The sequence below is a fragment of the Lotus japonicus genome, chromosome 6 (genome assembly GCF_012489685.1).
Source record: "Lotus japonicus ecotype B-129 chromosome 6, LjGifu_v1.2".
In the NCBI taxonomy this organism is placed as follows: domain Eukaryota; kingdom Viridiplantae; phylum Streptophyta; class Magnoliopsida; order Fabales; family Fabaceae; genus Lotus; species Lotus japonicus.
The window spans coordinates 144433-200890 of NC_080046.1; the positions used below are offsets into that span (position 1 = coordinate 144433).

General features: G+C 41.1%; 1 non-coding gene across 1 annotated transcript; it reads right to left on the minus strand.

The window, feature by feature from the left end:
• Positions 1-28067: 28067 nt before the first annotated feature.
• LOC130727043 (small nucleolar RNA R71) lies at positions 28068-28174 on the minus strand. Its single transcript, XR_009015085.1, has one exon. It is a non-coding gene; the product is annotated as a small nucleolar RNA R71 (small nucleolar RNA).
• Between the last annotated feature and the right edge of the window lie 28284 nt (positions 28175-56458).

The window sequence follows — 56458 nt, forward strand, 5'->3', positions numbered from 1 at the left end:
TGCTTTCAAGAGAGGCACCACCATGGGTGGCCGCATGACAGAGGAGGAGATGCAAGCCCACATTGAGGCAAGGATGCAAGAGGGTATCACCCTCCGTTTGCGAGAACAAGAAGTTGAGAATGCCAACCGAACTCTTCGGGAACTAACTTCGGGGTCCATGAGCTTTGACTATCCCGGAAGTATTGTCATCCCCGAAGGAGTTGGGAACTTTGAGTTGAGACCGGCATTCATCAACATAGTGAGCCAAAGCCAATATGGTGGAGGTTCCTCGGAAGATCCTCATGCTTATATGGAAAGGTTCATCCGTAATTGCAACACATATCGGGTGATGAACGTTCCTTCGGAAGCAATCCGGTTGAGCCTATTTCCCTTCTCTTTGAAGGACGCAGCAGAGGATTGGCTGAACTCACAACCTCAAGGGAGTCTCGCTACTTGGGAAGACCTTGTAGAAAAATTCACAACGAGGTTCTTCCCAAGGCCCCTCTTGAGGAAATTGAAGAATGACATCATGCAATCCACAGATGAAAATCTTTATGAGGCTTGGGAGCACTTTAAGAAGCTTTTGAGGAAATGTCCTCAACACAATCTCACCCAAGCGGAATGTGTGGCGAAGTTCTATGACGGGTTACTATATTCATCACGGTTTGGCTTGGATGCGGCTTCAAGTGGGGAGTTCGATGCTCTTTCCCCACAAGCGGGGTATAATTTGATAGAGAAAATGGCGATGAGAGCCATGAACTCCGAGAATGAACGCCAAATCCGAAGAAGTTCTTTTGAAAGTGGAAACTTATGACAAGCTCATAGGCTCCAACAAGCAACTCTCCGAGGAAGTAGCGGAAATCCGAAAGCATATAAAGGAGACCAAGTCAATTGGAGCAAGAGTAACTTGTTTGGAGTGCAAATTTTGTGGTGAATCTCATGATAGTAGTCAGTGTACTGTCAATGATGATGTTAGCAAGGTCAGAACATTGACTCAAGGAGGAAAAACTCCAACCTCAGAACAAGGTCCTCTTGACCAGCCGCAAATTGTTGTGAAGACGGTTGGCAAGAAGAGTCTAGAGGAGCTGTTTGAGAGATTCATTGATCATACATCGAGCAATTACAAGAGCCATGATATGGCTATAAAAATCTTGGAGAGTCAATTGGGACAGCTAGCGAAACAAATGTCCGAAAATCACCAAGGTAAGTTCTCTTCTGAAACTTTAACTTTAACCGAGCAAGAAAATACTGCTGTTGTTTCTACTAGGAGTGGAAGGGTGTTACAAGAGCCAGAGAAAAAAGTTGAGGGAGATAAAAATGAGGAAGCTGAGGTAGAAAGAGATGAGGGTGTTGTGGAGGAAAGAGCTAGAGAGCCCACTAGGACTAGGGTAGTAAACACTCACATCCCTAAGCTCCGCAAGATTCCATTTCCCAAGGCTTTGGTGAAGAAAAATTTGGATAAACAATTTTCTAAGTTCTTGGAGGTTTTTAAGAAACTCCATATTAATATCCCTATTTCTGAAGCCTTGGAGCAAATGCCAATCTATGCTAAGTTCATGAAGTTGAGTGAGGTCGATGAACCTATCTTGATGACCGAAGAGTGTAGTGCCATTTTGCAAAGAAAGATGCCCAAAAAGAGGAGAGATCCCGGGAGCTTTACTATTCCGGTAGAGATAGAGGGGTTAACTGTGGTAGAAGCCTTGTGTGATTTAGGAGCGAGTATCAACTTGATGCCGCTTATTATGTTTAAAAGGTTGAACTTAGGAGAGGTTACCCCAACTATGATTTCTTTGCAAATGGCGGATAGGTCCTTAAAAACCCCTTACGGGATCATTGAAGATGTTGTGGTTAAGGTGGATAAGTTTGTCTTCCCAGTGGATTTTGTCATTTTAGACATGGAAGAGGACTCTAAAGTCCCTCTCATATTGGGGAGACCATTCTTAGCCACTGGTGATGCTGAGATTAAAGTGGCTAAGGGAACTCTAACATTGAAAGTGGGTGAAGAGGAGGTCCTCTTCAATATCTTTGACTCTTTGAAACACCGAGCAGATGAGGAAGTTTTCCGGTGTGAAGTAGTGGATGAGCTCGTGTGTGAAGAGTTTGTTAGAATATCTATTAAGGACCCCTTGGAAACAACAATCATGGAGGGGCTAGAAATGGAGGACCAAAATCTTGAGAGTGAACTTGACTCCTTGTACCATGAGGTGAATGCTACTCTATCTCAATTAGAATCTGTCTCATCTCTTGCCACCAAAAGCATTTGGAAAGAAGAATTAATTAGGGATGAGGAGATTCCAATTGAGGAGAAGAGTGAGCTCAAGCCACTCCCTTCCTCTCTCAAATATGCTTATCTTGAGGAAGGTGAGAATAAACCTGTTATTTTGAGTAGTGCTCTCACCCCCTTGGAAGAGGAGAAACTCCTCAGAGTTTTGAGGGAGCATAAGTCGGCTTTGGGTTGGACTATTGATGATATCAAAGGCATTAGCCCTGCAATATGCATGCATAAAATTTTGTTAGAAGAAAATTACAAACCTATAGTCCAACCTCAAAGAAGACTTAACCCTTCCATGAAGGATGTGGTGAGGAAAGAGATAATTAAATTGCTTGATGCAGGTGTGATTTATCCAATTTTGGATAGTGAATGGGTAAGTCCCGTTCAAGTGGTTCTCAAGAAAGGAGGCATCACTGTGGTTGCCAATGATGAAATTCTAGATCCCTTAGAACAAATGTCCTGCACGATGCTGGGACAATCGATTAGAACATCATATGACTGAAAGGCATGAACACAAAACAACAAACAACTAAAAGAAACAAGACACAGGAAGTTGTTAACCCAGTTCGGTGAAACTACACCTACGTCTGGTTAGCTTTCGCCCAATGAAAAGGAATTCCACTATCTCAAGAACTAGGTATTACAGACACACATGAACACATCAAGTTCATTGTTCTTAACCTAATCTACCCAGTGGTATTCTACTTAGAACCACAGCCTAAGTATGAGAGCCCCTCTCACTTTTCCTCAATCACTGCCACAGTGATTGGTAACAACAATAACACAAGGTTTGTTTGACACTCAAACACAAAACAGAACTCAGTCTCACTTTATAGAATCAGTGAGCAAGACGAGTTCACAACTAACAAAGACAAAGAACAACTTACACTCTTAAGAACACTTGATCTTCAAGGTAATTCTCTCGATCAGCCTCAAGCTTCAGGTCTTTGTCTATATTTATACTTCAGCAGAGACGGCTAGGGTTTCTTTGGGCTGAAGAGTACTTTGATCCAACTCATATCAGTAGACAATCTTCCAAGATCTGATATGAGTGATCAACAAGTAAAATAGAAACAAATCTTTTAATCACAGATTTGCTCCAACGATAAACAGCCCGCAATTGGCTCCCAACAATCAGTTACTTGTCCTTCAAGTAAGCACAAAACATACCATAAAACCTAACCATAAGGGACCCACTTGCATGCCAGCAGGGGTGGATGTCCTGGCCTTCACCAAGGCAGATGTCACAACATCGGCTAGGACATCAGGTTGTTTTTAACAAAATTGATGACAACAAAGGAACAACAATCTCCCCCTTTGTCAAATTTTGTCTAAAAACAACTTCACTACCAGAGAGGGCAAAAAAATTTCAAAATCATCAGAGTCAGCAGCAGAAATACTCCCCCTCAAACCAATGCATCCACAACAGCCAAAACACGGAGGAACTCCCCCTCAAAAGATGCATCCAAATAAACACTGCCTGAAGCATATAGAACCCATATGCATAGCAGTACAAACTAAAACAACCACACTTAGTAACACTTGAACAGAAGCTAGCTTGAAGCACTTGAACATAAAAGATCTCCTGACCTTGTCTTGACAAAGCTGCATACTTATTACATAACATAACCAGAATACCAAGTCTTCAAAAAAAACAAACTACAACACACTACTACTCCCCCTTTTTAGCACAAATTTGGCAAATGTGGAAAGAATTTAACCAAGGCCAACTAAAAATCAACTAGGAGATGCACTAAACACCAAAAGAAAAGGAGTGTTCCTCATCATTTTCTGCAGATCCTTCCTTCTCAGCATCAGCTGCATGCTCACCCTCTTGACCAGCTTCCCCCTGGAGAGTTTGAATGAGAGCATCCACCTTAATCTTCCTAGCAGCAGCAATCCTGATCGTCTCTTGAAGTTCCTTGGAAATGGCCTCAAGTTCAGCAATGACACTGTGAGTGCCTGAGGCAGACATAGAGGCAGGAACAGATGTCCTACTGGATGGCAGATCAATGTCGAGGACATGAGGGTCCAGGAACAACCGTTGGTCCAAGGTGATGGGAGGGCCTTTGGGCACAGGAACATCATCAACAGTGAGGATATTAGGATGTTGTTTCAGAATGATAGCAGTCAGTAAAGAAGGAAAAGAGATGGGGAGTTTCACAGCACATGTCTCTGCATGCTTCAAGGTTTGGGAAAACACAAAGTTGCCAAAGTCATAAGCAATTTCAGTCCCAATGCGATAGAGAAGCTTGGCAAGCATAGCAGAAACAGCAGAAGTATGGTTAGAGGGAACCCAATTCACCACTCTAATCCTATTCAAAATAGCATACTTCACACTCAGAACCCCAGTTGACAGAAGCTTCTTAGCAGGCCACTTCTTTACTCTTCCAGCAGTCAATTCCTCAGCAACCGTATCCAGAGAAAGTTCTTCTTCAACAAATTCAACCACACTTCTACCAAGGGTTTGGTTGATGATAGCAGGAGAGAAATTCACACACTTACCCCTGACAAACACTTTCCTGAATTCAGGACTGGCAGAATTATTAACATCATCAGAGAGATTGACAATAAATTCCTTCACAAGCTTGTCATAGCATTTTCCTATGTTCATTACAGTCTGCCTCAACCCTGCTTTTGCAATCAAGGCAATGATCTCTTTGCAGGCTAACACATTAGAATCAATCTCCCTCTCTTTGGCAACACGTCTTTGATAGACATATTTCCATTTGAAGGCATTTTCTGGAGCATGAATAGACACATTATCTAGAGGAACATTAGGAATATCTGAGGGAATACGCTTACCAGAGAACATTTTCTTCTCAGAGGCAGTGATGTCCAGGACATCGCCTTCAACATCTGATTCAGTCTCCAAATCAATTCTGGAAACTTTATGCTTTTTCCCAGTAGTCTTCTTGGCTTTCTTCCCTGATGATTCCACAGCATTCTGCTTGCCTTTCCGTGACGCATCGGTTGCCCTTGATTTTGAAGATCCAGTAGTGATCTTGGTTTTCTTCTTCTTGACAACAGGGGTTTCTTCAACAGATGCTTTTCTTCGCTTAAGCATTATGGCAGCAACACTCGCCAGAGGCACATCCTCTGAATCTTCATCATCAGAGACATCATGAACAATATGAGGGGTCTTCATCGATTCCTCTGACAAAACATCCATTGAGTTTGCAGCCTTGGAATCAGAACTCTTGGATGAAGAGGAAGAATCCTTTGAGAGTGAAACTTCCTTGGCAGGCTTATCAGACAATGTCGCGACATCGTCTTCATCATTTGCAGAGACAGAAGTGTTGGAGACTTCCTCAGGCACAGGGGCTTCTGGGTTTTGCATTGGGGTTGCACGAGACTTGTAGCGCTTCTTAGAAGGAGTTCTTGAGTTCTTCTTAGATTGAGTGGAAGAACTTGTGTGCAAACCCATAACCCTAGCACCACCAGCAGTTCTTTCTATCTTTCCTTTCACAGACTCTTTCTTGCTTGAAGACATGATGAACTGGTAAAGAAAACGGACAAATACAAGAAATTGAGAAAAATGTAAGTGATGAGAACCAGAAATTGTGAGAGCAAGATTGGCAACTTGTGGTGAGATTGTGTGAAGCCATTGGTGATGATTATATAGCAGTTGAGTGAGAAGGAAGCAATGATGTCACAACGGCAGTTAATGGTAGTTACGAGGAAACTAGCCGTTAGACAGAAAAGGGGCTTTAATTGCTATGCTTCTTCGAAGAGGCAAATCCCAAGATTTCCTCTTAATTTGTCAAATGTAGCAGCATCTAAGGGTTTGGTAAAGATGTCAGCCAATTGTCTCTCTGTGGGGACATGTTCCAAAGTAACAATTTTATCCTCCACTAATTCCCTGATGAAGTGATGTCTGATATCTATGTGTTTGGTTCTGCTATGTTGTATAGGGTTCTTGGCAATATTGATAGCACTCAAATTGTCACAGTACAATGTCATGACATCTTGCTTAACTTCATATTCCTTGAGCATCTGCTTCATCCAAATAAGCTGAGTACAACTGCTTCCAGCAGCTATATATTCAGCTTCAGCTGTGGATAAAGACACGCAGTTTTGCTTCTTGCTAAACCAAGAGATTAAGTTGTTTCCAAAGAAGAAACACCCTCCAGATGTACTCTTTCTATCATCAGCACTCCCTGCCCAATCTGCATCACAATACCCTACAAGAGAAGAATTAGTATCATTTGTATAAAGAATCCCATAGTCACAAGTACCATTTATGTACTTAATGATTCTTTTCACTTGTAAGAGATGACTGGTCTTTGGAGCAGCTTGATATCTTGCACAAGCACCAACAGCAAAGGTAATGTTAGGTCTGCTAGCAGTGAGGTACAACAAACTTCCAATCATGCTTCTATATAAGCTTTGATCAACATCCTCTCCCTGATTGTCTTTAGACAGCTTGATATGTGTAGCAGCAGGAGTCCTTTTATGTCCAGATTTTTCAAGTCCAAATTTCTTGACGATGCCCCTAGCATACTTACTCTAGGAAATAAACATTGAGTCTTCCATTTGTTTGATCTGAAGTCCCAGAAAGTAGTTCAATTCACCAACTAAGCTTATCTCAAACTCTGACTTCATTTGTTGGACAAAATGTTCCACCATCGTGTTCGACATCCCACCAAACACAATATCATCAACATATATCTGTGCAATCATGAGTTTTCCTCTTTCATTTTTCACAAATAATGTCTTGTCTATTCCTCCCTTGCAATAACCATTGCTCACCAGAAACTCTGTAAGGCGTTCATACCAAGCTCTAGGAGCCTGTTTTAATCCATACAAGGCTTTCTTGAGTTTGTAGACATGTTCAGGATGATGTGGATCTGTGAATCCCTTTGGCTGTTCAACATAAACTTCCTCATTCAGATAACCATTTAGAAAGGCACTTTTAACATCCATTTGGAATAATCTGAACTTCAAAAGACAGGCAACACCAAGCAAAAGTCTTATGGATTCCAACCTAGCCACTGGAGCAAAGGTTTCATCAAAGTCTACTCCTTCAATCTGAGTATATCCTTGAGCCACCAGTTTTGCTTTGTTTCTAGTTACTACACCATTCTCATATGACTTGTTCTTGAAAATCCACTTGGTTCCTATGATGTTTACTCCCTCAGGCCTAGGAATGAGATCCCATACTTCATTTCTTCTGAATTGATCAAGTTCTTCTTGCATAGCATTTATCCAGTATTCATCTGTCAGAGCCTCCTTGACATTCTTGGGTTCTACCTTGGATATAAAACATTCATGAGCAATGTAGCTTCTAGCCCTGGTAGTAACTCCTTCTTTGAGGTCACCAATAATATTCTCTTGAGGATGATTCTTTTGAATTCTGATCGATGGAGCTTTATTTGCAGGGGTCATCTGGTGATCTTGCTCATCAGAACTGGTTTCTGATTCAATGTCGAGGTCAATAGTTGGGACATCGGCTGTGACATGTGAACCATCATCATCTTCAGTTGCACCAGTGTCTTCTCTTTCATTTGGTTGATCATCAATAGAGACATTTACAGATTCCATCATTACCTTTGTTCGGGAATTGTACACTCTGTAAGCTTTGCTGTTTGTAGAGTATCCCATGAAAATTCCTTCATCACTCTTAGGATCTAGCTTTCTTCTTTGTTCACGATCAGCCAGAATATAACATTTACTCCCAAAGATATGAAAGTGTTTCACAGTTGGCTTCCTTCCTTTCCAGAGTTCATATAGAGTGACTGTGGTTCCAGCTCTAATGGTTACTCTATTGTGAATGTAACAGGCTGTGTTCATGGCTTCTGCCCAGAACTTGTTGGAAATCTTCCTTGCATGAAGCATAACCCTGGTGGATTCTTGAAGAGTCATGTTTTTCCTTTCAACAATTCCATTCTGCTGAGGTGTAATTGGAGCTGAGAATTCATGGCTTATTCCTTCTGAATCACAGAAGTCAGAGAATTTGGAGTTCTCAAACTCTCTTCCATGATCACTTCTGATTCTTACTATAGAGCAATTCTTCTCAGTTTGAAGTTTCAGACATAGCCTTCTGAATATGTCAAAGGTTTCTGATTTTTCCTTCATGAAGTCAATCCAAGTGAACCTGGAATAATCATCAACACAGACATAAACATATTTCTTACCTCCTAGACTTTCTACCTGCATGGGTCCCATCAAGTCCATGTGAAGAAGTTCAAGGACTTTTGTTGTAGTTGGATGCTGAAGCTTTGCATGAGATGTTTTGGTCAGCTTTCCAATCTTGCATTCTCCACATATCTTTTCTTCATCTATTTTCAGTTTTGGTAGCCCTCGTACAGCATCTTTAGAGATAACTTTCTGCATACTCTTGAGATTGATGTGACCTAAACGTTGGTGCCATAGATTCAACTCATCCACTTTTGATATCAAACATCTAGACACTTGGGCTTTCTTTTGTGGAATCCACATGTAGCAATTGTCTTTGGACCTGACACCTCTCATCACAATCTCTTGATCACTAGTGGTAACCATGCATTCAGTCTTGCTAAACTTCACATCCAGATCTTGATCACACAACTGACTTATACTGATTAGATTTGCTGTCAACCCCTTGACAAGAAGAACGTTGTTCAGACTAGGAGATCCAGAGTTTACCAACTTCCCAATGCCTTTGATTTTTCCTTTAGCACCATCTCCAAAGGTGACTGATTTACTGGAGTATTCCTTGAGATTTTCCAGATACTCCTTATTCCCAGTCATGTGTTTTGAGCAGCCACTATCAAAATACCAGTCTTCACTTGATGAGACTCTAAAAGATGTGTGTGCTATAAGACATGAAACTTCTCCTTTGGGTACCCAAGCTTTCTTAGATGTCTTGAGAACCTTCTGAATCTGAGGATATCCGTATAGCTTGAAGCAGTAGGGCTTAATGTGACCAAACCTACCACAATAATGACATCTCCATGGAATTTGAGCAGTAGCCTTCTGAGTAGTAGGATGTGGAGGCATATGTTGTGACATCGGGCTTGACCTCTGATAGTACTCTGGGTTTTTAAACTCAGAGTTTTCCTTAGCTCTTACAAACTTCCTTGATGCTTTCTGATTTCCTCTACTCTCAGACTGGTAACTGAAACCAATGCCTTTAACACTCTTTCCTTGCTTGCTTGTTTCTTCCAGAATCTCTTCAAGCATATTAGATCCACTGTTCAGCATACGCACTGACTTGTAGGTATTTTCCAGTTTGGCTGTCAATGTAGCTACTTTCTCTTGAAGATCAGCTATAGTTAACAGAAGCTTGGCTTTTTCAACAGTTTCAAGATCCTTTAATTTTGAGTTCCATTTATCCAAATCATCTTGCAGTTTATCAATGGTCTCCCTTAGGTTTTCATTTTCAGTCTTAACTTGTTTCATCTCATCTTCTTGCTCCTTCAGATGTTTGCAAGTTTCCTTCCATTTAACATGTAGGAGTTTGTAAGTCTCTTCCAAATCCTCAAATGTCATTTCATCGCCACTGGAATCTGAGTCATTGACAGCTCCTGAGAAGGCATTAACCTTGTTGGCAGATAACTCATCCTCATCCTCAGTATCTTCATCTGACCATGTCACTACCATGCCTTTCTTTTGTTTCTTCAAGTAGGTTGCACACTTAGATCTAATGTGACCATAACCCTCACATTCATGACACTGAACACCCTTGTTTAGGCCTGATTTGTCCTCTTCTTTGACCTTTCGCTGGGAATTGTAGGATTTAGAGTTGTCAGACTTAATGTCCTGGACATTTGGCCTAGTCCTTCTGTCTATCTTCCTTAGAGCTCTGTTGAATTTTCTAGCAAGAAGTGCCAGAGCTTCAGATAGATTCTCACTTTCACTATCAGCATCATCTCCTTCAGTGGTGTTGGATACAAAAGCAATGCTTTTGGTCTTCTTTTCAGGTTTTTCACCCAACTTTAACTCATAAGTCTGCAGAGAACCAATCAGCTCATCCACTTTCAAACTGCTGATATCTTGAGCTTCTTCAATCGCAGTGACCTTCATTGCAAACTTGCTGGTTACAGATCTCAAGATTTTCCTCACAAGCTTTTCATCTGACATAGGTTCTCCCAGAGCAAATGAAGCATTTGACAGATCACGCACACGCATGTGATATTCAGAAATAGTCTCATCTTCTGTCATTGTCAAGTTCTCAAAACGAGTAGTAAGCATCTGGAGTCTAGACATCCTCACCCTGGTTGTACCTTCATGTGCTGTTTTCAAAATCTCCCAAGCATCTTTGGCAACAGTGCAAGTATTAATCAATCTAAACATGTTTTTGTCCACAGCATTGAAGATAGCATTCATTGCTTTTGAGTTTGCCAGAGAAGCTTCTTCTTCAGCACTTGTCCATTCATCCTCAGGTTTTTCTTCAGGAGTAGATGTACTTCCTTCTGCTTGAGCTTTGACAGGATGCTTCCAGCCTTTGACAACAGCCTTCCAAGTTTTGATATCAATAGACTTGAGAAAGGCTATCATTCGAACCTTCCAGTAATCATAATTGCAGCCATCCAGGATTGGTGGCCTGTTGATCGATCCTCCCTCCTTATTGTCCATGAGATCAAGAAAATATCTCCCTGGAGCTCACCCACACAGAACAGGGGTGCCTGCTCTGATACCAATTGAAATTCTAGATCCCTTAGAACAAATGTCCTGCACGATGCTGGGACAATCGATTAGAACATCATATGACTGAAAGGCATGAACACAAAACAACAAACAACTAAAAGAAACAAGACACAGGAAGTTGTTAACCCAGTTCGGTGAAACTACACCTACGTCTGGTTAGCTTTCGCCCAATGAAAAGGAATTCCACTATCTCAAGAACTAGGTATTACAGACACACATGAACACATCAAGTTCATTGTTCTTAACCTAATCTACCCAGTGGTATTCTACTTAGAACCACAACCTAAGTATGAGAGCCCCTCTCACTTTTCCTCAATCACTGCCACAGTGATTGGTTACAACAATAACACAAGGTTTGTTTGACACTCAAACACAAAACAGAACTCAGTCTCACTTTATAGAATCAGTGAGCAAGACGAGTTCACAACTAACAAAGACAAAGAACAACTTACACTCTTAAGAACACTTGATCTTCAAGGTAATTCTCTCGATCAGCCTCAAGCTTCAGGTCTTTGTCTATATTTATACTTCAGCAGAGACGGCTAGGGTTTCTTTGGGCTGAAGAGTACTTTGATCCAACTCATATCAGTAGACAATCTTCCAAGATCTGATATGAGTGATCAACAAGTAAAATAGAAACAAATCTTTTAATCACAGATTTGCTCCAACGATAAACAGCCCGCAATTGGCTCCCAACAATTAGTTACTTGTCCTTCAAGTAAGCACAAAACATACCATAAAACCTAACCATAAGGGACCCACTTGCATGCCAGCAGGGGCGGATGTCCTGGCCTTCACCAAGGTAGATGTCACAACATCGGCTAGGACATCAGGTTGTTTTTAACAAAATTGATGACAACAAAGGAACAACAAATGAGAACAATGAGTTGATTCCCACTCGTCAAGTGACGAAGTGGAGGGTTTGTATTGACTATCGAAGGCTGAATTCGGTAACTAGAAAGGATCACTTTCCTTTGCCCTTCATTGATCAAATGCTGGATAAGTTGGCTGGGCATCAATACTACTGTTTTCTTGATGGCTATTCCGGGTACAACCAAATTTGTGTTGCACCGGAAGACCAAGAGAATACGGCATTCACTTGCCCTTACGGCGTGTTTGCTTATAAGAGAATGCCATTTGGGCTTTGCAACGCCCCAGCTACTTTCCAAAGGTGTATGTTTGCTATTTTCTCTGACTTGATAGAGACTTGCATCGAGATTTTTATGGACGACTTCTCTGTTTTTGGTCTAAATTTTGATGCTTGTCTAGGGAATTTAGCCTTGGTTCTGAAAAGATGTCAAGAGACCAACTTGGTCTTGAATTGGGAGAAATGCCATTTCATGGTTAGGGATGACATAGTTCTTGGACACAAGGTGTCCGAAAAGGGGATTGAGGTTGATAGAGCTAAGATTGAAGTCATTGAAAAGCTCCCTCCCCCAACTAACATCAAGGGTATTAGGAGTTTCCTCAGGCATGCTAGATTTTATAGGCGGTTTATTAAGGACTTTTCCAAATTAGCTAAGCCTATGACCAACTTGCTTGAGAAGGAAGCACCTTTTACTTTTGATGAGAATTGTTTGAAAGCGTTTGAGTCTATTAAAAAGAGTTTGGTGACAGCCCCGGTAATTGTTGCTTCGGATTGGTCTCTACCATTTGAAATCATGTGTGATGCTAGTGATCTAGCTTTAGGGGCTGTCTTGTGTCAAAAGAAAGAAAGAGTGTTGTATGTGATATACTATGCAAGTAGAGTGTTGAATGAGGCCCAAAGGAACTACACTACAACTGAAAAAGAGTTGTTGGGTGTAGTCTTTGCCTGTGAAAAGTTTAGGCCTTACATCTTGGGTTTTAAAGTAATTGTTCATACTGACCATGCTGCTTTGAGGCATTTGTTTGCTAAACAGGACTCTAAGCCAAGGTTGATCCGATGGGTCTTATGTAAGACCCGTGATTAAGAAGAGAGAGAAACTCGGTTAATTTCTCAGTTTAAGTGCTTTGATGCTTGTCTAATGTGATCTTTAAGTTTGACTTGTGTGATGGATTTAATCCAATTGGAATGATATTATGATTATCAATATTAAGGTTATTCCTTAAGTATCTCATTCTTCGTTCGCCGGAGAAATCGGCTGTACTTTTGGAAAACGGTCTAACCGACGTGTTTTCGCTTAGAGCGCCTTTTCATCATCGAATTATTATTCGAGTGTGAAATAAATATTTTCCTTATCATTATGATGATCTATGCGTAATTACGAGAATTTTGACTGTAATATCGATATAAGGTCAAAAATCTCGCCCGGTAGTGTTTTCGGCTCGAAAACGAGTCGAGTTCGACTCGTAAACGAGCCAATCACGAAATTGGCCAGAATATATCTGATCTTGGGGTTGAGTGTTCAGATGTTGAGTGTGGAGAGCAAGACCATTAGGGTAGGCTCATGAACCAAGGAAAAAGTTAGTATCATGGTTGCTTTGCCATAAGTGGTGTGCATGGGAAAATGAGTCAAAGCCAAAAGTGCAAGCCATCATTTCACCTTGGGAGCTGACCATCACCTTATCATAAGGACTACCTATCAGATTTCTGGACCAAAGTGAAGGGAATGAGTGGGATTTAGAGAGATAAGTGAGAGAGTTTAGAGAGAAGGTTCATCATCTCCTTCTCCTTTTCTTCTTCTTCCTCTTCAAACAGAAAAAAAAAAAAAAACCCTAACACAAATCTTCCTCAAAGACCCTCAAGAAGTCACCTTTACCACTTCTACTCTTCACAAAGGAGTTAGCATTCAAGGTGAGGATCATGGTGATGGTTTCCAAATTCAAAAAGGAGCTATCTTTCTCTTCATCTTTTCTAAAAACCGAGTTGATGTTGTTGTTGTGCTTGTGGTGAGCTTGTGGTCTCCTTGGCTTCATGCATGTGAAAAGTGTTTTGAAAAAGGTTGAAGCTTGATGTTAGGGCTTCATGCTCTTGTGTTCTGAACCTTAGATTTCGAAAATGGAGAGCCAAGGAAGAAAACTACTCATCATAAAACCTTTTCTTGTTCAAAAGGTTGAATCTTGATGTTTCAATGTTCTCATGAAGTAAAGACTTCAAGAGATGACTTGTGAGCCTTATTTCTCAGGCCTTGAGGGCTGAAAGTTTTAAGTCTTTAACCCCTAAAACTATTTCAAGTGTTGTTTCAAAACTCAAAATCCATGAACTCTTAAAGCTAAGCCAATCCATGAAAAGTTCTAGGCATGGTTAAGTATATATGTGATTACTAAGTGATTTGAGTGATTAATGGTCGTATGTATTGTGTGATTATGTGAAGGTGAGGAGCACCTTGGGAGAACTCAGATCAAAGAAACTAAGGAGAAAGACAACGATCGAGGTAAGGGCACTTCGGGTCTTGGACTTTAGCGTGCACGAATTGTGTGATAGGATTGCAAGAACTTGTATGATGATAATGAGCATGTTGAGACCTTGGAAGACTTATGTAAATGAGCTTAGTATGTTGTATGATCATTGTAAACATGAATGGGAACTTAAATGTTAAGTCTTGGGCTAAAAACTAAGTTAAAAGTGAGAAAATGTATGAAACTCGGAAGAGGTACAGAACCGCGACGCATGTGCGTGGGTATCTGGCGCACATGCGTGGGACTTCTGTCCCTCCAGCGCCAAGGGACGTTTTTTTTGCTACTTTGAACTATTTTGGGCATAACTCCTTGGATATGGGTCCAAATCGGGTGAAACCAATTTTATTTGAGAGCTAACTTAAAGGGCTTCCATCTGTAAAAGTTTCATAATTTTTGGATTGCTATTTCAATACAGTTTTGAATTTTATTTCACCCCTTTTTCTGCTGCCGAGTAAGCTGGACAGTTCGTATTATTTTGGGCATAACTCCTTGGATATGAGTCCAAATTGTGTGAAACCACTTTTATTTGAAAGCTAACTTAAAGTTCTTAAATCTATGAAAGTTTCATAATTTTTAGGTTTCTATTTTAATACAGTTTTCAATTTTAATTCTACCATTTTCTGCGGTTTTGTTGCCCTGAATTATATGCATGATATACATGAAGTTTATGAGTTAAGAATGCTTGATTACCATGAGAAAGTGTTTATGAACATGATGAATGATAACATGCTTAGGTGCCTTGATGTTTGAGAACATGATTACTTGTTGAGAACATGCTTACTTGTTGAGTACATGACTACTTGCTGAATATGATATGATGAACTCTTAGGATGTTTATGATGAATGTAAGTCTTGAATTATGTTCCCACGATGCATGTCATAGTATGCCCTAATAATTATCGAATGAAATGAGTTGTGTCCTCGATGTTGATTATTGAAAATCGAATGTGGAACCTAAGATGGTTGGGCTACCGTGGCGACGGATAGCTGGTGACACCTATGAGTTGGTGATCCCGACCACTCATGTTGAGGTGTGGTGAAGTCGTCATTGAACGACAAAAGACTATAACTACGTTGTATGACTAATCATGAAGCATAGCATTGCATAGTCTAAGGGTACCGCTGGAATGGGTACCGTGAGTTGGTTACTAATGATTGCTGGATGGATCATTAGAATAAGTGACAATTGACTGCTGGATGGGTCTTTGTCCCGCCTGCCTGGTATGGAGTTGGCGTTTTATCCGGATCATGGTGAAAAGCATAACATGTAGGCATGAGAACTAACCCTAGGAATGGTGATTGTGGTATGTCGTGTTGGTGTGCCGGTGTGGAATGATAATCTTGTTAAGACACTTATAGTACTGAAAATGCATGATTAATTGTTGTATGTGTGCACGTCCTATTTATGGCCTTGTGGTTTAAGAAGTTGACCCTTGCTTTCTTCCTTCTACCTATGTACTCTTGATGACGTCAACTTAGAAGATGAGCAAGAGGCCGAGGGATGCGTGGGAGGGGAGGTCCCATTCGGGGAGTGCGACCTTTACCCTTATTGATGAGGACCCGAGGTCGTGGGAGATTGACCACCTCCAACGACGGGTGACGTACACTGGTCGTGTAGCTGAGGACAGAGCCGATGAGTTTGGTGTGCATTTCGACCGACAGATTTATCGCTGCAGGCTGAGCTTCAACGTGCCACCTGGAGTCCTTGGGAGCACCCTTGGAGAGCCTTCTTCTTCAGCACCACCTCCGATCGCGGAGCAGTCACCACCTCCACCCGTGCCGGTGAAGGAGGAGCAGACGACATTACCCCCTCATCCTGCCACCTCTACCCCGGTGCGCTTTCGTATCATTCCCCGCGAGATCCGGAAAACCGTCAAGGTGGTTACTACGACGGTGGACTTGGATACCGACGTGATTGATATACTGGACACTGATGATGAGGCTGAGGCGGGAGCGAGTGCGGGGACTGGAGCAGGTTTCTTGGACGAGCCCGAGGAGGCGTTAGAGGAGGAGACTGACCCAGAGGAGGAGTCCGACCCAGAGGAGGACGTGTGGCCCGGTTTCTAGCTTGGGTTGGGGTAGTTTAGATGTGTCGGTCGGTGTTGAGTCACACATTGTACATTTTGGGGACAGGGTAGATCTCACTTATTTTGTACTTTCCTATTTCTGATGTAATGACTTGTATTCGACTCCTTATCCCTCTTTGTTGAGGTGACTTGCTGTAAACTCTTATGTTTATTTACTTATGTTGGGTATTATCTATGCATGTTTAGAAGCATCATCCTAAAAAGAAAAAAAAAATATATGTATACCTCTGCATTTAAAACAGGTTGTATTTTAAGGTGGCTCAAGGTTACTAAGTAACCCCCGAAAATCGGGGCGTTACATCTTACTCCTTCAAGAGTTTGACCTTGAGATTATTGACCGGAGAGGCAAGGACAATGGCGTGGCGGACCATTTGTCAAGATTGGAAGGTGGGGCGAGCAGCCCAATACCTATTCAAGAGGAGTTCCCGGATGAGAAACTCCTAGCTGTTTCCACCGAGGAACCCCTACCCTGGTATGTACATTTTGCTAATTTCCGTGTTGCTGGACTCATTCCCCATGACTTGACATGGCAGCAAAAGAAAAAATTTCTGCATGATGCGAAATCTTACCTCTGGGATGACCCTTTCCTTTTCAAAGTTTGTTCTGATGGAGTCATTAGAAGGTGTATCCCAGAAGTTGATTTTGAGAAAATTCTTTGGCATTGCCATGGATCAAGTTATGGTGGACAATTTAGTGGGGAGAGGACCGCTGCTAAGGTTCTCCAAAGTGGTTTCTATTGGCCTACGCTGCATAGGGATAATAGAGCTTTTGTTGAGATTTGTGATAGATGTCAACGAACTGGTAACATTTCAAGGAGAAATGAGATGCCCCTAAAAAATATTTTGGAAATTGAGTTGTTTGATGTTTGGGGCATCGATTTCATGGGACCTTTCCCACCTTCTTTTGGTTGCCAGTATATTTTAGTGGCTGTTGATTATGTTTCCAAGTGGGTTGAAGCCGCTGCACTCTCAACAAATGACTCTAAGGTGGTGGTTGCTTTTCTAAAAAAGAACATTTTTACTAGGTTTGGTGTTCCTAGGGCGATTATAACTGATGGGGGTACCCACTTTTGCAACAGAGCTTTCGAGTCTCTCTTGGAAAAATATGGTGTTAAGCACAAAGTGTCTACCCCTATCACCCCCAAACTAGTGGGCAAGTTGAGATTTCTAATCGGGAGTTAAAACGTATTCTTGAAAAGGTGGTAGATTCTTCTAGAAAGGATTGGTCAAGGAAACTTGACGATGCTTTATGGGCCTACCGAACTGCTTTTAAAACTCCGATTGGTACTTCTCCTTTCCACTTAGCTTTTGGGAAAGCGTGTCACTTACCTGTGGAGTTAGAACACAAGGCCTATTGGGCCATAAGAAAATTGAATTTTGATTGGAAAGTTGCTAGCGAGAAGAGACTCTTGCAATTGAATGAGCTTGATGAGTTTCGACTCCGAGCTTATGAGATTGCTAGCATCTACAAGGAAAAAACAAAGAAGTGGCATGATAGAAAAATTATGAATAGGGAATTTGTCTCAGGGCAATTGGTGCTACTCTTCAATTCTAGATTGAGGCTCTTCCCTGGGAAACTCAAGTCTAGATGGTCTGGACCCTTTGTGGTCAAGAGGGTGTTTCCTCATGGTGCTGTTGAGGTCGAAAACCCAGAGACCAAGAACACTTTCACCGTGAATGGACAGAGGTTGAAAGTGTACCAAGGTGGTGAGGTGCTGAAGTTGGAAACCATGTTTTTCAAACCTCCTTGACAAGGGGGATAGTCTACCTAAGACAATAACAATGGGCTGCTTGGGAGACAACCCAAGTTTTGTTATTTTGCTTGTTTGTTTGTTTGTTGCATTTTGCAGGGATTGAGAGCCTAAATTCTAGAGTAGGAGGTGACTCTAAGGCCTCCATGGTAATTGGTAAAGAAGGTCAACTCTTTCCCTTAGTTTAGCTCATGCATCTTTGCATATCTTCCTTTTGTAGCTTTTATTTTTCTTTTAATCAGGCATTGTTATTTAAGTTTTTGTTTTTGGGTCTTTTACTTCCTTATACTCACATGCTTTTAGCTATAGTTTTGTTTCCTTACATGTGCTGTTTTTTAAAATGCTTTTGTGGATACTTGCTGCTGTTTTTGGGGTTGAGTGATTGCATGTTTAGGGAAGAGAGGAGGAGACTTCAGTCTTCCGAGTGTTTCTTGAGAAAGGAGTCGAGGTGAGTCCATTAAGGGTCTATCTTTGACCCTTCATCATAAAAATTCTCTGGAGGATCCTGACTCACTTGCAACTCTTGGTTCTGCGTTAATTTCACTCATAGCATGCTTTGTGATTCTTGCCATATTCTTGAGACTTGTAGGATTTCTTGAGATTCTGAATTTTTTTGGTTGAACACTATCCTTAGTTGTCCCATTTGAGCCTTTTTGGAGATTTTGTTGTAGCCAAGTAATTGGGATAGATGTTGGTTGGAAATATAGGGGAGTGATGGTCCTTGATGTATTTGTAAGGAGTTGAGAAAGTTGTGAAATAGTCTCTTGCCCCAAAGGAAAAAAATCATTGAAAAAAAAAAAGAAAAAGAACTCCTGAACAAAAGCTGGAGTTGTAAAAGGAAAAAAAGAAAAAGTTGAAAAAAGGGGGGTACAAGAGACCTGTGCTAAAAAGTTTATTGTGAAAAGCTCCGGGGGGTTTTAGAATTGGACCACACTCATTGTGCTTGAAGCCTAGAATTTCCTTAGGGACCAACCACCATCATGTACTACCTAGCCAATGTTTCAACCCTTTTTAAAGTCTCTTTGAATATTTGCATGTTTGATCTTTGTTGCTATTGAGTGAATGACATTCAGGACCTATGAACTTGCTTATGTGCTTAGTGCACTAAATCAACATCTCATCCTAGGATTGTTAGTTCTATATGCTTCTCATGAATGGACTCTACACTCTTCTCTTTTCAAAAGATGCATGAAGTAGGTTGTCGGGTCTTTCCCTTGGAACTAGCTGTGATTCCTTTGTCCCCCTGTTTTTTGTGAAGTATTCCTTGTTGAGAGCACTTGTTTGGGAGCATTTCTTGCGCTTGAGGGCAAGCGAGTGTTATTTACGCTCGAGGGCGGGCTGTCGTTGAGTATAGTGGTGTGATGACCCTTGTTTAGTGGTGTTTTTAGGATCATTTCTTTCTTTGTTTTGAGTCTTTTTGTTGAGTCTCATGTAGTGTTTCATGCATTCTCATGCATTTTTATCTTTCTTTGAGTCTTTACTTCGTTTTGGTAATTTTGTAGTTTTATAGGGATTTTTCTTGCATTTTAAGTAAGTTTAGGACTTGCATGGTTTTATTGTGTTAATTGAAGGATCTCTTGTGCTAATAAGCTCTTTGAGCTTCTGGAATTTTCCTTGGCTTGTTGGTTAAGTTTGCAGATCAGGAACTGAAGGTGAAAGAAGGCCAAGAAGCTTGGAATTGAAGGAGGACTTAAAGAGGCTTGGAAGAGGAGTTACAAGAAGCTAAAAAGTCTTTTCCAACGAGCTTAAGCGCCTAGGCGCTGGGAATTGGCGCCTAGGCGCCAATTACCTTCCAGAGAGCATGTTTTTGGCTGGAATTGGCGCTTAGGCGCTCTGAATTGGCGCCTGAGCGCCCAGACTCGACTGTTTTGCCTATAAATTGGTTTTTAGACATTTCTCTTGGGACCTTTTGTCATTTTATCATTTTTTCATAAGTTAGAAGAGAGAGCTTGAGTTATGGAGCTTTGGGAGCTTTCCCTAGGCCTTATGTTCCAGGTTTTATCTTTATTTTCTAGCATGGATTTCATAGCCATGTTTGGCTAAAAACCCCTTTTGCTTTGGGTTCTTTGTAAGACTTTGAATGTTTTAGCTTTTCACCATTTTCTATTCATGATGTTCTGAGTAAACCCTTGAATCTCACTCCTATGCTTTATCTCTCAAGCTTGAATGCATGCTAGCTTTTTACTTTTCTATAATCATAACGATAGTTTGTTATAGAATTGGGACTTGTTGTGAGATTACCTCTTCTATACTTGCTGCTAGGAATAGAGGAAGGGTTGGGGTTTGTTGGCCTGAATTGCATGCTTAGTGCTTCTAACAAATGTTTAGGTTATCAAGGAATTGAATCTATCTTTTGATTAGAAAGGGTTTTCTTTACGAGGCATCGATAGATGACTATCTAGGCTAGAACATCAAGGAGAGACTCAGGATTAATTGAATAGGAAGGTTTGCTAAAACTGAATTTGTTGAGCAAGAACCCAAGGCAATTTCATCTCTGTTTTTCAATCGCTTTATTACTTGAGCACTTGTCTTTTTACAAACTTAAGAAACAAACAACCTTTAAAACTGAATTTTACTTGCTTTTCAACCTTGAACTTGACTCTTAAACTGGATTTGCAATCTAATTCCTTGAGGTTCGATAATTTAAAACCGGGTAGATTCTGTGCACTTGCAGAAGAACCAACAAATATGAATAAGGAGCCAACTAGGACGCCAACGTGTCCACGTCGGCGGACCACATGTATTGTTTTGATCCTCAACAATTTCTTTAATCAAATGTAGTTTTCTCCCCTAATTTTAAGTGTTCTTCATAATTTTTGGTAATCTCTATCTTCATCGCCCCCATCAAAGTGAACATACCTTGAGTGTTGTCTTAGAGGGTGCTTATCTGTCTGAGGTTGCTAGTGCCTTTGAGCTCCCTATAGTACATGGTCAACCGGTTGATAAATAATCCAACTCGCACGTGGCTTGTACAACCTCTGCTCAAGCATTTCCCCAGCTCCATGCAAGTCTAGAGGAACATCAATCTAGCATCGCATCAGTGTCCGTGCACCATGCACCACAAGACAAAAAGGTCATGTGCACAAACCACTCTTGTTCCCTTCTAATGACCTGTGTATGGTGCCAACAACCTGTTTGTGCAAGGCTCTAATGATTGGATTTCTTATCTTGTTGGCTTTCGATGAACCGGGGTTGTAGTAAAATACCCCTATAAGTGAGGTTCATAAGTGACCCTAAAAGTGTATGTAGATGGGGGACCTCGGAGAATTTTCAGATACTATAGAGTAAGCACATAATCTTCCATCTCAAATCCCATCAACACGTTGAGTTGTATCAGAGCCATCCTCCTCTCCCACCCCCCACCCCTCATAAGGATGAACAATACCATGTGTCGTGGAGGGAGAAGGATAGTAGATTCAATGGCTCGAGGGTACTGTTGTGCGTCCTCATGAATTTGTAGATCATCGAGGACATCTATATCAAAAATCCTGGTGGAGTGCCACATAAAAGGAAGGAGTAGCTCATAGAACGACCGATATTTCCCTAACATCTCCTTTATGTAGTGTGTGGTGTAGGAATCGTAGCCTGCGTCAATGATGGCATGACCTCTTGTTAGCCCCAACACCATCCTGTATGTGATCCATCTGCAAAGAAAATAATTAAAATCATCCATCGAAAGTTCTGGAACCGCACAAGTTCATGACCTTCCTCAAGCATCCACGACCATGCTCAAGTATATCCACGGTTGTGTTGACCAAGTCCATGATCGTGCTTTTGATTGGAAGTATTCCATTTAATATGCACGATGGTGCTCAAATTCAGCACAAGTGTGAATAAGGTTAAAACACAAAAAGTTTCCATGCAAGTCCGCGCTAACAATACCATGTGTCGTGGAGAGAGAGGGATAGTAGATTCATCTCCTCTCTGGGCATCCACTATCCATTCACTGTAGAAAGAGCTGGAGGGTAGATTACATGCAAGCAAGCAAGCACCACAATCACCCACCCAATGGCACAGATGGATTGTGTGTGTCCTCATGAATTTGTAGATCATCGAGGACCTCTATATCAAAATTCCAAGTGGAGTGCCAACATAAAAGGAAGGCTAAAAAGCATTTTTGGCCCCTGATGTTTCAAGTTTGCGCAAATTCTGCCCCTACTCTATTTTTGTCGACGTTTCTACCTCTCATGTTTTCAAACAGTGCACCGTCTACCCCTGTAGAGTAACTCGCAGCCAGAAAAAAAAAAGCAAACCCAAAGGCTAATTGCACAGGATACGTTGGCCCCAACATCATCAATAATCATCCTTCCATGTTCATCAAGCTATTAACATTATGAGACAGTGAAAACACCACTCTTCAATCCATAAAAAGCAAGAAACTTGAATGTCTTCATTACACAACAAATCAACAATGAACACCCATAAACTCATAAAGCCAATAAACCCGAATTTATGTCTTCTTCTTTCATTTCCAGAAAACCTAACTAGTACCGAACCTAGTTTTGGGAGAAAAATTCAAGAGACCCATTTTCAGAAAAAGCCTTTTTCTCCTTGTTTACCCATTAACCCACCTCCACCTTTTGACAACCACGTCCCCTGCAACTACCCTGTTTTGGAAGAAACAAGAGGTTTGTTGAGCTACCTTTAACCTCAACCCCACCGCCACCCTTAACCTCAACCTCACCCCAATCGAAGCCCTAACCTGCTACCTCACTCCCATCCACCTGCAACCTCAACCCCAACACCCACCCACCTGCAAAAGAAGGAGAGAGAGAGATGAAGAGATCGACCCACATCAATTCTCACCCACCGCAACCCTAACCTCCAAACCCAGGTGCGAATCGGAGTGAAGAAGTTGTAGATGTGTTTGTAGAGGTGGATCTGAGCTGACGGTTAAAAATGCAACCTTCTGGGATTTGGGCATTGCAGCAAGAACGACTTGAAGCCCAGACACGTGCAATGGAGGCGCAATAACAAGATGAATGAAGCTGAGGTCGGAGGCAAAGGAAAAGGGGGAGTCACGTCGCTACAATGAGAGGTTGGTGAGCTTCATTTTCTGCCAACGCATTAGGGGTGTTCTGGAAGAATTTGGGTTTGGAGGCTTGGAGGAAGGAGGCTTGAAGATGGAAGAAAGATTAGGGTTTGAAATTGGGGGTGTTCTGATTTAGAATTTGGGTTAATTTGGGGGATTTTGAGTTAATTTGGGGAGAAACTTATTTTGTTAATTAGATTAGGGTTAGATAATTAATTTAGTTTAATTTTAGTTATTTGATTGATAAAGCTGACATGTAATTTATTTTTAATTTATTATTATTTTTTAAATCCACATAAGCATTTTTGATCCCTGTCAGTGATCCAAATCATCACTCGCCGGAGCTCCGGGCTCCGGCGAGGATCCGCTCCAAATAATTTTCAAACATGAGGACCATTTACAATAATTTTTCCGGCGATGGACTTAGATCAGACGACGACACAAAAACAGGGACTAATATGATGCTTAACCCTATATTTTTTGAACATCTTTTTTTCTCTTCCAAACATGTTGTAACAAATCCATAATAATTACTAAAAAATAAATGACCTTACAACCATAAACATAAGTACAATGAGAGCTTCATAAGATCATGTAATGACTCTGTAAATTCGATATACTCACTACGAGTCCCACACAGAAGACCACAGTAAAGCAATGGACTGGAACCTACCTTGACTCTCTATTACAAACTCGTTAATGTCGACCTACTTGCTTCAACCAACAACGGTGAGCTTCCTACCCCAAGGCTCTAGCCTTATATAAGACTCTACTTTTCCTCCTAAGATTTCCCTTTGTTGATCAAAACGTTTCTCATCGATGGTGCTCGCAACTTCTATCTAAACAACGACACGTAGTCAATCCATTTTCCGACAATGTCTCCTCATATTCCAATCATCTTCCATCGTCTGGCGGCTATCAGCCACCCAAAAACAGACATACAAACAATGGCGTGCAAATGTCAACTTCCTATAATAAGGATACTTAGGTAACATATACATATACATATATATATATATATATATTGCACACTCATAAGTATTTTTATGTGTATCACGCGATATAGCAAACAATAAAACATGTAAGGCACGAGGCTCCCGAACCACACGACATATATCACATGCTATCCATCCATCTAACACAAGTCGCACCACATATAGCTCAATCATAACAATCAAGAACTCAGATATCAAAGACGTTCGGGGAACCTATGTAGTCTCTAAATGTTAGCGTATGCAATATGCTCAATGCAGTTTCATCATGATCCGGATAAACGTCAACTCCATACAAGAAGTCGGAACAAAGACCCATTCCAACAGTCAATCGTCACTTATCTAATGACCCATTCCAACAATCATTAGTGATCGATTTATTGGGACCTATTCCAGTAGTACCCTCGATCTGCCAGCTTTAAACCTTTACTTCAGCTCCTCCTGACCCAACTATGCATTGCTATGCTTCATGGTTAGCCAAACAATGAAGTTATATTTACCACATCGTTTAATAACGACTCTACCACACCTTGATATGAGTGGTTAGGATCACCAACTCATAGATGCCACCAGCTACCCGTTGCTATTGCAACCCAACCATATTTGGTTCCACGTTCGATCACGATCGATTAACATCACCCGTCAAGCATAAAGTTCACATAATCATCGTGTTCATTCGATAAACGACATATCATAATCCACCAACCAACACATGAACTTAATTCAGAGGCATATAATAATTAAGGATCGCACAAGATTCAAGCATACTAGAGTTCAAGAAGTAATCATGTTATTCAAACATCAAGGCACATAAGCAATCTAGAACTCATTATGTTCATAATCAATCCTCATGTCAATTAGGACTATTCATGGTTCGGTTCTTTGCTTGAACCTAACCAAACCGAACCTGAACCAAAATTTTGGTTCGAGAGAACCGAATCAAACCGATTTCAAATTTTGGTTAACCAGTTCGGTAAAACATGCATATTTATAGATGGTTCGAACCGAACCGAACCGATATACTATTGTTCGAACCGAACCGAACCTGGACTGGTAGTTGATATTTTGGTTCGGTTACCGAACCAGTTTTTCAATTTAGGTTCGAGCTCGGTTCGGTTCTTAAAGGTTCAGTTTTTATACAGTTCGGTTCTTGGTTAGCTTCGGTTCTCAGAGAACCATGAACAGTCCTAATGTTTGTAACACCCCGATTTCGGTGGCGTCACTTTAGTAACCAAAAAGAAAACAAAGCGGAAAAACGTGAATATTTTTTTTTCGAGATATTTGTTTTAAGTAAATAAAAGACTTGACAAGATAAAAATTATCGATGAAAGATAAAAACGACTAATGTACAGATATATTTACAGCCCCCGCTGTAAGTAGCATGCCACGTCACGAGTAACCTCTAGTGACGGAAAAGTAGTGCCCGTGGGCAAATATGTACAAACCAAAATAAAAGGTCAAGTATTCTTAATACAGTCCTCCAACGAAAGTAGGTCAGCCCAAAGACAGCCCGAAAACCTCCTAGTCCGACCAACTCTCTGTGATTCCCGTAAAGAGAACCACACAAAAAGCTAAAGGTCGGGGACCTACCCTGCCCCAAAATGAGAAACTGAAGACCAGAGTCACAACGCTACTCCTACCCTAATCCTGACTTGAGGAGCACACCACAGCACTCCCAACTATGCATCACCATGGTCGCCGTCTGAATCTGAATCCAAGACGACTAGTTCGATGTCTCCGATCATCTCTCCTCTCGCTACTAGAATCTGCTCCTGGGCTGATCTCACGGGTCCAGGTCTCGAACCAAGGTCGGTAGCAACGACAACAGTAGGTGAGCCAGAGTCCGATGAAGTCCCTCCCACAGGCACCTCCTCCGAGGGGTCCTCGTCGTCCGAAGGCGACGGTGGTGGTGGTACTACGACTCCAGGTCCACAGTGCACACCTGGTAGTAGGTTGAAGCTGACGGTGTAGCGTCTCAAAACTCCGTGCGTTTCGAGTCTTTTTATTGAGTCTCATGTAGTGTTTCATGCATTATCATGCATTTTTATCTTTTTTTAAGTTTTTACTTTGTTTTGGTAATTTTATAGTTTTATAGGGACCTTTCTTGCATTTTAAGTAAGTTTAGGACATGCATATCTTTTCTACTTGAATTGAGGGTCTTTTGTGCTAATAAACTCTTGGAAATCCTAGATATTTTCCTTACTTTGTTCCCAAGCAGCTAGGTCTGAAAACTGATGAAGAAAGAAGATCAAAAGGCTTGGAAAATTGAAGGGAGGCTTAAAGGGGAATTAAGAAGAAGGTCAAGAGGCTTTCTAGCATGTAGAGAGCGCTCAGGCGCTCGTGTTGAGCGCTGGAGCGCCAATTGATTCGCTGTTTACATGATGCTAGAAAGGAATTGGCGCCTGAGCGCCAATTACCTCCAGAGAGCTTGTTTTGGCTTGGAATTGGCGCTCAGGCGTGCTTAATTGGCGCCTGAGCGCCCAGACTCGACCTGTTTGCCTATAAATAGGCTTTTTGTCATTTCTTTTGTAACTTTTGTCATTTCTATACATTCCTAAATAAGTTAGAAGTAGGGTTGGGCTCTGGAGCTTGAGGAGAAGCATTCTCCAAGTCCATGTTCCAGGTTTTATCCTTCTTTTCTTGTATGGATTCTATAGCCATGCTTGGCTAAAACCCCTTTTGCTTTGGGTTCTTTGTAAGACTTTGAATGTTTTAGCTATCAATCCTTTTCTATTCATGATGTTCTGAGTAAACCCTTGAATCTCACTCCTATGCTTTATCTCTCAAGCTTGAATGCATGCTAGCTTTTTACTTTTCTATAATCATAACGATAGTTTGTTATAGAATTGGGACTTGTTGTGAGATTACCTCTTCTATACTTGCTGCTAGGAATAGAGGAAGGGTTGAGGTTTGTTGGCCTGAATTACATGCTTAGTGCTTCTAACAAATGTTTAGGTTATCAAGGAATTGAATCTATCTTTTGATTAGAAAGGGTTTTCTTTACGAGGCATCGATAGATGACTATCTAGGCTAGAACATCAAGGAGTGACTCAGGATTAATTGAATAGGAAGGTTTGCTAAAACTGAATTTGTTGAGCAAGAACCCAAGGCAATCTCATCTCTGTTTTCAATTCCTTTATTACTTGATTACTTGTCTTTTTACAAACTCAAGAAACAACCAATTATTAAAACTGAATTTTACTTGCTTTCTTACCGTGAACTCGAGGCTTAAACTGAATTGCCACACCAATTCCCTGTGGTTCGATAAATTAAAACCGGGTAGATTCTGTACACTTGCAGATTGACCAACAAGTTTTTGGCGCCGTTGCCGGGGAATTGTTTGTGGTTTTTTGTTTAAGTTTTTAGTTTGTGGTTTTATTTTTTGTTTTGTTTTTATCTTTGTCTAGAATTGGTGCTACTAATCTTTCTCTGTTTAGTATCAAACTTTCAGGCTACTCTCACAAGAGACACCACCATGGGTGGCCAAATGACGGAGGAGGAGATGCAAGCCCATATCGAGGCAAGAATCCAAGAGGGGATCACCCTCCGATTATGTGAACAAGAAGTTGAGAATGCCAACCGGTCTCTTCGGGAACTCACTTCGGCTACCATGAGTTATGACTATCCCGGGAGCATTGTCTTTCCCGAGGGAGTGGGAAACTTTAAGTTGAGACCGACATTCATCAACTTGGTTAGCCAAAACCAATATGGTGGAGGTACTTTGGAAAATCCACATGCTCACATGGAGAGGTTCATCCGGAATTGCAACACTTACCGGGTGAACAATGTTCCGGTGGATGCAATTCGGTTGAGCTTGTTTCCATTTTCTTTGAAGGACACCGCTGAGGAATGGCTGAATTCTCAACCTCAAGGGAGCTTCACTACTTGGGAAGACTTAGCGGAAAAGTTCACAACAAGGTTCTTCCCAAGAGCCCTTTTGAGGAAATTGAAAAAAGACATCATGAATTTTGTGCAACCCACTGAAGAAAATCTCTATGAAGCTTGGGAGCGCTTCAAGAAGCTCTTGAGGAAATGTCCTCAACACAATCTCACCCAAGCTGAATTGGTTGCAACATTTTATGATGGTCTACAATACTCTTGGAGGTTTGGCCTAGATGCGGCTTCAAATGGCGAGTTCGATGCTCTTCCCCCACAAGCGGGGTATGACTTAATAGAAAAGATGGCAGCGAGAGCCATGAACTCTGAAAATGATCGCCAAACCCGAAGGAGTAAGTTTGAAGTGGAAGCTTATGACAAGCTCTTGGCCTCCAACAAGCAACTCACCGAACAAGTGGCGGAGATTCGAATGCATATTAAGGAGACCAAGGCTATTGGTGCAAGAATGACTTGTGTGGAGTGCAAGTCTTGTGGTGGACCTCATGTTAGTAACTTGTGTACTGTCAATGCTGAGAGAAATGACTCCAAAGCTATAGCTCAAGGAAGCATAGTTCCATCCTCAAATCATGAACCTCTTGTCCAAACACAAGTTGTTGGAAAGGCGAATTGCAAGAGGAGTTTAGAGGAGCTATTGGAGAGTTGCATCAACCGCATGAACAACAACCATAAGAACCAAGAGGCGGCTATCAAGAACTTGGAGAACCAACTTGGCCAGCTAGCCAAGCAAATGGCCGAGATACCTCAAGGTAAGTTTTCTCCCGATTCTTTAATTTTGTCTAAACAAGAGAATTTTGCTGTTGTTACCACTAGGAGTGGGAGAGTGTTACACGAGTCAAAAAAACAAGATGAGGGAGAGAAAAATGAGAAAGTACAGGAAGAATATGAGGGTGCTACGGAGAAGAGAGTGAGTGAACCTGTGAAAGCTAGAGTTGTGAGCACTCCTTCTCCTGAACTTAGTAAGATTCCATTCCCCAAGGCTTTGGTCAAGAAAAATCTGGATAAACAGTTTTCTAAGTTTTTGGAAGTTTTTAAGAAACTCCACATCAATATTCCTTTTTCTGAAGCCTTGGAGCAAATGCCTATCTATGCTAAGTTCATGAAGGACATTTTAAATAAGAGAAGGAAGTTGAGTGAGGTTGATGAAACTATCATGATGACCGAGGAGTGTAGTGCCATTTTGCAAAGGAAAATGCCTAAGAAGAGAAGGGATCCTGGGAGTTTTACTATCCCAGTGGAGATTGAGGGGTTGACTGTTGTTGAAGCCTTGTGTGATTTGGGAGCGAGCATCAACTTGATGCCGCTTAGCATGTTTAGAAGGCTGAACTTAGGAGAGGTCACCCCGACCATGCTCTCCTTACAAATGGCGGACCGATCCCTAAAAACACCTTATGGGATCATTGAAGATGTTATGGTGAAGGTGGATAAGTATGTGTTCCCTGTGGACTTTGTGGTGCTGGACATGGAAGAGGATGCAAAGATTCCTCTCATTCTAGGCCGACCCTTCTTAGCCACTGGTAGGGCTAAAATTGATGTTGATAAGGGTCAGCTCATTCTCAGAGTTGGTGAGGACAAGGTAAGATTTTCGGTTTTCAATTCTAATTTGCAAACTAACATTAATGATGGTTTTGTTTGTGATATGATCAAAAGCTTGTCCAGGTCTTCAAGGGAGACCCCCAAGGTAAGTGAAAAAGATGTTGGGCTTAATCAAGCTCTCATCAAGCTTGTTAGTGAAAACAAGTATGGGGGGTCTAAAGATGAGAATTTCCAAGACCACATGGCTCGATTCACTCAAGCTAGTCACCTTGTAAAGATGGATGGTGTGACTAGTGATGAGCTCAAGATTAAGCTCTTCCCTCACTCCTTGAAGGGGGGAGCAAGGATTTGGTACGATGGTTTAGATGAAACCCTCTCTTGGGAGGAGATGTTCCAAAGGTTTTGTGCAAGGTTCATACCTTGCACATGTGGAAGAGATATTGATGGTAAGGAATTTCCTTCCTAACACCAAAGAAAGGAGAGTCCACCTAGGACTATAACTTAGGGCTGCTTGGGAGACAACCCAAGTCTTGTTTTATTTCGCTTGTTTGTTTGTTGCATTTTGCAGGGAATGAGAGCCCGAATTTTGGAGTAGGAGGTGTGTCTAAGGCCTCCATGGTAACTTGTAAAGGAGGTCGACTCTTTCCCTTAGTTTAGCTCATGCATTTTTGCATATTTTTCTTTTGTAGCTTTTATTTTTCTTGTATTCATGCATTGTTTTGTTACAGTCGTTTTTTGGTCTTTACTTCCCTATACTCACATGTTTTTGCCCGTAGTTATGCTCTCTAACTTGTGCTGGTTTTAGAAAATGTTTTTGTGAATACTTGAGTTTTCTTTTGGGGATGAGTGATTGCATGCTTTGGGGAAGAGAGGAGGAGACTTTGGTCTTCCGAGTGTTTCTTAAGGATAAAGTTGGTGTGAGTCCATAAGGGTCTATCTTTGACCCTTCACCATAAAATTTCCCTGGAGGATCCTGACTCACTTGTACTTCTTGGTTCTGTATTGATTTCACTCTTTGTATGCTTTGGGATACTTGCACAATTCTTGAGACTTGTAGGTTTTTGAGCCTCAGAGTTTGTTGGCTTGAACATTTGTCCCTTTTGAGCCAATTGAAGATTTCTTTGTTAGCTAAATGATAGGGATGGATGATAGGTTGGATTTTGGGGAGTGTTGGTCCTTGCATTGTGTTGGAGCTAGTAATTAAAGTTGGAAATGTCTCTTGCCCCAAGTGTAAAAAAAAGATGAAGAAGAAAAAAAAAGACTCCTATTCAAGTTGGAGTTGCAAAAAGAAAAAAATAGAAGAAAAGAAAGTTGAAAAAGGGGTCAAGAGACTTGTGCTTAAAAAGTTTGTTGTTGAAAGCTCCGGGGTTACTAATAGGACCACACTCAAGATGCTTGAAGCTTTAGACTTCCTTAGGGACCAACCACCTTGTACTTCACCAAGCCAACATTTCAACCCTTTGAAAGTCTCTTTGAATTTGTGCATGTTTGATCTTGGTTGCTCTTGAGTGAATGATATCCAGAACCTATGAACTACTTGTGTGCTCAGTGCACTAAATATATATCTCATCCTAGGAATTTTAGATCTATATGCTTCTCATGATGGACTCTACACTCTCCTTTGTCTAAAAGTTGCATGAAGTGGATTGTTGTGTCTTTCTTTTGGAACCAGCTGTATTTGCTAAATCCCCCGGTTTTCTTATAAGTATTCGTTGTTGGGCACTTGTTTTGGGAGCATTTCTTGCGCTTGAGGGCAAGCGAGTGTTGTTTACGCTCGAGGGCGAGCTGTCGTTGAGTATAGTGGTGTGATGACCCTATTTTAGTAGTGTTTTTAGGGTCATTTCCTAGTTTGTTTCGAGTCTTTTTATTGAGTCTCATGTAGTGTTTCATGCATTATCATGCATTTTTATCTTTCTTTAAGTTTTTACTTTGTTTTGGTAATTTTATAGTTTTATAGGGACCTTTCTTGCATTTTAAGTAAGTTTAGGACTTGCATATTTTTTCTACTTGAATTGAGGGTCTTTTGTGCTAATAAACTCTTGGAAATCCTAGATATTTTCCTTACTTTGTTCCCAAGCAGCTAGGTCTGAAAACTGATGAAGAAAGAAGATCAAAAGGCTTGGAAAATTGAAGGGAGGCTTAAAGGGGAGTTAAGAAGAAGGTCCAGAGGCTTTCTAGCATGTAGAGAGCGCTCAGGCGCTCGTGTTGAGCGCTTGACCGCCAATTGATTCGCTGTTAGTTAGAAGTAGGGTTAGGCTCTGGAGCTTGAGGAGAAGCATTCTCCAAGTCCATGTTCCAGGTTTTATCCTTCTTTTCTTGTATGGATTCTATAGCCATGCTTGGCTAAAACCCCTTTTGCTTTGGGTTCTTTGTAAGACTTTGAATGTTTTAGCTATCAATCATTTTCTATTCATGATGTTCTGAGTAAACCCTTGAATCTCACTCCTATGCTTTATCTCTCAAGCTTGAATGCATGCTAGCTTTTTACTTTTCTATAATCATAACGATAGTTTGTTATAGAATTGGGACTTGTTGTGAGATTACCTCTTCTATACTTGCTGCTAGGAATAGAGGAAGGGTTGAGGTTTGTTGGCCTAAATTACATGCTTAGTGCTTCTAACAAATGTTTAGGTTATCAAGGAATTGAATCTATCTTTTGATTAGAAAGGGTTTTCTTTACGAGGCATCGATAGATGACTATCTAGGCTAGAACATCAAGGAGAGACTCAGGATTAATTGAATAGGAAGGTTTTCTAAAACTGAATTTGTTGAGCAAGAACCCAAGGCAATCTCATCTCTGTTTTCAATTCCTTTATTACTTGATTACTTGTCTTTTTACAAACTCAAGAAACAACCAATTATTAAAACTGAATTTTACTTGCTTTCTTACCGTGAACTCGAGGCTTAAACTGAATTGCCACACCAATTCCCTGTGGTTCGATAAATTAAAACCGGGTAGATTCTGTACACTTGCAGATTGACCAACACTCATCTAATTCCGATGGTCAAAAACTGCTCAGCGAGCGAAGAGTAACAATGTACTTGGAAACTTATAGTTCCCTGACTTATCCTTTAGATAGTCAAATAAATAAACTGTTCATCGAGCAAAGGGTATAAAATACTCAGAAACTTATTAGTTTTCCTGAATCTTGGATTCGGCGACACTTCTCATTTTCCAAAGCTAATATCCAAACCCTAAGCTTTCATCTGAGATTGTTATCATTCTTTAAAGGGTTCAGAGGTTGTTTAATGTATTATGAATTTTCCTTGTGAAATGGTTTCCATTTAGTTTTGTCTCTAATCTTATGAGTTTAAAAGATCCCATAATCCCAATTAATTCCCAGAGAAGGTCTCGATCCACTAAAATATTACTAAGGGTCCGAACCTCGGTCCGTCCCGTCAATCTTTCCCAAAGTCTCATGATGAGTGTGGCATAACTGCCCGTTATCCTCACTCTGACGTACAACAGATATATGTGTATTTGCATAATCAAAGTAACACAATCCAACAGTCATGGCACATATATCAACACATCCTAGATTAACCATTTAGCACATAGCATGTGAATCAATATCAACACATCCTAGATTAACCATTTAGCACATAGCATGTGAATCAATCTCAAAAACAATTCAAGCGATAAATGATTATCAATTGTCAGCCGTAGCCTCAGAAAACATTTTTTCCAGTCAAACACAATCAAGTTCATAAACAATAAATCAAGTCGAATTCGTCGACACCTAAAGCATTATCTAGTATTCAGTGAGTAGCCCTCACCTGTAGTTCCTCCAGGGTGTTCCTCAAGTTCTCCTTCACAACCTTCCTCTCCGACTCCACAGAGTTCCTCAAACGAACCTTAGAGCAAATTCACAGAAATCAATCACAATGAGTCAGAAACTCAGCAAACAATAAGTACTAGGGTTACACGAAGCATTATAAACTCCGAAGTACGATAATCTAACGCATTAAGACAAGTTTTCGAAAAGTAAAATTTTCCTCCCCCTATGGAGGAGCTCTCGGCCACACATCATAATTGTGTGCGCCGATTTTTCTTCGATCAAACTTGGTTCCTAGGTTATCATTAGTCGTAACTAAGACGAATCAAAGCTCGGAAAAATTTTCGGATCGAAAACTGTCGCAGGGGTATTTTGGTCAGTGTTTTTAGCTCGGAATTTCAAAATTGGAATTTCGAAAAACAAATTTGATTAGGACGTCACCAACGACGTTTATGACAACTAATCCTACTGACACTAAGCTAGGTCGAGAGTTTTAAACCGAAAGAACAAAACTTTGGCTAAAAATGGGTTTTTCAAGCAGAATTGGAATTCGGCGGCATTTCGGCGACATTCGGCAAAATGTAATCCGCTAAACATGCTCTTCGGCACGCAGGGAATAAGTTTAGACAGAGAAGTTGAGTTATTTGGATAGTTTTACAAAAAGCTAAAAACTTTGAGCACAGAAAGACATAGAGAAAAATGACAGAATTGACGATCAGAAGTGAGAGATAGCATCTATACCTCGATGTCTTCGAGTAGCAATGAACGGTGCAGGGATCGGGCAAGTAACGGCGAAAATCTCTTCCTCCCTCCTTCTCCTTCAAGCTCGCGGGTTGGGGTTCAAAATGGGTGAAGGTTTTGAAAATTTTTCATTTTCTTGCTATTTATAGGTTTTGGAAAATGCGGAAAAATGAAAATTTCGCGATTCCGATTTTTCCTACGTATTCCTCTGTGAATTCTAAGATAGGTTCTGGCGACAAAATTCCATAACTCAAAACAGGTTTCTTGGAATTAAATCAAACGATCCAAAGTCAGTGTAAATCGATTTTACCCGAAAAGTTTCTTTTTGCAGTTGATGTCGGATGAGAAAACTTCGTTCTGAAGAAAGATTAGAAACATCGAGAGAAATAGGTGTACGCGTGTGGAATCTTCGTTTGAAGCTCCGAATAGAAAAAGTCTTCATCGTCGGTTGATTTTAGGTTTCTTGAACTATCAGTGATTTAGTTTCGGCAAACTTCCGAGTATTGGAATTTGACCTTCGTACATTCCAGGGTTTCGTATCGAAACGCTTGTTATGGAAGAATTTAAGAGAAGTTCTAACATTTCTCTGAAGATTTTTGGAATTAGTTTCCATCGTGTCTTTAAGTGCAAATTAGCTATTTACTAGCGTTCTTGCCCTAGGTTTAAGCGAATACTAATCGTGATATAACTTTTATCGACTTTGATACAATCCTTAGCTTTTTCCTGAACTTTCCCCTTCACAAATTTATTCCATTCAATAAACACTTGTTCAGGTTTTCCTTCACGTTACATCAAACTAATAGTTAAAAGGAATTTTATTCGATTTATTCTAAGCTTAAAAACTTGGGTCTCACATTACTACCCTCCAAAAAGAAAGTTTCGACCTCGAAACTTAAGGTTCAGCAAAAAGTTCCTGATACTGTTCCTTGATCTTTTCCTTCAGCTCCCACGTCGCATCACCAGTGTCCTTGTTCCAAATGACTTTTACCAACACAATCTCTTTTCCCCTCAACTGTTTTATCCTTGTGTCTCCAATGCTAATTGGCGGCGTCTCGAATGACATGTCATCCTTCAACTCGATGTCATCAAGTTCGGTAACATGGGTCGGATCCGCAATATACTTCCTTAGTTGCGACACATGAAACACATCGTGAATATTGGATAGAAATGGTGGTAGTGCAATCTGATAAGCAACTGGTCCTACACGACGAGTAATTTGATAAGGTCCAATGAACTTTGGCGTAAGCTTCCTTGACTTAATCGCTTGTCCAACTCCCGTAGTCTGTGTAACTCGCAGAAATACATGATCTCCTTCTTCAAATTCTAGAGTTCTGCGGCTCTGATCGGCATAACTTTTCTGTCTACTTTGAGAAGTCTTCATTTTCTCTCTGATTTGTTTGATCTTCTCGGTTGTCTGTTGCAGAAGTTCTGGTCCAACTAACAAATTCTCCTCATCTTGATACCAACACAAAGGTGTTCTACACTTGCGACCATACAATGCTTCATACGGTGCCATACCTATGCTCGTATGAAAACTGTTGTTGTAAGTGAACTCGATCAATGGCAGTAGATCGCCCCAACTGCTCTTGTTGTCTCATACGCAAGCTCGTAGTAAGTCTTCCAATAATTGGATAGTCCTCTCAGTCTGTCCATCAGTCTGTGGGTGATAAGCAGAACTTAATCTCAGCCTTGTCCCCAATGCCTCCTGAAGAGCTCCCCAATAATGTGAAGTAAACTTTGGGTCTCGATCGGAAACAATACTAGTCGGTACCCCATGAAGGCGTACAATCTCAGCTATGTAAATCTCCGACAATTTCTCCACGTTGTAGGTAGTTCTCACAGGTATAAAGTGAGCCGACTTGGTCAATCGATCCACTATTACCCAAATCGAATCATAACCCTTCTGAGTTCTTGGCAAAGCCACGACAAAATCCATCGATATGCTGTCCCATTTCCATTCTGGTACATCCAAACTTTGTAACATACCCGAAGGTTTTTGATGTTCCACTTTAGCTTTCTGACATGTCAAACACGCAGCTACATACTCAGCCACTTGTCTCTTCATTCCTGGCCACCAAAAATTCATCTTCAAGTCTTGGTACATCTTTTTCATTCCAGGATGAATGCTCAACTTGCTCTTGTGACCTTCGTCCATAATCAACCTCCTCAAATCAGGGTTGTTAGGTACGCAAACTCTATCCTTACACCGCAGGATATTGTCACTTCCTACCTTGAATTCTGGGTCCTTACCCTGAATTACCAAGTTCCTTTTCCCGAGTAGAAATTCATCTTGTAACTGTTGATCTCGGATTTCTTCCATCAATCCATTGGCGATCTTGATCATACCGAACTTCAGCTCTCCTTCTGACGATCTCACGTCTAAGCTCAAATCTCGAAATTGTTCCAGCAATTGCAGCTCTTTAATCATCATTGACGAGATATGCATCTTCCTGCTCAAGGCATCTGTGAGACCCAAGTTTTTTTTTTAAGCTTAGAATAAATTAGTGAAATCTCTTATTCACGAATAAATTCGATGTGACGTGAATTAAGAGAACTGGATAAACGTTTATCAAATGGAATAAATGGATAGAGAAGACATTTCCGAGAAGGTTAAGGATAAGATTCGAATCGACGAAACTTATGACGCAAGTATTATTCGTCTACGCCTAGGACAAGAACCTTAGGAAACGATTAATTTAACCCTTGGAACACTATAGGAATAAATTCCAAAAATCTTCAAGAGGAATATAAGAATTTCTCTTATTCCCTTCTATGACAAGCGTTTCGATACGAAACCCTGGAATGTACGGAGGTCAAATTCCAATACTCGGAAGTTTGCCGAAACTAAATCACTGATAGTTCAAGAAACCTAAAATCAACAGACGATGAAGACTTTTTCTATTCGGAGCTTCAAACGAAGATTCCACACGCGTACACCTATTTCTCTCAATGTTTCTAATCTTTCTTCAGAACGAAGTTTTCTCATCCGACATCAACTGCAAAAAGTAGTTTTTCAGGTAAAATCGATTTACACCGACTTTGGATCGTTTGCTTTAATTCCAAGAAACCTGTTTTGAGTTATGGAATTCTGTCGCCAGAACCTATCTTAGAATTCACGGAGGAATGCGCAGGAAAAATCGGAATCGCGAAATTTTCATTTTTCCGCATTTTCCAAAACCTATAAATAGCAAGGAAATGAAAAATTTTCAAAACCTTCACCATTTTAACCCACCAAACCCGCGAGCTTCAAGGAGAGAAATTGAGAAGTGATTTTCACCGTGTCTTGCCTGATCGTTGCTCTGTTCGTTGCTACGCGTAGACCTCGAGGTATAGATGCTATTCCTTACTTCTGATCGTTAATTCTGTCGCTTTTCTCTATGTCTTTCTGTGCTCAAAGTTTTGAGCTTTTTCTAAAACTGTCCAAATAACTTGATTTTAGTGTCTAAACATATTCCCTACGTGCCCAAGAGTACTTCTAGAGGATTACATTTTGCCGAATGTCGCAGAATTCTAATTCTACTTGAAAAACCCATTTTGAGGCAAATTTTCGTTCTTTCGATTTAAAACTCTCGACTTAGCTTAGCGCTAGTAGGATTAGTTGTCATAAACGTCGTTGGTAATGTCCCCATCCAATTTGTTTTTCGAAATTCCAATTTTGAAATTCTGAGCTAAAAATATTGACCAAAATACCTCTGCGACAGTTTTCGACCCGATAATTTTTCTGAGAGTTTCCCTGGCCTAGATATCGCCTAAGAATACCTGGGAATTAAATTAGATCGAAGAAAAAGTTCGGGAAGCCCTATTTTGATAATGGCCGAAACTTATATGCCATGGTACCGTGTCCAAAAATAATTTTTGGGTCTGTATGGCCTGAGCTATAGCGTAGCTCTCTCCGTTGTCGAAATTTTGGCTTTGGTTTCGTGTAATTCTGAGTTCTGTAGCTCGAGTTATGAATGTTTTAGCGAATAGAGTGTTTTTGTACAAAACTTGAATCGAGTCAAAACTCATCCATTCGGGGAAAGCCCTTCCATTTGTGCCTAAATGTTGTACTCTGAAGCTTCTTGAGCTTTGTCGAACATTAGTTAGGATTGTTTCGACTGTATCGACTTGTTTTGATTCATTATTGCTTTGTTTGCTCAAAGGTTCAATTGTGGAAACTTTGGGGTTGACTGAACAAGCTTGTGAAAGAGACCTACACCGCGAGACTGGAACAACTCGAGGTTAGGGCAACTTACTTACTAGCTATTTGTATTGTAGGCGTCGATAACTTCGACTTGAATATTGCTTGGATATTGTTTATCGCTGTGAATTGGAAAATGTTTTCTGGAGGCTTCGGCCGAGTGAACTTATATGAGACGTGTGTCTCCGTTTTCTGAGAGGCTTCGGCCGTTTACTGGTTTCTGTCTTATGATTCCCACACCGTATTATTGTCGCATCGCTCTTTAGAGCTGAATATTGTTGAATTGATATCGAATTGTGCGTGTTGACGCGATTGCGGAGCGTAGGACATTTGAGTTGGTTTTGTTAATCTTTCGGGTTGAGAGGAAACCCTAGGCAGGTCCTGACCTGAGGTCTGAGATCTAGCCCTCTTTGAACACTTAGACTTTTCCGGGGGATTATGTTTGGGGGATTTGGGAAACTTTGAATAGTTGGAGTTTGGAACTTTAGAACTTATGGAACTTGGATTTCGATAATAAACCTCATAACTTGATTAACTCAACTTGAAATGCTTTGATTAATTAACAAGACCTTTAGGAAAATTTAAGAGTTGGAAAAGAATGTGAAAAACGGGAAATAGTCGTAAAGCCTTGAACTTGAGATGATTTGATGGTCGTCACGGGGATGAACCATAGTAACCATGGAAATGTCACTGAGTGCAATATGTACTCCGGCTTTTCACAGCATAGTCGCAAAGACGACTTTGACCTTCAGATACTTTTAAATTGAGATTTGTGGTTAAACTCGTACGTGTGAGGACGATTCGATGTTTGGTTAACCATATTGCATTATGCATACGTTTGGGGTTTGGGACGGTCAAAAGACTGGGCCTTCACGAAGAACACCAAGAGTGTATCTTCGACATTGCGGCGCGAATCCGTATGTCCAAACCCGACGGGTTGGGCCGATTCGGAAATAATTGTTGACACGCGCGGATCCGTATATTCAATCTGATGGATTGGATCGATTCGGCGGTAGTCACTCAGGCACGCGTGAGTCCGTATATTCAATCCGATGGATTGGATCGATTCAGCGATCGCCAGTTTAACTCGCGTGAATCCGTATGTTCAATCCGATGGATTGGATCGATTCAGCGACAACCTTTCGACTCGCGCGGATCCGTATGTTCAATCCGATGGATTGGATCGATTCGGCGATAGTCATTGGACGCGCGCAACGTCCGTATGTTCGACTCTTTTGAGTGAACCGACTTGGCGTTGTCATTTGTTGCATGTGCGAGTCCGTATGTTCAAACCCGATGGGTTGGATCGACTTGACATGCCTAATTGTGGGAGTTGCGTGTGCGAGTCCGTTTGTTCAACCCGATGGGTTGGATCGACTTGACATGCCTATTTGTTGGGATCATCTTTTGAGTTGACATTGCATGCATACATGCACCCTTATTGAATTGTTGAGTAATTGTTTATTGAACTGTTGAGATAGCAGATATCGAATTGTTTATTAGAGCCTTGATAACATGCTAAGTATATACCTTAAGATAGGCAACTGAGAACCTATATAAGTATATACCCCCTTTATCACATGTTGTTTGTATATCTATTGTATTCCGTGAGTTGACCCTAGCGCCTTGGCTTTGGTTGCATGTTTGTGTTTGGGCGGTCGGCCTGCTGCCAGGCGTCCATCAGTCGATTCGTGATGATTCGTCACTCGAGGAGGACCAGGAGCGTGATGACTATTACTGAAGCTTTCGACGAGGACCCAGACTGAATGTATGACCAGATGAGGGTCGATGATGGAAATATAGGGTATGGGTGTTTAGAGCCTACTAAGGTTGGGTGTTAGTGTCATAGCTCTGATACGCCATTTGTACTTTTGGGACAAGGTAGTTTCCGACAGATTGCTTTTTGGTGTGGATTTCCGTTGATGGGAATCGCATGGAGTAGTCGGACGTAGGAAGTCTTTTTGGAGGCCGTTTTGGGCTGACTTACTTTCTTGGAAGACTGTATTTATAAAACTCATGACTCTATCTATGAGTCGCACTTGTTTGCCGTTGGGCAATACCTTTAGTTACTTGATGTTACTTTCCGTCACTTGAGGACACTCGTGACGATGTTTTTAGTTGCAGCGAGAGCTGTACTTATATTGTATGTTAGTCGCTGTTAATCGCGATTGGGTTGAGTCTTTAATTTCGACTTTTCTTTTTATTTAAAAAGGAAACGGAAAAAAAATACCTGTTTTTCCGCTTTATTTTATTTTTGGTTACTAAAGTGACGCCACCAAAATCGGGGTGTTACATTGTGGTATCAGAGCTTGTCGAGTCTTTCGGGAGTCTTTGGGGAATAAGTCTTCTGTGCTAGGTTGTGTGACTCTGCTAAGAGTAAAAATTGATTGTCTGCAAGCGATTTTCGCTTTAATTGATTGAAGTTGCTACCTAATCATATTGTATAGCTATGCATAATACTATCTTATGATTGGTACTGACTGTTTGCTTGACGAACAGAGAACATGGTGAACATGAACCAACTCGCTGGGGCAATGACTGTTATGGCCCAGGCAATGACAAATCAAACTGCGGAGAACGCTCAGTGGCGTGCTGACAAGGCTGAACGTGAGCGACATAAGCGTGAGAGGGAGGTAACCCTAGACCAGAATAGGGGGCTAACTGATTTCAGGCGACAGGATCCGCCTAAGTTTACGGGTGGGACTGACCCAGACAGAGCGGATCTATGGATCCAAGAGATTGAGAAGATTTTTGGGGTACTGCATACCGCCGAAGGAGCTAAGGTGGGCCTTGCCACCTATCTACTACTAGGAGATGCTGAGTACTGGTGGAGGGGTACCAGAGGGATTATGGAGGCCAATCACGAGGAAGTGAACTGGAACTCGTTTCGAACTGCGTTCCTAGACAAGTACTTTCCGACTAGTGCCCGAGATGAGAGGGAAGCGCAATTTCTGACTCTTTGTCAAGGGAGCATGACCATACCTGAGTATGCTTCCAAACTGGAGTCATTGGCAAAGCACTTCCAATTTTTCAATGACCATGTGGACGAGCGCTATATGTGCAAGAGGTTTATGAACGGGCTACGGGATGACATTGAGGATTCCGTGAGACCATTAGGGATTGTACGATTTCAAGCTTTGGTCGAGAAGGCAACTGAAGTTGAGCTTATGAAGAACAAGAGGATGAATAGGGCAGGCACTGGAGGACCAATGAGGTCGAACTTTCAGAATAATCAAGGGAAAGAGAGATTCCAATAGAAGAAGCCGTATCAACGTCCTTTGGGGGAAGGTTTTACCTCGGTGCAGTATAAGCCCATAAATGCTACCGGAGGAACAGGAAACAAGACTTCGGGTCAAGGAGTGACGTGTTACAGGTGCAGGACGTTGGGGCACTACACTAACAAGTGTCCAGACGGGAGACCTCTATGTTTCAACTACAATCGCCCGGGGCATCAAGCCAAGGATTGCCATGTAACCAAGGTTGAGCCATCTGTGCATACGGTGAGGGGAAGACGTCCTACTGCACGGGGAAGAGTCTATGTCTTGTGCGGCGAGCGAGCTGATGGATTAGTCAGAGGAGAGCGCAAGAACGATGGTAACTTTCTAACCATTCTTTCTCATTCTAGTATAGTATACCCTTCGTTACCCCCGTAGCATGTGCAACACGCCTGAACTTGCTTTTACCGCTAAGCTTTGACCTTATAGTTATTACACCTACTAAGAATTTATTTGACTGCTGCTCGTGTCTTAACTATAGAAGTTACACGAGGTTTAGAATAACACACTAAGCCTAGAAAGTAGTCTTCCACCGATGCGATTATAAGGAAGCCAGAAGCTGAAGAGGGAATCTTAGAGAGATTCCTGATGGGTAGTATATGTATTATGTTGAGGGTGTGTGGTTTCGTAGCAGAATCGTTAAGGATTTAATACCAGGATATTTGTGGCTACTGGCTGATAGGAACTCATTGACTGTTCCAGTGGGTTTTTCTAAATTTTCACCTTCGATGTATTAGGCCTGATCAATTTAATATTGAGGGGGTGATATTCGGAATCACAGCTGGTAATGGACTTTGATAGAAGGATGTGTAAGATGAATTTGAATTGATCGAGGATTAGTCGGATTTGGGCGGAAAGTTCGTGTTAAGCACTTGATTGTAAAAGATTAAGATTTAAATTTTGGAAGTTGATGATTGTTGTATAGACATTAATTGGCTAGTTCGTGTGATTACTCTAAGTAGAGGTAGACTAAGTCAAGAGATTTAATGTTGGAAAAATATTAAGTATTTTCTCGGAAGTTATGAAGTCATAGGTTATGTGATTTCTGAGTGGAATTGTTAGAGACTAAATAGGTTGGATTTAATATCAGGTTATAGATGATTGCATGATGATAACAAGATTGAGAAGAATTAACTCTGAACTAGATTGTTGTAGACGAGTTCGAGGAATAAGTTTTGCTAAGCGCTTGATTTATTTGTGGAGACATTATAGTCTTAGGAGATGAATTTTCACTTGAAAAGTGTTGAAGTGTTAAAGGACATTACCGATGCAAACTAGGTAAAAATTTAGATTTTTAAGCCCATGAATTTTAACTTGAATGTGTAAGACTTGGAGAATTGCCAGGTGTTTGCTGGAGTGACTAAGTGTTGAATTGATTTGGGAATGATTAAGTTGGAGAAAGAAAGTTTTAGCATAAGTTGAATACTTGAGGTTGTTGATATGGATTCCAAAGAAATATGCTAAGATTACTAAGTGAGATTTACTAAGCTAGATTGAAATCTTGAATTTAAGATTGACCTTGAGAGTTGAGAATCACGTACGAGTAAGAGATCTTATGGTGGTAGCCGTGACAATAGAAGTTGAATCTTAGAAGATTGAGGACCTGAAGATGAGTTTCAGGTTAAATCCATTGAGAGATAATATAAGAGTGATCTTGAAGTAAATGAATTCTGAGTTGTGTGGAGTGTTAAGACTGGTAATAAGTTGGTGATCAATTGATGTTGATTATGAGGTTGCTGACATGATGAGCCATGTGATAAGATTTGAATGATGTTAGCATAATAAGTTATGATTGTGAATATCAGGATCAAGTTGTGAATGTGAAAGCATGACGACACTGGTCAGGTCGTTTGTGTAAGCAAAGGAGTTATAGTTTTAAGAAATGGATATTCATTTAAGAAGTATTGAAGAATTAAAGGTCATTAGAGGTCCAAACTTGGGGGAGGTTTAGGTTTAAGTCTATGAATTCTTGTCTAAAGTGCGTAGAGCTCGAAGTTTGTCAGAATTTGATTGAGAGATTAAGAAGTAGATTGACGAGATGGTGATCAAGTTACAAAAAGGAAAGTGTTAGTATTAAGATGATGATTAGCTTATGAATTGTTTATAAATTGATGTTAAAGGGAATGAGTCTAATGATGCACAAGGTATTAAGACTCAAGTCGAGTTTTAATTTGAATCGTGACTAAGTGGAAAATTGATTTCATGGTGCGAATGAGGATAGTTACGAAGTTAGAGGTAATGATTAATGAACTAGTGGACTCCAAGGGTTTGACTAGGAGTTTTGAAAGATCAAGTTGAGTTTTGGATCATGGACGAAGATCACGAGAACAAGTTGAGCATTCACTTCGGAACGGTAGAGATGTACCGAGTTTAAGCGGAATTTCGGACGAACGAAAGTAAATGAGCAAGTGGTTAAGGCCGTGCGATTGCACGGAGTGCCAACCAATATTATTTCCAACGGACCCGACACAAGTGGTCGAGCCGGACAAAATAGAGCTGAAAGATGAGCTGTTTTTGGGGACGCTGCCAGTCAACATTGGGGATAAAAGAGTGAAACAGTAGAGAGGAAGAGAGATTGTGTTGGTGAAAGTCATTTGGAAGAAGGACACAGGCGATGCTACATGGGAGCTTAAGGAAAAGATCCAGGAAACGTATCTGGAGCTTTTTACTGAACCGTAAGTTTCGAGGTCGAAACTTTCTTTTTGGAGGGTGGTAATGTGAGACCAAGTTTTTTTTTTTTAAGCTTAGAATAAATTAGTGAAATCTCTTATTCACGAATAAATTCGATGTGACGTGAATTAAGAGAACTGGATAAACGTTTATCAAATGGAATAAATGGATAGAGAAGACATTTCACGAGAAGTTTAAGGATAAGATTCGAATCGACGAAACTTATGACGCAAGTATTATTCGTTTACGCCTAGGACAAAAACGTTAGGAAACGATTAATTTAACCCTTGGAACACTATAGGAATAAATTCCAAAAATCTTCAAGAGGAATATAAGAATTTCTCTTATTCCTTTCCATGACAAGCGTTTCGATACGAAACCCTGGAATGTACGGAGGTCAAATTCCAATACTCGGAAGTTTGCCGAAACTAAATCACTGATAGTTCAAGAAACCTAAAATCAACGGACGATGAAGACTTTTTCTATTCGGAGCTTCAAACGAAGATTCCACACGTGTACACCTATTTCTCTCGATGTTTCTAATCTTTCTTCAGAACGAAGTTTTCTCATCCGACATCAACTGCAAAAAGTAGTTTTTCGGGTAACATCGATTTACACCGACTTTGGATCGTTTGCTTTAATTCCAAGAAACCTGTTTTGAGTTCTGGAATTCTGTCGCCAGAACCTATCTTAGAATTCACGGAGGAATGCGCAGGAAAAATCGGAATCGCGAAATTTTCATTTTTCCGCATTTTCCAAAACCTATAAATAGCAAGGAAATGAAAAAATTTCAAAATCTTCACCATTTTCACCCACCAAACCCGCGAGCTTCAAGGAGAGAAAGGGAGAAGTGATTTTCGCCGTGTCTTGCCTGATCGTTGCTCTGTTCGTTGCTACGCGTAGACCTCGAGGTATAGATGTTATTCCTTACTTCTGATCGTTAATTCTGTCGCTTTTCTCTATGTCTTTCTGTGCTCAAAGTTTTGAGCTTTTTGTAAAACTGTCCAAATAACTTGATTTTAGTGTCTAAACATATTCCCTACGTGCCCAAGAGTACTTCTAGCGGATTACATTTTGCGGAATGTCGCCGAAATGCCGCTGTAACACCCCGATTTCGGTGGTGCCACTTTAGTGACTTTAAATCAATAGTGCGGAAAATGAGTAAATATTTTTTTCGTTTTCTTTTCAAATAGAAGACTTAACATAATGAAGACTCAACCCAAAGATAATAAACATAAGGTAATTTGGAGATAGTGCCCGCATGCGAATAAGTACATCCCATAGTCAGAGCCATGAGTTTTATGAATACATTTTTCAAGAAGATAAGTCAGCCCCAAACGGCCTTCGAAAGACTTCCTATGCCCGACAAACTCCCTGTGATCCTCCTGGAAGAGAACAACACAAAAGCTAATAGTCGGGGACCTATCCTGCCCCAAAATGAGAAACGACAATCAGAGCTGTGAAAACAATCCCCCATATAATACACTCCTAACATCGACCCTCATCCGCTTATGCATGAAGTCCAGGTCCACGTCGAAGGCTCAGTAGTAGTCGTTGCGCTCAGGATCCTCCCCGAACGACGAACCATCTTGAATCAGCTGTTGGACGTCTGGCAGCAGGCCGACCGCCCAAACACAACCATACACACAAAGCCAAGGCGCTTGGGTCAACTCACGGAATATAATACATAATGCAAGCAACATGTGATGAATAAAGGGGTATATATATATAGGTTGTATATATACATATAAGTTCTGTATCGTCTACCCTAAGGTATATACATAACATGTTATCAGATTTCTAATGACAATTCAATATTCAATATCTCAACAATTCAATAAGTTATATCTCGAAAAACTCGATAAGCAATATATCAACGAATATAGTTAAGTGCATGGTGTGCCAATGCAATGTCATGCTCAAAAGATGATCCGGATAAAATTTCACCATCTCGATGGATGGGACAAGCCAAGCATCTCGCTCCGCTAAAGCATCTCGCTTTTATGAAGCATCTCGCTCCTGTGAAGCAGCACGCTCCTGTGAAGCATCTCGTTCCTATGAAGCTGCACGCTCCTGTGAAGCAGCACACTCCTGTGAAGCATCTCGCTCCTATGAAGCTGCACGCTCCTGTGAAGCATCTCGCTCCAATGAAGTCCGATCTGAGATCGTTCTTCGGAAAGCAGCACATTTTCCAAGAAATGTATGCATGAATGCAATATGGTTAGCCAAACAACGAATCGTCCTCACCAAGGTACGTGTGAAGGTATGAAAAACGGTAGAAAGGGGGGGTTTGAATAACGTTTTCAGTATAAAATTTCCTCCTTAAAGATTTTGACAAATCTTTCGAGAACTTAAGTGCTAAAGATAAGAGATAGAAAAGCACACAAGGATTTTATCCTGGTTCACTTGATAAATCACTCAAGCTACTCCAGTCCACCCGTTAAGGTGATTTCTTCCTTCTTAGAATGAAGGCAATCCACTAATCAGGTAAGAGTTACAACTGCACTTGAAACCTACAAGTGACTAACAATTACACTGACTTAGCTCACACTAAGATTCACTCTCTTAGTCTTCTCTAGGATCCGATCAGCCTTGATCTCCTAAAGGAACTAAACAAACTGTTTATCAAAGAATTGTTTACAAGAGATTTGCTTCTAAAAAGCTAATAGTAAACTCAATGAATTTCAGATGAAAGAAAGCTTAGAAGAATTTAAGTTTGTCTTGCGCGTATGTGAATGCTTCTAGCCGTTTCTTTCAGTCTTCAGCCTCTTTATATACTCCAAGGATTAGGGTTGAGCGTTGCATGGGAAATGCTACCGTTGGAGGGCAGTTCTGGAAAATCCAGCTTCTGCTGTGTCTGAGACTGTTAGGTAGGTCGTCAGGAAGGTACAGTTGCTTTTGTACTTGGATAGCGACTTGACCTTTAAACCTAGGAGACTTCTGATCAGGGGATGCTTCATATTGGAACTTGTGAAGCCGGTTGATCAGAGTCAGAGGGAAAGCCCAGATCCTCTGACCATTGTTTCTTCTGATTCTGAACTCAGAGGGAAGAACATGGTCTTCAGAGTATCTTGCTTCTGGACAACAGAATTTCACTAATCAGCTTCTGGATCTTCAGAGTCTTCTACACCATCAGAATATCTGAGCCTTCAGTGTTTCTTGGTTATCAGACTTTCTGGATCTTCAGAGCTTCTAGTGACTGAGTCCACATCAGAGTTTGTATAACTTCAGAACTTCTGAAGCTTTTCCACTGTTCATACTGAACATGGTGAATGCGAAAGCGTTGCTTGGGTTGCTCTTTATACACAGTGCTTCTGATTTGTGTGAGATTGAGTTGAGGTCAGAGCCTGTAAATAGCACACTCAGAAAAACACGTTAGAGTACCACAATTGTTCATATCAAAAGGTTAACTTGTAATCATCAAAACATAGAGTTGTACTACTAGATCAAAACTTGATCTTACAATCTCCCCCTTTTTGATGATGACAAAACTAAGATTTTTGATGAACAATTCTTAAACATTAAACAGAATTCACTCAGAGTTTAGATATATAGAATAAGACTTATCCTGATGTGAATAGTTTATCTTGCTCATTCTGAATTCAAGTCACTGCTTGATTCTGAGCTTAGCTCCCCCTGAATCTAATACTTGATGAAAACGTTAGTAAAGTCTAGATTCTGAGCTAAATGATATAAGAGTTCAGAGTGAAAAACTTATGACATAGATGAAAATCGAGTAATCAGAGCGCATAAGTAATCAGAGTCACGGACAAGGTATCAGAGTCTTGGGTATTAGAGTCAACTTAGAATCACTTCAGAAGAAGTGAAATGTATTCCTTGTATTTGCCCAGTGACACATCTATGGTCATGAAGGTGGAACTCTTAAATTCTCCAAAAGAAAAAATAAATCACACTAACACATCTTACACATCAAAAACTGGGTTTACTCCCCCTTTTTGTCATAAGCAAAAAGCTTGGGGTGTGAAAAACTTAGCTTGAAGTACAAGGTACTCCCCCTTAGAGAAGGTCTAAGTTTAAAGAAAATGAAAATGATGCAAGAATCAGAGTTAGGCGAAATAAATAGAAGAGTTAATGCAAGAGAAGAACGTTTACCACCGGTCAAGGGAGTAAAGAGAAGGGTCAGTTACCAAGAACTTAACCTCGAGAAACTGTAGGAGCATTAACTTTCAGAGAGAAAGTGAAGCCTATATAAAGCGTTGGAGAGAGAGGTAAGCTTCACACCTCGAACAATTTTCAGTAACGAAAAAAATGGCATCATACATCGTAGCACTAGAAGAGCTGAGGAAGAAGGCCTTCGAAGAAGACTTGTTCCTTAACATCAGGCATCCAGAGGGTACAACGACCATCGCGGAGCTGACACGGACACTGCTGGAGGAGGACCTGCGTCCAGAGTTGAAGAGAGACTTGAGGGAATTTCTTGCCTTCGTGGAGGAGGTGCAAGAACTCAGCCGGCTTGAACTCAAGCTACTGGAAGAAAAAGAGAGTTTGGAAGAGAAGCTCAAGACTGCAGAAGAGAGTCTGGAGAGGGATGAGCTAAAGGACAGGCTCAACAACATCCAGCATGCACTGGAGCGTCTGGAGAAGGATAGGTCAGAGCAGCGCCAGGAGTGCAGAAGAATGAGGAGGGATCCTCCATTCTAGACTTTAGGGAAAGAATGTATGATGTAAACATAAAGATATTATGAATAAAAAGATTTTTGCAAACATATGTGACACAAATATATATAGATATGCATAGATAATCACAAACAAACAAAGTAGAATAATTAAATAAAAAGAAACAGAGTTTAACAAAAATAAAACAACGTTAAAGAAAAAGAAAAGCGAAGAGATCCTAAAACTAGGGTTTATCAGTTCGACGCAGAAGTTCCATCATCATGTGCTTCATTTCAATTAGCATGGATTCATGAGTGTCAAGACGCTGTTCCATGATGTCGAGTCTGGACGAGCTTGACTGAGTAGAACCGGAAGGAACATTCTGAGCAGATTGAGGATCTGGAATGGAAGCAGAAGCAGCAGGAGTAAACACTACTGGTGCAAGTGCTTGGCATCTAAGAGCTTCAGCCTCAGCTTCAAGTCGTTCTGCCTCTAATCTGGCTTGTTCAGCTTGAGCTGCTGCTTGACGTGCAGCTTCTTCTGCTTGAGCTTTCTTTCTCTTGGCTTCTTCAATAGCTTCAAGAAGCTTATGTCTCTGTTCTTGTTCATGAAGAGCCACCCTTCGAGCAAACCTTTGCTTTGCAGCCTCAATCCTCTGACTTCCCTCTGCATGCAGGAGCTGCATCATAATTGGAACTTGAGCCACCAGCCAAGTGCCCAGATTGTTCCACTCATCAGCCACACGTTCAGCATTCTCACTTAGGTAAGTCTGACCGTGCACATTGCGTAGCATCAAGGAGGCTTCATGATAGAAAATATTGATGCACTCAGAGAGAGATGTGGGTCGGAGGTGAGTATAAGGAATTATGGAGAGGTTGGTTTCAGGAGAGGCTGGGTGATTGCTGCTGTGAGCTTCAGAGGCACCTTGTGGAGAGCCAATGTTAAACATTGGAGCATTGGGTTCAGAGGTTCCAAGGTGAGGTTCTGAAGTTTCAACCAGAGGATGAGGTGATCTAACCGAGGATTGGTTAGACATAGATTGTTCTGGTTCAGGTTCTGGTTGAATAGGCTCTTGTTGGTCAGGGGCAGGGTGAGCTTGTTGAGCCAAAGGGTCTGCCTCATGTAAAGGATTGACCAAGATAGGTTCATCTGGGTCAACTAGACGTTCAGGTCTAGGGCCAAGATATCTCCTAGGGCTTGGACAAGTGAGATAATACTCTTCTAAGGTAGACACCTTTTCTTTTCTGACCTCCATGAATTTTCTAATGGATTCAGAGTTATTGGAGGGAGAAGAGTCAGCAACATTGGTTGGGATGGATACAGGGGTAAAGGCTGTGGAAGAGTCTGTAAACGTGGGTCTGAGAGCCAGTCGTTCTGATGCTCTTGGGACAGAGTGATCAGAGGTTCTGGGTCCAGGTTCTATTTGGGTAGGCTCTGGTTGTTCATGAATGATGGGTTCAGAAGTTAATGGGTTGTACGGGATGGTAATGGGAGAGGTTGGTTCTTCTGACCTAGAGGGTTGATTCTGGAGCAAATTCCAGAGAGGTGCTTCAGTAGGAGAAGGTTGAAAAAATGAAGACCTTGGGGAATGTGGTGGAGAGGTGGTTTGTGCAGCTGGTTGGGATTCAGGAATAGGAGTGAGGGGATTTGAAGAGTGTTTGAGCATGGCAGATATGGGGAGTGCATCAAATAAATTCAAATCATCATCAGAAGCAATTGCAGACTTACTTGAATGTGCTGATGATCTTGTCACTCTGGCAGGAGGTTCAGTCCTTCTGATCACTTCAGCAGCTGGTTCCACCCGAGTAGGCTTCACCACAATTCTGATCTGCTTCTTCTTCTTCTTAGGAGGACCATCCTCATTATCACTATCATCACCATCATCAGGCTTGCTGGTTTCATCTTGCTTTCTCTTGGATTGACCAGCCTTCTTCTTTTTGATCAGAGGGACATCTGATTCCTCAGAAGATTCTTCTAGGATCATCTTCCTCTGAACTTTCTTCTTGGGAGGAGAAGGAAACTCTGGAGCTGGCGGCAGTCTGCTGAAGAAGTCATCGAGATCAATTTCGAATCCTTGAGCCCTTAGGTCTTCAACATAGCACCTAATGGCGTCAGGATTGTCTGCCTGTGTCCACAGAGGGTAGTCATTCAGAGGCATCCTTCTACTTCTGATCTCAGAAGATGTGTCTTCATGGGCAGGAGCAATCTTCTTCTTGATTAGGCCCATCTTCTTTAGAGAATTTGCCGTGAAGACATCACTGACAATGGTGGTCAGATCCTCTGTGCATCCAGCATTTATCAGATCTTGAATGAGGCCACTCTCAATGAAAAGATCAGACAAAAGTCTCCCGAAGGGAATATACTTGATCGCTGACTTGATGGAGGCAGTGGTACGAGACTTCCGGATACATTCCTTCAAGTAGGAGAACAGGAAGTAGGGAAGGCAGATCTTCTTCTGGTCTTGGATGAAGAACAACATCACCTTCTGGTTGAAGTTGATGTAGTCTGGGGAACTGCCCTTTGGTCTCTGGTTTATGCAGTGGAGCAAAATTTTGTGCCAGATCCTGAGCTTGGGATGAAGGTCCATCACCTTATAATTCGTCTTGCCCGGTTTGTAATTGGTGTAGAGGGCCTTGTTGATCTCATCCTTCGTCTTGGGTTTCAGCTTCGACTCCGTGAATTGGAAACGATACCCAAAAGCAGTGTCTGCACCCAGCAAATTCACGAAAGACTTCTCTGTGATGATGATCTTTCTTCCAAGAATGTGAGATACCACCTGAGTATCATCGCAGTCGGCGTGCTTCCAGAATTCCTTGATCAGTTTATCATACACCGGTCCTCGAAGTCTGTTGAAGTAATTTCCCCAACCTTGAACTTGGACTTCAGGACGAAGATCATACCCATTTGTAGCCAGGTTGTCGAGATCGAATCTCCATTCTGCCAGGACTTGAAGTTCCTCAGGAGCATATACGCAGTGAACGGCACAGCCCCGTTCTGCAATTGGAATAATCTGCTCTTGAGCTTGACCTTGATCTTGTGTCGGATTCTCAGGGCCCCTTTGACCCGTTGCTAGACCAACTACCATGTGAGGGAACTGGGTTGCATCTGCAGTAGTTCTTCTGGTTTGACTCACCATTTTTGAAGCGGTTGAAGGTTTGAGGTAGAAGATGAAGGTTGAAAGATGAAGAGAGATCGAGAGAGAAATCGAGGATAAGCGGTTTTGAAAAGCAGAGAGAGAGTAAAAACCGGAAGTGAAAGAGATCGTGTGTGTATAGTGGGTTTTGACAAATAACCGTTGTTGATTCAAAAAGCACTTTAAGATCAACGGTTGAAAATTAAAGATAGATAGTAACAGTAAATACACAAATCACACACAGGAGAGAAGCACATCTACACGCAATCATAACAGACTGTCACACGGGCACAAGGAACTATGCATCAGAAATACTGACACACGTGTTGCTGTCTCAGCTTCAGAGTCAGTACCAGTGGGTACACACACTCTGATTGAGTTACCTTCTGGACTAGACATCTTCTGATCAAGAAGTATCATAGTCAGAGGTTCTGATCCATCTTCACTCTAGACAAAAGTCCATGTTTAGATTTTTCAGAATAAAATTAAATCTATCCTCTGCTAAGGGCTTTGTAAAGATATCTGCCCATTGATGGTCAGTATCAACAAACTTCAGAAGAAGTACGCCCTTCTGTACATAATCTCTAATAAAGTGATACTTTAAATCAATGTGCTTTGCCCTTGAATGCAAGATAGGATTCTTACTCAATGAGATTGCAGCAGTGTTATCACAATAGATTGGGATATTGCTCTCAAGGATCTGATAATCCTCCAGCTGATGTTTCATCCAGAGCATCTGAGTGCTGCATATTGCTGCTGAGATATATTCTGCCTCTGCAGTTGATAGTGCAATGGTTGATTGCCTCTTGCTTGCCCATGAGACTAGATTGCTTCCCAGAAATTGACAATTTCCAGAAGTACTTTTTCTCTCTGTTCTATCTCCAGCATAATCAGCATCACAGTAACCTGAAAGCTTATACTCTGATGTTTTCTTATACATCAAGCCAAGGTTAGTGGTGCCTTTCAGATACCTTAGGATCCTCTTAACAGCAGTTAAGTGGGTTTCCCTTGGATCTGATTGGAAACGAGCACATAAATGAACACTAAATAGTATGTCTGGCCTAGATGCAGTTAAGTATAGAAGTGAACCTATCATGCCACGATAGAGCTTCTGACATACTTTACCACTTTTATCTTCTTTCTCCAGAATGCATGTAGGATGCATTGGAGTCTTGGCCACTGTAGATTCCAGCATATTGAACTTCTTCAGAAGTTCTTTAGTGTACTTGCTCTGATGGATATATGTTCCTTCTGGTGTTTGATCAACTTGTATTCCCAGAAAGTACTTTAATTCTCCCATCATACTCATCTCAAATTCAGCCTGCATCATCTCAGAAAATTCTTTGCATAGAGATTGATTAGCAGAACCAAATATAATATCATCAACATAAATTTGCACAATTAAGATATCATCTTTATAAGTCTTGCAAAAAAGAGTTGTATCTACTTTACCCCTTACAAACTCATTCTCCAGAAGGAATGAGCTAAGTCTCTCATACCATGCTCTGGGAGCTTGCTTCAGACCGTAGAGTGATTTCTTCAATTTGAACACATGGTCTGGTTTCTTCTCATCTTCAAAACCTGGGGGTTGATGAACATAGACTTCCTCTGAGATATAACCATTTAGGAAGGCACTCTTTACGTCCATCTGATGTAGAACTATGTTGTGATTTACTGAGAAAGAGATCAACAGTCTGATTGCCTCCAGTCTTGCTACTGGAGCAAATGTTTCAGTGTAGTCTATTCCTTCCTGCTGGCTGTAGCCTTGAGCAACTAGCCTTGCCTTGTTTCTGACTACATCTCCTTTCTCATTCAGCTTGTTTCTGAATACCCACTTCGTTCCAATAACATGGACACTCTCAGGCTTCTTCACTAAGCTCCAAACATCGTTCTTGGAAAATTGATTCATTCTTCTTCCATGGCCAGAATCCAATCCTTGTCCTGAAGAGCTTCATCTATGGACTTGGGTTCAATTAAGGACACCAATCCTTTCAGACTGAGCAAGGTCTCTTCAGAGGGTCTGAAGGCAGATCTGGTTCTGACTGGTTCGTCTTTGTTGCCCAGAATCAATTCCTTATGGTGAGCTGCAGTGATTCTGCTCTTCTTCAGAGTTTGTGAGTTAGAGGGACCAGCTTCTTCCTCTGGTTCATCTTCCTCTGGCTCATCTTCCTCTGGAGCTTTGCCTTTGTCAGAAACATTAATGCTTAAATCTGCAAACTTTTCAACTAGCTTTGACTGGTCAGAGTCAAGCTTATCGTCAAATCTAACATGAATAGATTCTTCAATAGTCTTAGCATCAGTATTGTAAAATCTAAAACCTTTAGATCTCTCAGAGTAACCGAGTAATAGACACTTAGAAGACTTAGCATCAAATTTATGCAATCTATCCTTAGTATTGAGAACATAACAAACACAGCCAAAAGGATGAAAATAAGAAATGTTGGGTTTTATGTTCTTCCACAATTCATAAGGAGTCTTATTCAGAATTGGTCTCACAGAGATTCTGTTCTGAATGTAACATGCTGTATTTACTGCCTCTGCCCAAAAGTGCTTAGCCATGCCAGTTTCTTGGAGCATGGTTCTAGCCATCTCCTGAAGAGTTCTGTTCTTCCTCTCAACAACACCATTTTGTTGAGGAGTTCTGGGACAAGAGAAATCATGTGCAATTCCATAGGAATCAAACAGACTCTCAAACTTGTCATTCTCAAACTCTCCACCATGGTCACTTCTGACACGCACAATCCTACAAGCCTTCTCGTTTTGCACTTGAGCAATGAAGGTAGAGAACACAGCATGAGACTCATCCTTGCGGGTTAGAAACTTTACCATGTCCAGCGGCTATAGTCATCAACGATAACCATCCCATATCTCTTGCCACCTATAGACTCAGTTTTCACTGGTCCAAAAAGGTCGATATGCAGAAGTTCTAACGGCCTTGAGGTTGAGACAACATTCTTTGCCTTGAAAGGGACTTTTGTGAATTTGCCTTTCTGACATGCTTCACAAAGAGCGTCTGAAGCGAACTTCAGATTGGGTAAGCCCCTGACAAGGTTTAGCTTGCTCAGCTGAGAAATCTTTCTCATACTGGCATGCCCTAACCGTCTATGCCATACCCACTGCTCTTCATTAACAGACAGAAGGCACTTCACATTCTGAGCCTCCAACTCAGATAATCTGATCTTATAAATGTTGTTCTTCCTCTTGCTGTTAAACAGAACAGAGCCATCGATTTGACTTACAGCCCGGCAGGACTTTTGATTGAATATAACATCATAACCCTTGTCAGCTAATTGACTTATAGACAATAAGTTATGTGTTAAGCCGTCTACCAATAACACATTATCAATGCATGGACTACTATCTACACAAATAGTACCAGTACCAACAATTTTACCCTTTTCATTTCCTCCAAAGCCAACTTCGCCTCCAGGCTTAAGTTTCAGCTCTCGGAACATACGCCTTTCTCCCGTCATGTGACGCGAGCATCCACTGTCCAGATACCATGATTGGTGTTTCAGTGGAGCTATCAAGGATATCTGCAACATAGATAATCTTGTCCTTAGGTACCCACTTTCTGGGTCCTCTCTTGTTAGTTACCCCAGAGGTTCTGATCACCTTGGGTGTCTCAACATGATATTTTAAAGGAATATTTGCATGATATTTAGTCATAGAGAAGGATCCCTTTTTAAGAGGGTTTTAGCAACTTTAGCAGGTACAGGATCAGGCAATATGGTACCAGAGGGAACAAAGCATTCATACAAGGATTTAGCTTTAGACACAGAGGGCTCATTTCTAATTGGTTTAGAATAGCCAATGCCATGCATTCCATTTCTGCTTACGCCATAGATCATTGAAGCCATTAAGCTTCTATCCACGCTTTTAGCTAGGAATCTTTGAAAAGACTTTTCATACTTAGATTCATTTCTACAATCAGAGGCATCACAGGCAACAATTTCTTCTAACTTAGCAATCTGGTTCTTAAGCACAGAGTTAGAATTGATCAAGGCATGATTATCATTTTTTCAAATCAGAAATAATTTTCTCATGTTCAGAAGGAGTCTTGGAAACAGCAGATAAGTTCTTTTTCAGCTTTCTTATGCTTAGACAATAAGGAGTTATACTTATCCATAATATCAGACAATGCATGTTTCAGTTCAGAGGTAGAGAAAGAAGCGAATACCTCATTTTCATCGTCTGAGTTAGGGATTTCCTTCTGATTCTGAGTCAGAGTCAACAACTCCCTTTGACTCTGCTTCCTTGTCTTTGACAATAGCCATGAGTCCTTGGACTTCACCATCAGAGTCAACATCCTCTGACTCTGATTCATCAAATGTCACCATCAGACTCTTCTTTGTCTTGAAGTGCTTCTTTGGCTTCTTGTCCTTCTTCAATTTTGGACAGTCACTTTTGTAGTGCCCTGATTCTTTGCACTCAAAGCATGTGACTTCCTTAAGTGAGGACTTCTTCTGACCTGAGGATTCAGACTTTCCTTTTGCCTTTCAGAGCCTTTGT